General features: G+C 25.5%; 2 protein-coding genes and 1 pseudogene across 10 annotated transcripts; 1 reads left to right on the top strand and 2 right to left on the bottom strand.

The window, feature by feature from the left end:
- Positions 1-17,172: 17,172 nt before the first annotated feature.
- Positions 17,173-18,748, bottom strand: LOC129607767 (polycomb group RING finger protein 3-like; annotated as a pseudogene).
- Positions 18,749-19,287: 539 nt separating this feature from the next.
- LOC129607702 (myosin-2 essential light chain-like) lies at positions 19,288-21,389 on the top strand. 2 transcript variants are annotated; one of them, XM_055518864.1, is made up of 3 exons: positions 19,288-19,451; positions 19,510-19,537; positions 20,820-21,389. In XM_055518864.1, exons 1-3 carry the CDS (start codon positions 19,449-19,451, stop codon positions 21,230-21,232), a joined length of 444 nt encoding a protein of 147 aa, XP_055374839.1. In that variant the 5' UTR covers positions 19,288-19,448; the 3' UTR covers positions 21,233-21,389. The 2 variants fall into 2 exon arrangements, with proteins under 2 accessions (XP_055374839.1, XP_055374838.1); XM_055518863.1 differs by lacking the exons at positions 19,288-19,451; positions 19,510-19,537 and adding an exon at positions 20,464-20,641.
- A 4,182-nt stretch (positions 21,390-25,571) lies between these two features.
- Positions 25,572-56,983, bottom strand: LOC129607808 (insulin-like growth factor 2 mRNA-binding protein 1). 8 transcript variants are annotated; one of them, XM_055518994.1, is made up of 7 exons: positions 56,738-56,983; positions 44,773-45,099; positions 35,671-35,841; positions 34,560-34,970; positions 33,757-34,471; positions 33,548-33,697; positions 25,573-33,437 (listed from the first exon to the last, which is right to left on the bottom strand). In XM_055518994.1, exons 2-7 carry the CDS (start codon positions 44,877-44,879, stop codon positions 33,279-33,281), a joined length of 1,713 nt encoding a protein of 570 aa, XP_055374969.1. In that variant the 5' UTR covers positions 44,880-45,099; positions 56,738-56,983; the 3' UTR covers positions 25,573-33,278. The 8 variants fall into 8 exon arrangements, with proteins under 8 accessions (XP_055374972.1, XP_055374969.1, XP_055374968.1 ...); XM_055518993.1 differs by having other exon boundaries at positions 44,773-45,131; XM_055518992.1 differs by having other exon boundaries at positions 44,773-45,138.
- Between the last annotated feature and the right edge of the window lie 2,306 nt (positions 56,984-59,289).

Consider the following 59,289-nt stretch of genomic DNA (forward strand, 5'->3'; position numbering starts at 1 on the left):
TTTTGAAAGATATAAAAATTGGAAACGTACTAACCCGTTTCATCATTCAAAAAATTTGCATTTTTATTTTTCAAAATGAAAACATTATTATTTGCAAATAAAAATTTTGTTTTTTTAAGCTTTATGTTTAATATTATAAAATATAAATTGTAAAACTAAACGAAATTAATGTAATTTTTTTTATTTTCAAGTGATTATTAAAAAACTTAATTTAAAATGCTACTATTGGTACAAAAATAATTGATTAAAACACGAGTATCTGAGGAATCACCCCACGAATGCTTTAACACCAGTTACGGACCACTTTGTACATTAAATTCATTAATATACATGAATATATCTTAAACTTATATTATTTTGCCTTAATATTCTGAGTTATACATTATATTGATCACTATATTTATTTTTAAAAACAATTTAAAAAACGCCGTCGGGTAACATATACAAATTTTAATGTATGATTTTTACCCAAAAGTTCTTCATTGCATAAAATATCAATCTAAAAAATAAATAATTATTTGAAATTTCACAAATATTTCAAAATATTAGGCAAAACAGAATATGTCAATTCTCAATTATATTAATTTTCAAAGAGCCCTTAAATTTATTTTAACTAAAATAAAACTTGACAATAAATTTAAATGCGTACATATATATATTCGCGATTTTCTGCACAAAGTGCTAATTTTAATTCACATACTTTCACGTTTTCAAGGTCTCAAATCATTGGTCATTGAGATTTGTTATGCCTATTTTGATATTGAAAAAGATTTATACCTCTCTATATTTTTCTATTCCATTTAAAACTTTTTTTTGCTAAAAATTTCTTTAAATGAGTGATAGTTGATTGAGAACTACACCTAGAAAACCTTCATTGCAAATTTTTTAAATTGTTACTACTACACTCTAAACAAACATTAACTAGCTCATCTAAACTATGATAGCCGGATTCAGCATGTGCTTCATTAACCTTGTCATCATCATCTTCATGATTCTGTAGTAAATCTTTTGGACAAGCTATATTACGACTTCTATAAAAATCTCTTTCCCTCTTCATTTCATCTAAAAAGAAATATTTCTTTTCAAAAAGTTCCCAGTAAACTTTCAACGTAAGTAAACCCAGTAAACTTTCATACTATAATCCAATAAGTTTTTTTCCAGTATGACGTTCAGCGCTATCTGTTGTCAAGTATTTATATTCAGACCGGAGAATTTATGTCATAATGAATACCAACTATAAAATTAGTGTTTTGAGTTTAATTAGCTTAATAATTTGGGCGATATTTTTTAACGTTTTCATATATAATTGGACGATTTCGGAAGTTTTTTGCTAAAACTCCGATTTTTACTTTACAATATGTGTCCAAACTGAACACTAAAATAAAAAAAATTTTGACATACTAAATCTTCTGTCAACAAATTATAAACATGTTCTAATAATTTTATTTGCAACATGTTTATATTTGCGCGGTTTCGTGTCAAACCAAATGTATGTGTTAAACACATTTCATATTGATTTTTTTTCTTCAAATTTTATTTTACTGATCGTTTAGTGTATATGTATGTGTTTATCTACATATTCACTAAATGACCAACAAATTTAAGCTATAAATTAGACACGTACATATGTATTTTATTTGCAAAATATCCATTTTAAAAAACAAAAGGGATTTCATACTTAAAAAGCTTTTAAAATATGTAAGTTTTACAATTTTAATGCCTTTATTACATTCACACTTATGTATGTGTACGTATTCTAACTTTTTATTAATATTTTCCCATATTTTTTAGTGAGGTATAAACGACCACAAAATAAATGCACACAAAGTAATTTATGTTTATGTAGCTGTCAATAAAAAAGCAAAGTATAATAAATTGTAAGAATCATAGAATCCAAGCACAAACATAGTCTGTTAGATTCAAATAAAATACATATGGATTGGTTTTATAATAATTATACTAAAAAAAAACAAGTAAAGTTTTCGAAAAAATTGGCAAAATAATATAAAAAATTAAAATTCCAAAATTAGAACGAAAGCACGAAAAAAATCTTCCTTAAATTACTCACATTTTGAAAGATATAAAAATTGGAAACGTACTAACCCGTTTCATCATTCAAAAAATTTGCATTTTTATTTTTCAAAATGAAAACATTATTATTTGCAAATAAAAATTTTGTTTTTTTAAGCTTTATGTTTAATATTATAAAATATAAATTGTAAAACTAAACGAAATTAATGTAATTTTTTTTATTTTCAAGTGATTATTAAAAAACTTAATTTAAAATGCTACTATTGGTACAAAAATAATTGATTAAAACACGAGTATCTGAGGAATCACCCCACGAATGCTTTAACACCAGTTACGGACCACTTTGTACATTAAATTCATTAATATACATGAATATATCTTAAACTTATATTATTTTGCCTTAATATTCTGAGTTATACATTATATTGATCACTATATTTATTTTTAAAAACAATTTAAAAAACGCCGTCGGGTAACATATACAAATTTTAATGTATGATTTTTACCCAAAAGTTCTTCATTGCATAAAATATCAATCTAAAAAATAAATAATTATTTGAAATTTCACAAATATTTCAAAATATTAGGCAAAACAGAATATGTCAATTCTCAATTATATTAATTTTCAAAGAGCCCTTAAATTTATTTTAACTAAAATAAAACTTGACAATAAATTTAAATGCGTACATATATATATTCGCGATTTTCTGCACAAAGTGCTAATTTTAATTCACATACTTTCACGTTTTCAAGGTCTCAAATCATTGGTCATTGAGATTTGTTATGCCTATTTTGATATTGAAAAAGATTTATACCTCTCTATATTTTTCTATTCCATTTAAAACTTTTTTTTGCTAAAAATTTCTTTAAATGAGTGATAGTTGATTGAGAACTACACCTAGAAAACCTTCATTGCAAATTTTTTAAATTGTTACTACTACACTCTAAACAAACATTAACTAGCTCATCTAAACTATGATAGCCGGATTCAGCATGTGCTTCATTAACCTTGTCATCATCATCTTCATGATTCTGTAGTAAATCTTTTGGACAAGCTATATTACGACTTCTATAAAAATCTCTTTCCCTCTTCATTTCATCTAAAAAGAAATATTTCTTTTCAAAAAGTTCCCAGTAAACTTTCAACGTAAGTAAACCCAGTAAACTTTCATACTATAATCCAATAAGTTTTTTTCCAGTATGACGTTCAGCGCTATCTGTTGTCAAGTATTTATATTCAGACCGGAGAATTTATGTCATAATGAATACCAACTATAAAATTAGTGTTTTGAGTTTAATTAGCTTAATAATTTGGGCGATATTTTTTAACGTTTTCATATATAATTGGACGATTTCGGAAGTTTTTTGCTAAAACTCCGATTTTTACTTTACAATATGTGTCCAAACTGAACACTAAAATAAAAAAAATTTTGACATACTAAATCTTCTGTCAACAAATTATAAACATGTTCTAATAATTTTATTTGCAACATGTTTATATTTGCGCGGTTTCGTGTCAAACCAAATGTATGTGTTAAACACATTTCATATTGATTTTTTTTCTTCAAATTTTATTTTACTGATCGTTTAGTGTATATGTATGTGTTTATCTACATATTCACTAAATGACCAACAAATTTAAGCTATAAATTAGACACGTACATATGTATTTTATTTGCAAAATATCCATTTTAAAAAACAAAAGGGATTTCATACTTAAAAAGCTTTTAAAATATGTAAGTTTTACAATTTTAATGCCTTTATTACATTCACACTTATGTATGTGTACGTATTCTAACTTTTTATTAATATTTTCCCATATTTTTTAGTGAGGTATAAACGACCACAAAATAAATGCACACAAAGTAATTTATGTTTATGTAGCTGTCAATAAAAAAGCAAAGTATAATAAATTGTAAGAATCATAGAATCCAAGCACAAACATAGTCTGTTAGATTCAAATAAAATACATATGGATTGGTTTTATAATAATTATACTAAAAAAAAACAAGTAAAGTTTTCGAAAAAATTGGCAAAATAATATAAAAAATTAAAATTCCAAAATTAGAACGAAAGCACGAAAAAAATCTTCCTTAAATTACTCACATTTTGAAAGATATAAAAATTGGAAACGTACTAACCCGTTTCATCATTCAAAAAATTTGCATTTTTATTTTTCAAAATGAAAACATTATTATTTGCAAATAAAAATTTTGTTTTTTTAAGCTTTATGTTTAATATTATAAAATATAAATTGTAAAACTAAACGAAATTAATGTAATTTTTTTTATTTTCAAGTGATTATTAAAAAACTTAATTTAAAATGCTACTATTGGTACAAAAATAATTGATTAAAACACGAGTATCTGAGGAATCACCCCACGAATGCTTTAACACCAGTTACGGACCACTTTGTACATTAAATTCATTAATATACATGAATATATCTTAAACTTATATTATTTTGCCTTAATATTCTGAGTTATACATTATATTGATCACTATATTTATTTTTAAAAACAATTTAAAAAACGCCGTCGGGTAACATATACAAATTTTAATGTATGATTTTTACCCAAAAGTTCTTCATTGCATAAAATATCAATCTAAAAAATAAATAATTATTTGAAATTTCACAAATATTTCAAAATATTAGGCAAAACAGAATATGTCAATTCTCAATTATATTAATTTTCAAAGAGCCCTTAAATTTATTTTAACTAAAATAAAACTTGACAATAAATTTAAATGCGTACATATATATATTCGCGATTTTCTGCACAAAGTGCTAATTTTAATTCACATACTTTCACGTTTTCAAGGTCTCAAATCATTGGTCATTGAGATTTGTTATGCCTATTTTGATATTGAAAAAGATTTATACCTCTCTATATTTTTCTATTCCATTTAAAACTTTTTTTTGCTAAAAATTTCTTTAAATGAGTGATAGTTGATTGAGAACTACACCTAGAAAACCTTCATTGCAAATTTTTTAAATTGTTACTACTACACTCTAAACAAACATTAACTAGCTCATCTAAACTATGATAGCCGGATTCAGCATGTGCTTCATTAACCTTGTCATCATCATCTTCATGATTCTGTAGTAAATCTTTTGGACAAGCTATATTACGACTTCTATAAAAATCTCTTTCCCTCTTCATTTCATCTAAAAAGAAATATTTCTTTTCAAAAAGTTCCCAGTAAACTTTCAACGTAAGTAAACCCAGTAAACTTTCATACTATAATCCAATAAGTTTTTTTCCAGTATGACGTTCAGCGCTATCTGTTGTCAAGTATTTATATTCAGACCGGAGAATTTATGTCATAATGAATACCAACTATAAAATTAGTGTTTTGAGTTTAATTAGCTTAATAATTTGGGCGATATTTTTTAACGTTTTCATATATAATTGGACGATTTCGGAAGTTTTTTGCTAAAACTCCGATTTTTACTTTACAATATGTGTCCAAACTGAACACTAAAATAAAAAAAATTTTGACATACTAAATCTTCTGTCAACAAATTATAAACATGTTCTAATAATTTTATTTGCAACATGTTTATATTTGCGCGGTTTCGTGTCAAACCAAATGTATGTGTTAAACACATTTCATATTGATTTTTTTTCTTCAAATTTTATTTTACTGATCGTTTAGTGTATATGTATGTGTTTATCTACATATTCACTAAATGACCAACAAATTTAAGCTATAAATTAGACACGTACATATGTATTTTATTTGCAAAATATCCATTTTAAAAAACAAAAGGGATTTCATACTTAAAAAGCTTTTAAAATATGTAAGTTTTACAATTTTAATGCCTTTATTACATTCACACTTATGTATGTGTACGTATTCTAACTTTTTATTAATATTTTCCCATATTTTTTAGTGAGGTATAAACGACCACAAAATAAATGCACACAAAGTAATTTATGTTTATGTAGCTGTCAATAAAAAAGCAAAGTATAATAAATTGTAAGAATCATAGAATCCAAGCACAAACATAGTCTGTTAGATTCAAATAAAATACATATGGATTGGTTTTATAATAATTATACTAAAAAAAAACAAGTAAAGTTTTCGAAAAAATTGGCAAAATAATATAAAAAATTAAAATTCCAAAATTAGAACGAAAGCACGAAAAAAATCTTCCTTAAATTACTCACATTTTGAAAGATATAAAAATTGGAAACGTACTAACCCGTTTCATCATTCAAAAAATTTGCATTTTTATTTTTCAAAATGAAAACATTATTATTTGCAAATAAAAATTTTGTTTTTTTAAGCTTTATGTTTAATATTATAAAATATAAATTGTAAAACTAAACGAAATTAATGTAATTTTTTTTATTTTCAAGTGATTATTAAAAAACTTAATTTAAAATGCTACTATTGGTACAAAAATAATTGATTAAAACACGAGTATCTGAGGAATCACCCCACGAATGCTTTAACACCAGTTACGGACCACTTTGTACATTAAATTCATTAATATACATGAATATATCTTAAACTTATATTATTTTGCCTTAATATTCTGAGTTATACATTATATTGATCACTATATTTATTTTTAAAAACAATTTAAAAAACGCCGTCGGGTAACATATACAAATTTTAATGTATGATTTTTACCCAAAAGTTCTTCATTGCATAAAATATCAATCTAAAAAATAAATAATTATTTGAAATTTCACAAATATTTCAAAATATTAGGCAAAACAGAATATGTCAATTCTCAATTATATTAATTTTCAAAGAGCCCTTAAATTTATTTTAACTAAAATAAAACTTGACAATAAATTTAAATGCGTACATATATATATTCGCGATTTTCTGCACAAAGTGCTAATTTTAATTCACATACTTTCACGTTTTCAAGGTCTCAAATCATTGGTCATTGAGATTTGTTATGCCTATTTTGATATTGAAAAAGATTTATACCTCTCTATATTTTTCTATTCCATTTAAAACTTTTTTTTGCTAAAAATTTCTTTAAATGAGTGATAGTTGATTGAGAACTACACCTAGAAAACCTTCATTGCAAATTTTTTAAATTGTTACTACTACACTCTAAACAAACATTAACTAGCTCATCTAAACTATGATAGCCGGATTCAGCATGTGCTTCATTAACCTTGTCATCATCATCTTCATGATTCTGTAGTAAATCTTTTGGACAAGCTATATTACGACTTCTATAAAAATCTCTTTCCCTCTTCATTTCATCTAAAAAGAAATATTTCTTTTCAAAAAGTTCCCAGTAAACTTTCAACGTAAGTAAACCCAGTAAACTTTAATACTATAATCCAATAAGTTTTTTTCCAGTATGACGTTCAGCGCTATCTGTTGTCAAGTATTTATATTCAGACTGGAGAATTTATGTCATAATCAATACCAACTATAAAATTAGTGTTTTGAGTTTAATTAGCTTAATAATTTGGGCGATATTCTTTAACGTTTTCATATATAATTGGACGATTTCGGAAGTTTTTTGCTAAAACTCCGATTTTTACTTTACAATATGTGTCCAAACTGAACACTAAAATAAAAAAAATTTTGACATACTAAATCTTCTGTCAACAAATTATAAACATGTTCTAATAATTTTATTTGCAACATGTTTATATTTGCGCGGTTTCGTGTCAAACCAAATGTATGTGTTAAACACATTTCATATTGATTTTTTTTCTTCAAATTTTATTTTACTGATCGTTTAGTGTATATGTATGTGTTTATCTACATATTCACTAAATGACCAACAAATTTAAGCTATAAATTAGACACGTCCATATGTATAATATTTTTACGTTCTAATAATTTTATTTGCAACATGTTTATATTTGCGCGGTTTCGTGTCAAACCAAATGTATGTGTTAAACACATTTCATATTGATTTTTTTTCTTCAAATTTTATTTTACTGATCGTTTAGTGTATATGTATGTGTTTATCTACATATTCACTAAATGACCAACAAATTTAAGCTATAAATTAGACACGTCCATATGTATTTTATTCGCATACATATCCATTTTAAAAAACAAAAGGGATTTCATACTTAAAAAGCTTTTAAAATATGTAAGTTTTACAATTTTAATGCCTTTATTACATTCACACTTATGTATGTGTACGTATTCTAACTTTTTATTAATATTTTCCCATATTTTTTAGTGAGGTATAAACGACCACAAAATAAATGCACACAAAGTAATTTATGTTTATGTAGCTGTCAATAAAAAAGCAAAGTATAATAAATTGTAAGAATCATAGAATCCAAGCACAAACATAGTCTGTTAGATTCAAATAAAATACATATGGATTGGTTTTATAATAATTATACTAAAAAAAAACAAGTAAAGTTTTCGAAAAAATTGGCAAAATAATATAAAAAATTAAAATTCCAAAATTAGAACGAAAGCACGAAAAAAATCTTCCTTAAATTACTCACATTTTGAAAGATATAAAAATTGGAAACGTACTAACCCGTTTCATCATTCAAAAAATTTGCATTTTTATTTTTCAAAATGAAAACATTATTATTTGCAAATAAAAATTTTGTTTTTTTAAGCTTTATGTTTAATATTATAAAATATAAATTGTAAAACTAAACGAAATTAATGTAATTTTTTTTATTTTCAAGTGATTATTAAAAAACTTAATTTAAAATGCTACTATTGGTACAAAAATAATTGATTAAAACACGAGTATCTGAGGAATCACCCCACGAATGCTTTAACACCAGTTACGGACCACTTTGTACATTAAATTCATTAATATACATGAATATATCTTAAACTTATATTATTTTGCCTTAATATTCTGAGTTATACATTATATTGATCACTATATTTATTTTTAAAAACAATTTAAAAAACGCCGTCGGGTAACATATACAAATTTTAATGTATGATTTTTACCCAAAAGTTCTTCATTGCATAAAATATCAATCTAAAAAATAAATAATTATTTGAAATTTCACAAATATTTCAAAATATTAGGCAAAACAGAATATGTCAATTCTCAATTATATTAATTTTCAAAGAGCCCTTAAATTTATTTTAACTAAAATAAAACTTGACAATAAATTTAAATGCGTACATATATATATTCGCGATTTTCTGCACAAAGTGCTAATTTTAATTCACATACTTTCACGTTTTCAAGGTCTCAAATCATTGGTCATTGAGATTTGTTATGCCTATTTTGATATTGAAAAAGATTTATACCTCTCTATATTTTTCTATTCCATTTAAAACTTTTTTTTGCTAAAAATTTCTTTAAATGAGTGATAGTTGATTGAGAACTACACCTAGAAAACCTTCATTGCAAATTTTTTAAATTGTTACTACTACACTCTAAACAAACATTAACTAGCTCATCTAAACTATGATAGCCGGATTCAGCATGTGCTTCATTAACCTTGTCATCATCATCTTCATGATTCTGTAGTAAATCTTTTGGACAAGCTATATTACGACTTCTATAAAAATCTCTTTCCCTCTTCATTTCATCTAAAAAGAAATATTTCTTTTCAAAAAGTTCCCAGTAAACTTTCAACGTAAGTAAACCCAGTAAACTTTCATACTATAATCCAATAAGTTTTTTTCCAGTATGACGTTCAGCGCTATCTGTTGTCAAGTATTTATATTCAGACCGGAGAATTTATGTCATAATGAATACCAACTATAAAATTAGTGTTTTGAGTTTAATTAGCTTAATAATTTGGGCGATATTTTTTAACGTTTTCATATATAATTGGACGATTTCGGAAGTTTTTTGCTAAAACTCCGATTTTTACTTTACAATATGTGTCCAAACTGAACACTAAAATAAAAAAAATTTTGACATACTAAATCTTCTGTCAACAAATTATAAACATGTTCTAATAATTTTATTTGCAACATGTTTATATTTGCGCGGTTTCGTGTCAAACCAAATGTATGTGTTAAACACATTTCATATTGATTTTTTTTCTTCAAATTTTATTTTACTGATCGTTTAGTGTATATGTATGTGTTTATCTACATATTCACTAAATGACCAACAAATTTAAGCTATAAATTAGACACGTACATATGTATTTTATTTGCAAAATATCCATTTTAAAAAACAAAAGGGATTTCATACTTAAAAAGCTTTTAAAATATGTAAGTTTTACAATTTTAATGCCTTTATTACATTCACACTTATGTATGTGTACGTATTCTAACTTTTTATTAATATTTTCCCATATTTTTTAGTGAGGTATAAACGACCACAAAATAAATGCACACAAAGTAATTTATGTTTATGTAGCTGTCAATAAAAAAGCAAAGTATAATAAATTGTAAGAATCATAGAATCCAAGCACAAACATAGTCTGTTAGATTCAAATAAAATACATATGGATTGGTTTTATAATAATTATACTAAAAAAAAACAAGTAAAGTTTTCGAAAAAATTGGCAAAATAATATAAAAAATTAAAATTCCAAAATTAGAACGAAAGCACGAAAAAAATCTTCCTTAAATTACTCACATTTTGAAAGATATAAAAATTGGAAACGTACTAACCCGTTTCATCATTCAAAAAATTTGCATTTTTATTTTTCAAAATGAAAACATTATTATTTGCAAATAAAAATTTTGTTTTTTTAAGCTTTATGTTTAATATTATAAAATATAAATTGTAAAACTAAACGAAATTAATGTAATTTTTTTTATTTTCAAGTGATTATTAAAAAACTTAATTTAAAATGCTACTATTGGTACAAAAATAATTGATTAAAACACGAGTATCTGAGGAATCACCCCACGAATGCTTTAACACCAGTTACGGACCACTTTGTACATTAAATTCATTAATATACATGAATATATCTTAAACTTATATTATTTTGCCTTAATATTCTGAGTTATACATTATATTGATCACTATATTTATTTTTAAAAACAATTTAAAAAACGCCGTCGGGTAACATATACAAATTTTAATGTATGATTTTTACCCAAAAGTTCTTCATTGCATAAAATATCAATCTAAAAAATAAATAATTATTTGAAATTTCACAAATATTTCAAAATATTAGGCAAAACAGAATATGTCAATTCTCAATTATATTAATTTTCAAAGAGCCCTTAAATTTATTTTAACTAAAATAAAACTTGACAATAAATTTAAATGCGTACATATATATATTCGCGATTTTCTGCACAAAGTGCTAATTTTAATTCACATACTTTCACGTTTTCAAGGTCTCAAATCATTGGTCATTGAGATTTGTTATGCCTATTTTGATATTGAAAAAGATTTATACCTCTCTATATTTTTCTATTCCATTTAAAACTTTTTTTTGCTAAAAATTTCTTTAAATGAGTGATAGTTGATTGAGAACTACACCTAGAAAACCTTCATTGCAAATTTTTTAAATTGTTACTACTACACTCTAAACAAACATTAACTAGCTCATCTAAACTATGATAGCCGGATTCAGCATGTGCTTCATTAACCTTGTCATCATCATCTTCATGATTCTGTAGTAAATCTTTTGGACAAGCTATATTACGACTTCTATAAAAATCTCTTTCCCTCTTCATTTCATCTAAAAAGAAATATTTCTTTTCAAAAAGTTCCCAGTAAACTTTCAACGTAAGTAAACCCAGTAAACTTTCATACTATAATCCAATAAGTTTTTTTCCAGTATGACGTTCAGCGCTATCTGTTGTCAAGTATTTATATTCAGACCGGAGAATTTATGTCATAATGAATACCAACTATAAAATTAGTGTTTTGAGTTTAATTAGCTTAATAATTTGGGCGATATTTTTTAACGTTTTCATATATAATTGGACGATTTCGGAAGTTTTTTGCTAAAACTCCGATTTTTACTTTACAATATGTGTCCAAACTGAACACTAAAATAAAAAAAATTTTGACATACTAAATCTTCTGTCAACAAATTATAAACATGTTCTAATAATTTTATTTGCAACATGTTTATATTTGCGCGGTTTCGTGTCAAACCAAATGTATGTGTTAAACACATTTCATATTGATTTTTTTTCTTCAAATTTTATTTTACTGATCGTTTAGTGTATATGTATGTGTTTATCTACATATTCACTAAATGACCAACAAATTTAAGCTATAAATTAGACACGTACATATGTATTTTATTTGCAAAATATCCATTTTAAAAAACAAAAGGGATTTCATACTTAAAAAGCTTTTAAAATATGTAAGTTTTACAATTTTAATGCCTTTATTACATTCACACTTATGTATGTGTACGTATTCTAACTTTTTATTAATATTTTCCCATATTTTTTAGTGAGGTATAAACGACCACAAAATAAATGCACACAAAGTAATTTATGTTTATGTAGCTGTCAATAAAAAAGCAAAGTATAATAAATTGTAAGAATCATAGAATCCAAGCACAAACATAGTCTGTTAGATTCAAATAAAATACATATGGATTGGTTTTATAATAATTATACTAAAAAAAAACAAGTAAAGTTTTCGAAAAAATTGGCAAAATAATATAAAAAATTAAAATTCCAAAATTAGAACGAAAGCACGAAAAAAATCTTCCTTAAATTACTCACATTTTGAAAGATATAAAAATTGGAAACGTACTAACCCGTTTCATCATTCAAAAAATTTGCATTTTTATTTTTCAAAATGAAAACATTATTATTTGCAAATAAAAATTTTGTTTTTTTAAGCTTTATGTTTAATATTATAAAATATAAATTGTAAAACTAAACGAAATTAATGTAATTTTTTTTATTTTCAAGTGATTATTAAAAAACTTAATTTAAAATGCTACTATTGGTACAAAAATAATTGATTAAAACACGAGTATCTGAGGAATCACCCCACGAATGCTTTAACACCAGTTACGGACCACTTTGTACATTAAATTCATTAATATACATGAATATATCTTAAACTTATATTATTTTGCCTTAATATTCTGAGTTATACATTATATTGATCACTATATTTATTTTTAAAAACAATTTAAAAAACGCCGTCGGGTAACATATACAAATTTTAATGTATGATTTTTACCCAAAAGTTCTTCATTGCATAAAATATCAATCTAAAAAATAAATAATTATTTGAAATTTCACAAATATTTCAAAATATTAGGCAAAACAGAATATGTCAATTCTCAATTATATTAATTTTCAAAGAGCCCTTAAATTTATTTTAACTAAAATAAAACTTGACAATAAATTTAAATGCGTACATATATATATTCGCGATTTTCTGCACAAAGTGCTAATTTTAATTCACATACTTTCACGTTTTCAAGGTCTCAAATCATTGGTCATTGAGATTTGTTATGCCTATTTTGATATTGAAAAAGATTTATACCTCTCTATATTTTTCTATTCCATTTAAAACTTTTTTTTGCTAAAAATTTCTTTAAATGAGTGATAGTTGATTGAGAACTACACCTAGAAAACCTTCATTGCAAATTTTTTAAATTGTTACTACTACACTCTAAACAAACATTAACTAGCTCATCTAAACTATGATAGCCGGATTCAGCATGTGCTTCATTAACCTTGTCATCATCATCTTCATGATTCTGTAGTAAATCTTTTGGACAAGCTATATTACGACTTCTATAAAAATCTCTTTCCCTCTTCATTTCATCTAAAAAGAAATATTTCTTTTCAAAAAGTTCCCAGTAAACTTTCAACGTAAGTAAACCCAGTAAACTTTCATACTATAATCCAATAAGTTTTTTTCCAGTATGACGTTCAGCGCTATCTGTTGTCAAGTATTTATATTCAGACCGGAGAATTTATGTCATAATGAATACCAACTATAAAATTAGTGTTTTGAGTTTAATTAGCTTAATAATTTGGGCGATATTTTTTAACGTTTTCATATATAATTGGACGATTTCGGAAGTTTTTTGCTAAAACTCCGATTTTTACTTTACAATATGTGTCCAAACTGAACACTAAAATAAAAAAAATTTTGACATACTAAATCTTCTGTCAACAAATTATAAACATGTTCTAATAATTTTATTTGCAACATGTTTATATTTGCGCGGTTTCGTGTCAAACCAAATGTATGTGTTAAACACATTTCATATTGATTTTTTTTCTTCAAATTTTATTTTACTGATCGTTTAGTGTATATGTATGTGTTTATCTACATATTCACTAAATGACCAACAAATTTAAGCTATAAATTAGACACGTACATATGTATTTTATTTGCAAAATATCCATTTTAAAAAACAAAAGGGATTTCATACTTAAAAAGCTTTTAAAATATGTAAGTTTTACAATTTTAATGCCTTTATTACATTCACACTTATGTATGTGTACGTATTCTAACTTTTTATTAATATTTTCCCATATTTTTTAGTGAGGTATAAACGACCACAAAATAAATGCACACAAAGTAATTTATGTTTATGTAGCTGTCAATAAAAAAGCAAAGTATAATAAATTGTAAGAATCATAGAATCCAAGCACAAACATAGTCTGTTAGATTCAAATAAAATACATATGGATTGGTTTTATAATAATTATACTAAAAAAAAACAAGTAAAGTTTTCGAAAAAATTGGCAAAATAATATAAAAAATTAAAATTCCAAAATTAGAACGAAAGCACGAAAAAAATCTTCCTTAAATTACTCACATTTTGAAAGATATAAAAATTGGAAACGTACTAACCCGTTTCATCATTCAAAAAATTTGCATTTTTATTTTTCAAAATGAAAACATTATTATTTGCAAATAAAAATTTTGTTTTTTTAAGCTTTATGTTTAATATTATAAAATATAAATTGTAAAACTAAACGAAATTAATGTAATTTTTTTTATTTTCAAGTGATTATTAAAAAACTTAATTTAAAATGCTACTATTGGTACAAAAATAATTGATTAAAACACGAGTATCTGAGGAATCACCCCACGAATGCTTTAACACCAGTTACGGACCACTTTGTACATTAAATTCATTAATATACATGAATATATCTTAAACTTATATTATTTTGCCTTAATATTCTGAGTTATACATTATATTGATCACTATATTTATTTTTAAAAACAATTTAAAAAACGCCGTCGGGTAACATATACAAATTTTAATGTATGATTTTTACCCAAAAGTTCTTCATTGCATAAAATATCAATCTAAAAAATAAATAATTATTTGAAATTTCACAAATATTTCAAAATATTAGGCAAAACAGAATATGTCAATTCTCAATTATATTAATTTTCAAAGAGCCCTTAAATTTATTTTAACTAAAATAAAACTTGACAATAAATTTAAATGCGTACATATATATATTCGCGATTTTCTGCACAAAGTGCTAATTTTAATTCACATACTTTCACGTTTTCAAGGTCTCAAATCATTGGTCATTGAGATTTGTTATGCCTATTTTGATATTGAAAAAGATTTATACCTCTCTATATTTTTCTATTCCATTTAAAACTTTTTTTTGCTAAAAATTTCTTTAAATGAGTGATAGTTGATTGAGAACTACACCTAGAAAACCTTCATTGCAAATTTTTTAAATTGTTACTACTACACTCTAAACAAACATTAACTAGCTCATCTAAACTATGATAGCCGGATTCAGCATGTGCTTCATTAACCTTGTCATCATCATCTTCATGATTCTGTAGTAAATCTTTTGGACAAGCTATATTACGACTTCTATAAAAATCTCTTTCCCTCTTCATTTCATCTAAAAAGAAATATTTCTTTTCAAAAAGTTCCCAGTAAACTTTCAACGTAAGTAAACCCAGTAAACTTTCATACTATAATCCAATAAGTTTTTTTCCAGTATGACGTTCAGCGCTATCTGTTGTCAAGTATTTATATTCAGACCGGAGAATTTATGTCATAATGAATACCAACTATAAAATTAGTGTTTTGAGTTTAATTAGCTTAATAATTTGGGCGATATTTTTTAACGTTTTCATATATAATTGGACGATTTCGGAAGTTTTTTGCTAAAACTCCGATTTTTACTTTACAATATGTGTCCAAACTGAACACTAAAATAAAAAAAATTTTGACATACTAAATCTTCTGTCAACAAATTATAAACATGTTCTAATAATTTTATTTGCAACATGTTTATATTTGCGCGGTTTCGTGTCAAACCAAATGTATGTGTTAAACACATTTCATATTGATTTTTTTTCTTCAAATTTTATTTTACTGATCGTTTAGTGTATATGTATGTGTTTATCTACATATTCACTAAATGACCAACAAATTTAAGCTATAAATTAGACACGTACATATGTATTTTATTTGCAAAATATCCATTTTAAAAAACAAAAGGGATTTCATACTTAAAAAGCTTTTAAAATATGTAAGTTTTACAATTTTAATGCCTTTATTACATTCACACTTATGTATGTGTACGTATTCTAACTTTTTATTAATATTTTCCCATATTTTTTAGTGAGGTATAAACGACCACAAAATAAATGCACACAAAGTAATTTATGTTTATGTAGCTGTCAATAAAAAAGCAAAGTATAATAAATTGTAAGAATCATAGAATCCAAGCACAAACATAGTCTGTTAGATTCAAATAAAATACATATGGATTGGTTTTATAATAATTATACTAAAAAAAAACAAGTAAAGTTTTCGAAAAAATTGGCAAAATAATATAAAAAATTAAAATTCCAAAATTAGAACGAAAGCACGAAAAAAATCTTCCTTAAATTACTCACATTTTGAAAGATATAAAAATTGGAAACGTACTAACCCGTTTCATCATTCAAAAAATTTGCATTTTTATTTTTCAAAATGAAAACATTATTATTTGCAAATAAAAATTTTGTTTTTTTAAGCTTTATGTTTAATATTATAAAATATAAATTGTAAAACTAAACGAAATTAATGTAATTTTTTTTATTTTCAAGTGATTATTAAAAAACTTAATTTAAAATGCTACTATTGGTACAAAAATAATTGATTAAAACACGAGTATCTGAGGAATCACCCCACGAATGCTTTAACACCAGTTACGGACCACTTTGTACATTAAATTCATTAATATACATGAATATATCTTAAACTTATATTATTTTGCCTTAATATTCTGAGTTATACATTATATTGATCACTATATTTATTTTTAAAAACAATTTAAAAAACGCCGTCGGGTAACATATACAAATTTTAATGTATGATTTTTACCCAAAAGTTCTTCATTGCATAAAATATCAATCTAAAAAATAAATAATTATTTGAAATTTCACAAATATTTCAAAATATTAGGCAAAACAGAATATGTCAATTCTCAATTATATTAATTTTCAAAGAGCCCTTAAATTTATTTTAACTAAAATAAAACTTGACAATAAATTTAAATGCGTACATATATATATTCGCGATTTTCTGCACAAAGTGCTAATTTTAATTCACATACTTTCACGTTTTCAAGGTCTCAAATCATTGGTCATTGAGATTTGTTATGCCTATTTTGATATTGAAAAAGATTTATACCTCTCTATATTTTTCTATTCCATTTAAAACTTTTTTTTGCTAAAAATTTCTTTAAATGAGTGATAGTTGATTGAGAACTACACCTAGAAAACCTTCATTGCAAATTTTTTAAATTGTTACTACTACACTCTAAACAAACATTAACTAGCTCATCTAAACTATGATAGCCGGATTCAGCATGTGCTTCATTAACCTTGTCATCATCATCTTCATGATTCTGTAGTAAATCTTTTGGACAAGCTATATTACGACTTCTATAAAAATCTCTTTCCCTCTTCATTTCATCTAAAAAGAAATATTTCTTTTCAAAAAGTTCATATTAAAATGCAAAATATATCAACGCACTTTCTTGCAGATTCGGTACTAGTTTATATACTTAATACAAAAACTTATATATTGCAATGGATGTGACTGATGAATAACATTCTCGCATGTCGGACAAGTTTTCTTTTCTTCCAAGTGTTTTACTAAACAACTTTTGCAAACTAAAATTATGTTGTGTGTTTAATTTTTTCAATAAAAACTTTGTTTTGAAAAATATTCAATTCAAATTCCCGATATATAAAATTAAATACTCTCGAGACTTACATGTATGTAAACATTCAGTGACTGTGGTTGCATCAATGAAGTAGCCTCCACATATTTTGCAAGTTATATGAGTGTTTAAAGTACGTAATCTTATTCTTCTTTCCATATTAATATTTCATATATGATTTCCCTCTTCTTCTTGAACAATTTGTTAAGCGCCCTTGCTCAGCTTAAATTTTTCTTTCTGTTTTCTTCTAAATGGTTATAAAGACGAACCAATTTGGCAGGTTTTCCAAATTTTTCTGTCTTAAATTAAGTGGAACCACATATATTTGTTTTACGTTTTATAATTCTGGTGAAATTTATAATCTAGAATATTTACGGACTTAATTTACCTGTTCACAATCATGATAAATGTCTCTCTTATTATGTACCTTCTTAAACATGTGTAAAATATAAAAAAGCATGTTGAATAAATTAAATCATATAAAAAATTTGAAGACCTCTACACTGGAGCAAAAATATATCAAAATACTTTTTAGTTGTTAGTGCATACTGGTGCTTATTTTGTCTATATATATTTAATCTATTTCGTTATACGAATTAGAAATACAATTTTCAAAATTATCTTGATTTACATATCTAATCTAAGTCTGAATCTGATTCAAAAAAGAAAAGCGCGCACCGAATTCAAACAAGATTATAGTCAACGTAAGTAAACCCAGTAAACTTTCATTCTATAATCCAATAAGTTTTTTTCCAATATGACGTTCAACGCTCAGCGCTATTTGTTGTCAAGTATTTATATTAAAAAAAGGGTTTCCAAACTAATACGTCACTATAACCAATAATTTGGCACTTCGAAAAAGTAAATGACAATTAATGCTATACTAATTTTCAAAGTCACTTTTTTGTCTAATGTTTCAGGTTCACGATCTCTTTCCTTAAAAATATCATTCAGCTCATTGGATTTTCATATGCTGAATTGTGTTTTTGTGGGTAATGATCATGAGTTTCTTAGATTCTTGCAATTTTCTCTTTTAAAATTTATATGCCTATAGAGAACTTTCAGAAATAATGTAGTGTCTCTTATTTTCTGTGGCGGCAGCACTGTAAAAAGATATAGAAATATTCCATCGAACTTAAAATAGTCTTTCAAAATTTATGACTTTTAAAATAATCAAGTTGGCAGCAATGAATTTATTTTCTTGAAAATTATTTTGTCAACCTATAACAAAACGTCAATATGAAATCCAAAGAACAAAATTAAGTAATACATTTTAAAAAAGTAAATTGTAAGCTGTTCTTAAAAAAAAGCGAAAATAATATTGTATTACTTTGTATTAAAATATAAGACATAAAATTTTGCATTTTCAAATGGTAACATTGACATAATTTTTATAATTAACTTATATTCATGGAAAAATTTGTTTTACAGGGGAATTATACTGAAGACCAAATAGCTGGTGAGTAATGAATATGTATATTAAATTAAAACTACACATGTATGTTCATACATATGAAAGTGATTGCCACACTGTGACATAAAATTTTTCTGCTTCGTCAATTTGTATTTAAGAAAATAAATATCACGATTTTCCATATCTATTATACATCTCGATTTCACACACTTTCGTACCATGTAATTTCTATTTAAATTATTTTGATCCTCAAAAAAAAAAGGACTTAAACGCAGAATTCAATTTATCAGTCTATATCAGTTAAAAAAAATTTGGTGGAAATAGTATAAATAAATATTTAGATTATGTAGAAAAATTTATATTGATGTTAAGCACAGTAAAGTTAAGTTATCAATTTTTATGGATCGGTAGCTACCAATTTCATGCAGTGGTTAAATTTGATCCGCTATTTAAAAAAGAATAATGGAACTACTACTTAACGCAACATTATTTCAGGGAGGTAACCAACTACTTAATCCAACATATTTTGAACTATTCGATCACATATTTTGAACGATCTATCAAATAAAATTGTTTAATTCTGCGCCTTTACACGAATCAAAAAAATTTAAAATTAAATTAGCTTGTTAAAAAGGTCATTAGTTGTTTTCCATTTTAAGACATTTGGTTTATGAAAAATATTCTCTATTAAAATTTCAATTAAAAAGCTTTACGTTTTTTTTTGGAGGTAAAAATTCCCACAAATAGTAATTGGAACGGCAATTTTATTACCATTTCTAGTAAAATATGATTATTTTAAAAGTGTGCACAAAAACATATTTTTATTACATGTTTGTATTGGTAAAGCTCTTTATTTTAAAGTATGTACATATATGAATGTTTTTATGATTAGTGCTTTTGCAGTTTTATTTAGTCATAGCTAGAGGTGCATCATTAATAAGAAAAACTTCAAATTATTTATTAATACTTTGCTTTTTTAATTCAGTTGTATATAAACTTTGGTTGGGTTTGCGTGGACACATTTTTTTGATTTTAAATTTCTTAAAGCTTGTAGGTAAAGCACTCAAAGTTTGAAGAAAAAAAAAACAATAAAAACCAAAATGTATGCATTTGATCTCTCATGCAAAAACATATTTTCGTCGGTTGAAGGTAGGTCCCACAAAATTGAAACTGCAACATACATATATGGAATTCATCCCTTTTAGCACCTGCTTATATTTACTAAATTTTATAAGAGCAATCAGTACAACTACAACACTTAAATGTTGATAATTCAACTTATTTAAGTAATGTTTATTAACTTCATTTTTATATTCTTTAATTGCAGAGTTTCAGGAAGCCTTCAACCTTTTCGACAACCGTGGGGATGGCAAAATTCCACTATGTCAAGTTGGTGAATGTCTTCGGGCTTTAGGTCAAAACCCTACTGAAGCAGATGTCAAAAAATGCACTCATCAGCTAAAAGCAGATGAAAGAATACTTTTTGAAGTATTTTTACCAATTTATCAAGCCATATCTAAAGCACGTTCAGGCGATACAGCTGACGATTTCATTGAAGGATTAAGACATTTTGATAAAGATGCCAGTGGATTTATTTCATCGGCAGAATTAAGGCATTTACTAACCACTTTAGGAGAGAAATTAACTGATGAGGAAGTTGAACAATTACTCGTTAATCAAGAGGACTCTCAAGGAAATGTTAATTATGAGGAATTTGTTCGTATGGTAATGAATGGATGAAACTATTTCACGCACAATAAAAAACAAATAAAACTTTCATATTTAAGCATGTTTTATAAACAATATTTAATAAGCAAAAAATAATCTTCCATTGTATATTATTATTCGTTTAATGTATAATATTAATTTTTCCAATAAACATTTGTAATTGTTTCAATTGTTCTTTTTAATTTTAATTTACAACATTGAATGAGTTATATAAAATAATATAAAGTAATCTTGAAAAACTATTTACATATTTGTCTGAATCATGTTGCTTACTACTTTTATTAGCAAACTTATTTCAGTTTTAAGGTATTTTTACAATGAAATAAGGGAGCACAATTATTAGAGCGGAATATAGGAAGTACAATTAATATAGCCATTATCCTAAAGTATTTTTTATATTTATTAGATAAATGTTAGTGCTTAAAAATTCCACTCAAAATTATCATTGATGTTCATATCACTAATAAATAAAAATTTATTAGTTAATCGTTTACTTCAACTTTCATATCTTCATTATCCTCTTCACCAAAAGTTTTTAATAGATCAAAAGATAGGTATTTTTGATGGAAGTATGTGAAAAACTAAAATATGTGTTCAATTTTGAAGAAAAGCGTAAGTTTCTTTCTACTGAACCTTCCCAATTTCCAACACATTTCAATAAATGCCAAAAAGTAGATGGTAATAAGATTTCCAAATGAAAGGAAAAGATAGATTATTGCAACCGAATGAATATAGCGAAAATGATGGAACGAAATTAAGAGGAATCAAAACAAAACTGAATTTTTAAATATAAAACACAAGTGTACAGGTACATATTCCAAACTCACTTATTTTAAACACATATACACATATGCATGTATGTGAGTCACGTTTGACAGCAATACCGTTACATCCTCTTTTCAAACGTAATTGCAGAAATTGGGCAAATAAAGCATTTAAAACCAAAGCTCATAAAACAATCTTGCTGTCTTGCAAAAATAATGGTGTTCTTACAATTTGCATTTTGGATCATAATTTTGAACCAAAAATATAAAATCCCATTTCCTTTTTGAAAAAATAACAAAACCACATTTTTTTTTAAAATAACAAATTGGAGGTAATGCAAAATAAATGCAAACAAAAAAAATCTATTTGCGTTAAGAATATTTTTAAGCCATTTACAAAACGAAAACTTTACAACTTGGACTATATGACGCTATTAACAATTTATGGTTTGGAACGTGGATTTCAGTTTATTTCTTCAAAATTTCAATAAATGCTAAAATGCAAGAAAAAAAGTAGTGCAAATTTTTTTTTCAAAACATTAGTTTGATTTTGGTGTATTTTTTCAAATTGGAAAAAATTTACATTTGATATTAACAATTTTGCTAATTTTGTGTGATGTGTCACCCAAAATGCATACTTCTCATATAATCATATATACATATATCTGTATATTTTTCACGTGTATATAATATAATTAAATTAATATGCTTCATAATTCAAAAAAAAACATTGCATATGTGTAGTCTTTTTATATTAAAAGTCCATATAATTCTTTTCGGGTATTTATGTGTGTGATTTTAGTTTTATCAGGAAATATTTTCACATTGTTAGTAAGTTTAATTCACAGATTCACCTAAACTACCGGACCTTTTAGAGCTTAGGCAAGTATCTTTATAAAAAATTTTTATGTTTGTTTCATTATAGGTGACAGTTTGGAACGACACATTTTTACAATGCTTGTAATAATTAAAGTAATAGTTTAAACTTAAAATCTAATGATTACAAATTTAAATTCTAACTTAAAATCTAATAAAATTTTTATTAACTTTATTTTATGTCGTTTATTCTAGATTGAAAAATATAGCAACAAAATTTTTCTTTTATTCAGTATATTATCAGTTTTTACTCGAAATTCTCTCAGATACGTTGCTTGACATGGCTGTTCAAATTCGAAAATATTATCATCATCATCATAATTTGGCGTTACCACCTGGGGTAGGCTTTGGCCTTCCGCACGATTTGCCTCCAGGTCGTTCTATCTTGTGCTGCTGTTTTCCAATTGTCTATGCTCAGCGTTTGAACATCATTTTCTATGTTGTTAAGCCATCTTGTGCTTCGTCTTCCTCTTGCTCGATTGAGGTACGGTTGACTGTCAAATATTTTGTATTTCGCTCTATTACTGCTCATTCGCACCACATGTCCTGCCAATTGCAGTCTCTGCGACTTTATGAATCTAACGATGTCCTCACCCTCAATTAGCTGCTCTAACTCGTCATTACTTCGGCATTCGCATTTACCACTTTCTAACTTTCTGTCTTTAAAAATTTTTCTTTCAAATATGCGAAGGCTCTGCATATCACTATTCGTCATTGTCCATGTTTCACTGCTATACGTTATGTTTGAATGCAATTGTTTTAGAATACTATCGCATTATGCATATTATTATCATTACAAATTATAGTTCCTAGGTAGTTAAAACTTGTAACATTTTCGAATTTGTATTCGCCGATGGTTATGTTTTGCAGCTGTTGCTTTGGGGTTCTAGACATTTCCAAATACTTCGTTTTGGACTCATTAATTTTAAGACCAACTTTTGATGTTTTTTTTTCAATAGCTATAAAAGCTTTGCACATTGCTCTGACGCCTCTTGCAATTATAACTATATCATCTGCATATGCTAATATTAGCGATGTTTTTACAAAAATATTGCCGCCAGTATTCATTTTTACTAAAGCATGTGGTAGAGGTAGATTAAAAATTAATGCAGACAATGCGTCTCCTTGTCGTACTCCTGTTTCAATATTAAAGACATCTGCGGTTTGCCTTTAAAATTGCACTTTTACTTTTGAAAATTTGAAAGTATATTTAGTCCAAATTATAGTTCAAATTTCGAATTGAAATGTTGCTCAGAAATCTCTAAACTTCATTTTAATATAAAAATTCTTAGGTTTTAGTAAATTTTTTTCATAGAAAATTAGAAATGAAAATAGAAAAAAACAATTTTTTTTTCAAAAATAAAAAAAAGACGATAAAAGATGAAAGAAATTTCATGTTGCTATAAATACATTAACAGTTTTAGAACATCATTCACAAGAAAAGAAAGGTCCAGGCTCAGACTTCTTTATATATGTACCATATAGGAATTTATGGTCCAGGCCTTAATACTTTTATGTGAAAATATGTACCAAAAGTGTAATCATATGTAATATAAATTTATGTTATATGTAATAGAAATTTTTGAATGGGGATATAGGGTTACACTTTGCAAACCTTTTCTTTGAATTACGTCTTTTAGAAAAACTCAGGACACCTCTTTTGAATCGTATCTACCCAACTTCTGTTTAAGACTTAATATTGAGTTAGAATTAATTGTACTAAAACAAGACCCAGAATTGTACTTTTTTACTTAACTTGGAGCTTGTATATTTTCTTTCTAAAAATCATATTTTGAATCATACTTTTATATTTTTTAATTGATTGAAAGCCTATCTGTGATTTATTTACACTATCAGATTTTGCAAGCAAATTCGACTTGTTACCTAAATTTATTATCAAAAACAAAACTATGTTGAAATGTGATATGTACATAAATCTTTACTAGAAACTTATTTCTGTAGAAGAAAATTTTTACCTACCTGTACCCCTCTAGAAGTTTCAGGTATTTATTTATAGCGAAATCATGAGCATTTTTTCACATTTTGCTAACGCAGAAAAGTAATGGCTGGTTTCTTTTACCGAGGCATACCATATTTGAATTTAAAAAAACAAAATGGCCGTTAAAATTTACCGTAATATAAAATTCGTTTATTTTTTTAAATTTTTAATAACGTTTTTTCCTCTAGATTTTTGGTTGCAGGAGTTCAAAATATTAGCAGCTTTTAGATACTGTTCTGTTTCCCAAGATGAAGAACTTTATTACACAGCCTAAATTTTATTTTCGTTTATGTATAAATGACTGTGCTGTGTACGTATAACTGAGAAGGTATTTATAACATTGCATAAAGCAAAAATGTTTTTATGTATATTTGTAATATAAATGCTATCTATTTTTTTTACCCACACTTTTATTGCTGCTAACAAAATACATTGTGCTTCGAAAGAATTTTAAGAGTTGCAGTATGTCATTTAAAAATACATGCAAGTGATGATATAGCCTTTTCTACATAACTGTCCAACCAAAAAGCAGAACTGCAATATCAAATAAAATCAAGCAAATATCAAATAAAACAAATAATATTCCAAATAAAAGTTTATTTAGAGAACTTAGTTTTGACAAATTTTGAATACAGAAATTTTGCTTTTATATTTAATGTTTTGGTATATATGTATGTATATTTTTTTTTTAATATTTTTATGTGACATTTAAAAATTCGGTACTGAATACACATTTAGAAAAATTAAAAGCAAGTAAATTTATAGTTAAATACAATATTAAAATATGTAGTTCTAATTATTTCTATCCAAAACAATTACGATGATTATTTTGATTTCAAATTGAATATTGTATACTGAATGGATTGTTATATTAAAATTTTTCTTTTGTTATATGTATATTAATTTTTTTGCTTATATATTATAAACTTTTGTGGTAAATTTTAATAATTCTGCATCTAAATCTATTACAAATACAATTTTCTGTTATTTTTTTTGAGAGTAAACTTTTTAACTTAAATATACTTTTATATTTATACATATGTGTGTGCGTATTTCTATCGAACTGATTGTTTAAATTTTATTGTTATTTTGATGCGTTGATAACTCTTTTGCAGAAATGTATACAGCAATCAAAGATTGTGTCATGTATTATTGTAATATACTATTTATCTTCACCCATATACCTACATATTTACGTAACAAAAATTCCAAACTCGTTGCCAAAAATAACCTTTCTAATCCTCCCTTAATGAACAGATCTGCATTTTTGTTATGCCAAGGTTACATGCACACCCACATACACCCACATATATATATATATATTATTACATTTATATATACATATATATATCTATATATATAAATATATATGTATTTGTCCAACCAAAAATATGAAGAACTAAATAGAACTGATTTTAAACTATTTTCAACCGAAAATTTATAATGTCAGTTTTATTTTACCTTTGATATTCAACGCTCTATTTATTTATTAATAAAAAAAATACTTTTGCTTGTTTTTTCATACAAAATATTTCTTTCTTTTTAATCCCAAGGCATACATACATTTTTTTATGAATGAAAAAAAATTATTTTCTTCAACGAAGCATGTATGTATATATACATACATATATGATATTTCTAATGCTTTCGTAATTAGACAGTTCTAATTTTAAACTTAGGCAAACATTTGACAGGTTTACATGTATTTGCCAAAAGTAACCTTGCGAAATAGTTAAATTTTCACAAACAATTAGTTAGATGTGTTTACTGTATATACAAATGCAAAAGTTGAGTTAAAATCCTACGGTCATATACAACATACAAAAAAATAACTATATATTATGAATATACACACACGCATATTAATAAATACATAATATTATTCATGGTGTAAATAAATACATTTTTATAGTTTATTTTTGAATAACTATTGGTATAAATTGTGTGTATTTGTTAACATACATTTCATTTCTTTTTTGTAATTTTTGGTTTTATTTATTTAAAACCGTAATCTAAAATCTTTTTCCCCGCCTTCTCTTGTTTAATAATGTATAATTAATAATATAAATATATTTGTTTTGAGGTAGTTTTTGTTTATAATTATTTTTAATAGATCTGCAAATTTCGCAATGCATCTGCATTTTTTAATTTTTTTTTTGTTTGACTTATGAGGATCTGTGTCGTTTTTTTTATTTCCTTTTTTTGTTTGTGTTTAAAAATAAATTATTGTTTTTTACATAAAAGTTTTCTTAACCAAAATATTTAATTTAAGTTAATTTTTTATTCCTTATATTTCTATATATCCTGATTACTTCAAATTAAATTAATGTTAATTTTCACATAATTTTCTAAATAATTTTTTAATATAGTAGTAAAACTTAACGTTAAATTTTTTGTCAAATATTATAAGATATTACACAGAAATAAAAAAAAATTAAGCAACATCACACAGACTATTTTATAAAAGATTCAATAATATTTAAATAAATGATTTCAATTGTGTTGTAAACTTATATATAAGTGACTTACAATATTTGTATACAATAAAGAAAAATCAATCTAAAGCCAAGTGTAACAAGTTTTTTAACTATCTCTGACTTCCACATTGTAACACAAACTTCAAGCTTATAAAGCCAAATATAAAGAAAATTATATTTTCTTAAAGTCAAAACTATAATACCAAGCTGTAATTTTCTATAAAATTTTATATTGTATTGACTTTGTAGCACTTTTCACATTCCTTAGAAGCTCCAGCTATGCACAAAATAGCAGAAAATTTTTCCAAGAAATTATTGATGCTTTTCATAAATTTTATGACATACGTATACCATATAGCAAAATATGTGTGTATATGACGTATATATTGCAAAATAAATATGGGCTATGATTAAGATTAAAAACTTTTGAGCAAAGCGCAAAATTTTTCAAAGAAATTTTTGGATACTTTTTACAAATTTTCTTATAGGTATTATTTTTTTATGTAAATGAAATATCTTTCTCATGTAAATGAAATATTACAGAGCATATTACAGATCATGAGTAAATTTTTGAAGTTTTCGGTTATGAAAAATTTAAAGAGAATTAAAATACATTTTAACAAATTTTTTTTAACAATATGGAAGTCATTTATTTTTTAAAAAAAAATATATGTATGTATATATGTGTGTTTCTATTACATACTCATATGATGTATAAATAATAAATATGTATTTGTATATATACAAATAATTATTATTCATACATCATTTATTATGTATAAAAACCTCCGAAATATATACATACATATGTACATATTTCAGTTTCAAATTGCATTTTAAGTATTAGAAAAATTCTTCCTTTACAAAAGGCGTTTCAATTTATGTTTGTATGTATGAATGTATGTTTATATTCCATTTCGCTGTTGATTTTTGTCGGCAGTGATTTTTAATTACTTTGGGAAAATAACGCCTCAAAATGATTTTCAATTTACTTTTTTTTCTGTGTTTAATATTTAATTTCTATATTTCTATGTATTTAACTTAATATTATATCTTTAGAAAGTTCATTTCAACTCTTATTTTTATATAGCTAAAAGTATTAATTTACAAAAATTTTATTTCTTTTATTGAATAATATATTTCATATTTTATGGTTTTTTTCTGGTATATAATATGGTAATTTGTTATAATTTGAATATTTTTGGGGGGTTTTGCTTTTTCATCTATAAGATTTACATAGTGGATCTGACTCTTATCATTTTTTTTAAAATGGTTTTGTTTTCAATAATTTTTAAGAAAATATAAGTACTTAAATTGTTTAGTAAAAATGAAAACTGATATTTTTATTAAAAACGAAAATTCAGTTTCATTGATTTTAAGGATTTTTTTTTTAAACTTTGACGTAAATAAGCATAAAGCAATTTACAATTAAATAAAAAGGAAAGTATATCGAGTACGACAACTTCGAGAATACCTACAACTTTATTTACTGGTTAGATGTGTGTAAGTTTGCATAAACATATTGTATCCAGCTTAATATATCTTTACAAATATTATTTCAATGCTACATATCTGTGGTTGATAAGGATTTTTGTATGTAATACTCCGAGTTTCGTTATCTATTTGTAAGTTCTCTTATTAGATGTTGCATTTTTATTAAAAAAAAAGTTTTTAATTTTTTTTGCTCTTTTTTTTTTTTTTTTTTTTTTTTTGTTTTTTATATAAAAATCTTGTAAAAATATGTAACTTTTGTTAAATAAATAATTCTTTCTTTGTACTTTCTTTGTACGTTTCAATATCATCTCTACATAATTTTATTCGTAAATTTTAATTTTCACTTGCAATCTCGAATAAAATCTCATACTTCAAATTCGTTTTTTATTTTTATAGTATAATACTTAAGCAAAAAAAAGTGGTTTCGCAATTAAGCAAATGTAATTATAATTTATAAGTACCGTCGAAAATTAAAAAATCTTTTAAAAAATTAAATTAAGGAAAACCGAAATTAAAATCTAATAAAAACTAATATATTTGGGAAGAAAATAAAGCTATAAAATAAAGTTTGAAAACTAATTTAAAATACAAATCCCGATGTCTGGTGTTAAATATTTAAAATCATTATAATTTGTGGGCATAATTTTCGATAACCATTATACATGTCCTTTGCTGTGCTTTTCTTTCACTAATTTTAACCTTTTCATTTATCAAATCAAAGAATATACACTATTAAATTAGATAGTTATTGATCAAGAAATATATGTATGTTTTACAATTGACAATGCACAACAATAACTGATATATGTATTTAAAATTAAATATATTGTAGCTACGAGTAAATGAGACTTATTCTGAGCATCTAATCACTAAGTGATGGTAATATTTATCGTAACAATTTCAAAAATCTTATTATAGACACGATGAATTGATGACAGTAAGAATTTACTTGTGTTTATAATAACTATATCGGATTTTTACGATAAATATCACTACCATTTGGTGATCCAATACTTCGAATAAATCCAATATACCAAATACAATCTAAAATTTCCGTTAAGAGTTTTTTTCGGTTTTAATTGACTTTAATTTTGCCCCATATTCGAAATATGTATGCATATATAAGACATGAGTTGTATTGTATGTACAAATTATTTTGCATTATATGTTTGTATGAATGTGAAAATTTCAGTGAAGAATGAAAGAAATTATACAAAAATTTAATAATTTTCGGAGAGGGGAACAATAAAAATCGAATATTTTTAAATCAGATCAAAACGAATGTTAAATTGGTTAAGGTGGAATTTTTAAGATTTGAGTTTCACAAAGCCGCACTTATATAATTTATTTTTTTCACTTATTTTGCTAAATAACACCAGGTTTCTTAAAAATAATAGTTTTTTCATTTGCAAATTTCCTCTGATCATCGACTGTAGCGACTTAACTGCTGTGAAATATTTTATTTAATAGTTTTGGTTAATTATTTTGCAATGATTCTTACAATTCTACCAGTTTTTCCAGCGCCGCTAAAGCTTTGCAATCAATATTATCTTGGAAATTATTTTTACATAAGTTAAACGAATCTAGTGAAACTTTTATAAACTAAATGCAAATAAAAAAATTGAAAATGCAATAAACTTATATAAATAGTTACTTTGTATGAGACAACCGCCAAAACTTTATAAGTTATCTTAATTCTTATATATAAAAAAAAATGTTTGTTGTTCTTATAAACATAGGAAATGATGTAACAAAATATCTGTTCGCTTTTTAATATTTTGCAACCGTCATTTTTATTCATAATTTCTTAAATTTTAGTACAGATAAATAAATCTTTAAATACACATTTAATTACATTCTTAAAATAACAGCATTTTTTACCCCCTAAATAAATTTTGTTAGTTAAATTTATTTATATACCAAATTTTTTTTAAAATGAATTACAAATTACATTTTTATTAAACATTCTCTTTAAATTCTCGAAGAATTCCATAATCTATATTTATATTATCAAAACCTTTTAATTTTTATATAAACAAATAATATTTTTAATAAATATTCAATAAGTTAACATTTTGAGTTAAATATTTTATCTGCTTATTTTTAATAAATTTTTCAACGTATTTTTTGGATTAGCTTCGAAGTACAAATAAAAGCAGAAAAATAATGTGTTTTACATCTTTGAAAGTATTTCATTAAAAATATAATCACTTAATGCAATTCGTTAACAAATTCTATTTACAAAGCGAATGTCTTGACTAAAAGATTTTTAGTAACATATTCATTGGTGTCTTGAAGTAGTTGTTGAACAAAATAAAATAAAATAAAATTTAAAAATTATCTAAATTTATAGTTTTAAAAATTATTTCTAACGCGCGTTTCATTAATAAATATTGTGGAGGAGATACTTCAAAAGCATTTTAATTACCCTAATAAGTATGCTAAGATTTTTCTGCATTAGATTTTCTGGCATACCTAAAAGTAAATTAGTTTTTAAGTTAAACACCAAAAAATTTTGATGGCAAAAAAAATGCTTAAACTTTATTTTGCCTTTGTTGAAAATACATTCGATTTTCTGTTTGAGAATTTTATTTTATTAGATAATTTAAAAACTGTATTCAAATAAAATTGAAATATTATTAATAATTAGCTTAATTATGATTAGTACAATTTTGATATGTTTCAAAAATTTATTTATGCACGCTGCTTAAAGTTGCATAGGAGAAAGTCCTAGTTTATAAATAAACAGTATACGCGAATTAATCTCACCTCCATGTGTGAATAAAAAAATTTATGGCACGATTAAAGTTATTTACTTCGAAAAAAAAATAAATCTTTAATACAACATCAATTCACCTTTGGCTATTTTTATCAAGTAGTAATTTTTTGTCAAAATATGTTTTCAATTATACATTTTTCAAAATCAAATCCATTGAAAACAACCTTAAATTTCAATTTGTTACTTTTGCATTATGAGAGAAATGTAGTGATTGTATTATAAAGATATTGCATAAAACAGATAGCAAAAAAAAAAAAAAATAAAATTTAATGCGTTTCATAATGTTAATAAAATTTTATAATCAAGTAATGCACTTTCTGAGGTATTTTTTGTTTTTTTTTCTTACAGCTATAAAAGTTTTCTCTTACCAGAAATTAGAATTTGTTGCTTTTGGAGATTATTTAAAAACAAAATTTAATCTGAGCTCTTTAAAACAGCAAGAAAATTATAGAAGTATTTGGTAATATATCAATATATTTTTGGAAAAATATATGATGTGAAACCATTATATATTATTTGTGGAAATAGCACAAAACAATTAATTTTCAATCAAAATTTTTATGTATTACTACCTAAAATTAACTTTTGCGTGACAAAACATTTTCAAAATATAATAAATTAACTAGAATAGAATAAATACTATAGGAAAAATATACATGGTCTTAAATTTATTTTAATGTATAATTATTGTTTTTTCTGCAATTTGATTTATTATAAAATTGTAAAAATGTCGACTTTTGCCACCAGTACTATTTTGAAATGATTATTCACAAATAAAAATTAAATTACAATATAACAACAGATTCTATTTTAAGTAATTTTTAACAATTAATTATTGATTACTATAAAAATATAAAATTATTTGAGTTAACAAATCTTCTCAAATTTAAAATTAAAAAAAAAACAGAAAAGATAACTTAATGATTCATTGTAAATTAAAAGGAAATTCATTTTTAATTTCAATGAACTTAGGCTTTTACTTAAGAAATGACTTAAAATGATAATCAAAATATCATATTTGATTATACCTATTCAAATCTATACAAAAAAAATTCGATGCGTTTTCTGTTCGTAGATTTGAGGCAAACAAGAATCGACACAATGAAAAACTAATTTTCATGTTCATATATATTTACGAGCAGATTTGTTTTAATTTCTTGAAAATATGATTTTTTTTTTACTTTTTAAAATATGATAAAATAACAAAAATTATTCAAATATTTTCGTTATTGAATATATTTTTGAATTTTCGTTATGTTTATTATCTCCCTATTTTTGATTATTAAAATATTATAATTAAAAATTTCAATAATACAATAAAAATATCAACTAAATAGAAAACTGCGTTTCAGTAATCACGAAAAATAAACAGAAACATTACGCTTGATTTTAAAAAATTATTTTGAATTACATTAACGTTCTAAAATATAATATTCAAAAGTTTTGTATTTGGTTATATGTTTGCATACTTAATATAACATTTTATCAAAGGAGCTAAAGTTATTATATTATATACCTTAAACGTGTATTACTTTTCGTTTTATAATTTTGAATTAAGTTTTACATTATTTCAAGAATGTTGTTTTTCGCATGTAATTATAATTTCGAAATTAATGTTTTGAATTTTAGCTTTAAAATTATAAAATCAAAGGAAATGAAAACAACATTCTTATTGGCTGGAACTGGACTGTTGCTGTTGTTGCGATTGTTGACTTTGTGTCGCACTTCCACTGGAAGAAGTGGTTTGCTCTTTGGCAGCTTTTTGCTTTTTTGTTACTGGAGGTGGGTTTGTTGACATCATCATAGCTCTAATTCTTCTTTGAGCTGACTAAAAAGAGGAAAAAGTTCCATGAAATAAAAAATTCATAAATTAAAAAAACGCTTTCTTTAAATTTGTTTTATATCTGACAATAATTCAAATAAAATCAAAACGCTTACTTGAACGCTATAAAATGGACCGACAATATGAACAGTAGTTTCTTCATCAGCTGGTGGAGATGAGTTATGTTCCGGAAGTTTAATTTGACTCCCAGTAACTCTTTGTAATTCTCTTACATTTTGTCCTCCTTTGCCAATGATTCTGCCAACCTACAAATATTTCGTATGAAAACAGCTTTTATTATATTATTCTTTTAATATTAATAAACCTGCGAACTAGCAACCAATATTTCAACTGTTAGTCGAACGTCATCTGTACCGCACAAAAAGCCTTCTTCCTTCATTTTTTCGAAAATCATGTATTGAGCTTTCCATTGGCCCTCAGGCGTACCAACTATGGTTACCTTTCGCTCTGTCTGTTGATCAAGAGGCTTATCAGCTTCTAATGGCGCGATTTTGACGGATGCTCCAGAAAATCTCATTATGTTACGAATATGTGATCCCTTAGTTCCTATTATAGCACCTACGGCGTTATTTGGAATATACAGAAAAGTTGTTTCTTGCATGTCATTTGGGAAGACTGGAGGAACTATAGTAGCAGGATTCTTAGCAATAGGAAAACCTGGACAAGGTGGGTAACCACCAGGCATTCCAGGATTAAATACCATTCCATTACCCGGGGTCGACATCATAGCCATTGGATGTAAGCCAGGAAACATTAAACTTTGTGGTGCCATTGCTTGTAAATCATTTTCATAGCTTTGACGCAATTTTGAGCTTATTTGACTCTCCGCTTTTGACATATTGTCAATTGTACCTTTAACAGTAATGATACGTTCCAAGTTAAAGCTATTTATATCATTAATAGAACTAACGGTAATCTTGGTATCAGTTTCTTGCATTATTCGTTTAATTGTATTTCCACTTTTACCAATTATTCGTCCTATTAAATTATTATGAGCGAGAATTTTTAAACATATTTCCCTAAAAAATTGAAATTTAATTAATAAAACTTAAAACGAAATTCTATATCAAAATTAAAATAAATAATAAGAATAATAAAAAATAATACCCCTTGTTTGTGTTAGTAGCTTCTTGTTGCATTACTTCTAATATTCGTTTACAGGCGTTAGTGCAATTTTCAGGGTTACCATAAATCGTAATTGCTTTTTCTAAGGATCCCACGTTATCTTTTCGATGAACGTCCACTCGTGCTCTGCTTTGTTGTGTTATGGTTCTTATCGTAGTTCCCTGTCGACCAATTATGGCTCCAACCATCTCACTTTGCACCAACAAGCGCAAAGGAAAATCTGCTTGTCTTCCAGGACCTGGCATATTGGTGTATTGTGTTCTAGTTGCACTACTTCCGCCGCGGTTACTGTTACCAGATCCAGTTCCACCTCGTTTTTGTTGTTGTTTATCTAGAGATTCGGCGTGTAATTTGTTTCCTTCAAACTCCACACCATTTAAACCACTAGCCGCTCTGTTGGTGAAGGTTTTAATTAATTTTATTTTGGCAAGTAATTTTCTAAAGAATTTTAATGCATATATAATTTTAATATTGCGAACAAAATTGTATAAAAAAGATAAATCTTTAAACATGATGTCAAATAAATTATATATTTTTTATAATTGTTTTTGTATTACTATTTAATTACGACTGAAATGAGTTTACAGGTTTAAAGATTAAAGTACTACTATCGAATGGACGTTATACTAAGTTTCAAAATAACAATATTTTTTCTTATTATAGAAAATAATATAACATAACATAAATTTAATACACAAATTAACAACTTTTGATTAAATTTGAATTTTTCAATGATCATTTATGTATTATTTTTTCTTCATGCTTTTTGAAGACATATTCAAATTAAAAGATCGCTAATACCAGTAAAGATAAAATTGAAAATATTATTAACGATTTCAATATCATAAATAGATCGACAATATGTATATGCAAACAAAATATATATGTATTTATTATGTTATAACATGTAAAAAGTCCATTCCAAAATATTATTCAAGTGTTTTAGTAATAATAATAACAATCAGATATAATAAAAAAAACAATAACAAACATATACAAATTATTTAATTCTATTGCGATTAAATTGAAATGTTGTCCAACATTTTACTTATTTGTAATATAAAATAAGTAGCGATTCTGTTAATATTAGTACCTTTGTGCCTGCTCGTGATTTGAAAAAGTTATATGTACAGTTTGAGTATTCGGGTCCTTACTAGTTACGGCCTCACACTGTTCCACTGTTCCGAATTGTTTTAAAAGTGGCTCAATATCTTCGAAACGCGTTTGACGCGGTATTCCGCTTATTAAAATTTTGGATGATAGGCTGTAAACAAAAATTTAAATATAAATTCTAATGTCCTTCTTGTTTAAAAAGAATTATAGACAGGAGAAAAATTAAATATTATTTTTAATTTGCACTCAATGAAATTATTTTTAATGCTTAGAACCAAATTGTACCTGAAAAAATGCAAATTACCTAGTTACTTATTTAAAAAACACACTCTACGACTAATATCTAAATGAGGAAAAAAAAAGGTATTAGAACTACTTTCTTCAATGGCATTTTAGAAAGAATCTATTTTAAGCCAATTAATGGCAGCAATTTAAAAGCACAGTTAACTATTAATTCGAGAAACAAATGGCTAATTTTATGAAGTCCTCACAACCCCTTCTTGTAAAAATCTTCAAACAAAACTTTTAGAACAACAAGGATTTTTTTTTAAGTTTTTTTTTTGTATTATTTTATGTTTTTTACTATATGTGTATTATTTATTTATACTTAATGCCTTTGCAAGGATCTTAATAGCTGCATTTCATCTAAAGCGTGACATTCATTTTCATCAATTTCTCACTGCCTAAACTAATTTTATAGAGGCCGTTTAACGATTTAAGTCGGCTAAGACAGGTATATGCTTGTCCTTTTTGAAACAACGAAAACCCAAGGTGAATTACAGTTTCATCCACAATTCTTCTCGCATTTGTGTGCCGTGAACGCCCAAAAACGCGTTAAAGGTAGGGTTCTTCACCAAACCGTTCCATAGCTGTAATTGATTTCGAAAATTTTCTCTAAAGAACTTATGACATGCTCACTCAGGTACCTTGTCATCTCAACAGTACAAAATTTTACTATGACGCAAAAATGTCATATTCATGCATTTGGTCTCATCAATAATAAGGCCAAGCCAACTTATTTTGGTTATATTTCCAATAGAACAAAAAGTTTCCTACCTATTTTCTTACCGAAAACACATTTTGCATTTTCTATTGCATTTTTCTTTTTTTATTTTTTTTATTTAATTTACTAGTTTTCTTTTAAATTTAACATCGACATTAATCAACATATTTACGTAAAAGCAAATATATATATATATATGCATATGTACATATGTACTTTTAAACGAAATTTTTTATTAAAGCATTTTTTAAACTCCCACATTCAAGTATACTTCTGAGCACAACATTCGATAATACCATATAAAATTTCAGTTTTATAGTTTTGATCGCAGACGAAATAGGAGTTGATGGCAACCTCAACGAACCGAGCCTTCTTATTTCAAGTATGTAACTTTATTAGTTCAGCGTGGGCAAAAAAGAAGTTGGTCGGCGGCTCATCGAACCGAGCTTTCGTCAACCTTTGCATTGTAATATAATTCTAGGCGCAACGTGCGACAACTTTTCCATAATTTCATGCATGTGCCTTTATTAGATCAGCGTAGACAGAAAAAGAGTTATGCAACGGCTCATCGAACCGAACTTTCCCAACTTCAATGTTATAACATATTTGTAGGCACAAGACTCGACAAAATTTCCTAAAATTTTAAGTATGTAGCTTTAATAAATTCAAAAATATCGACTTTTGCTAGTGGGAAGTTGTATGGAAGCTTATCGAACCGAGCCACCCGCAACAAATAAAAAAAAGGAACCAAAATATTGGTATTACATTGTCATTATAATAAATATATCCATCGGAGTAAAAGAAATCACAAAAATATAATTTTGGACACCACAAAAACATATTTTTAGCAAAAACATATTTTTATTCATTTTTTAGTCGTATGATATATGTATTTGCAGTTCAATCTTAGTTCGATTATAATTATATATTTGTATAATTTTTCGTTCGAGTATAATTATATATTTGTATATAAATATATGTAATTAAGTATACTTGAACGAAAAATTACAGTTTTTACGATTATAATTATATATTTGTATAATTTTTCGTTCGAGTATAATTATATATTTGTATATAAATATATGTAATTAAGTATACTTGAACGAAAAATTACAGTTTTTATTATTTTGTGAACAAAAACTAACCTATAAATTCATATATTGAGAATTGGAAAGTTACTTTGGATGCGAAAATGCGCGCCACCCCATATTAACGTAATTTGCGTTATTGCTTCTCCTAATTTCTCCTTAACTAGTGTGATTGTAGATATATACGTTTAATTAGCGTCCTTAAATGGAATCCTTCAATTGACAGATATTTAGCAATTTATTTTTCTAATATATGTGTGTACTAAAATATATATACATATATATATTAATTTTCATTTCGAATCTTATTGCTTTGCTTTACACTTTGTATTTTTTTCTTTCGTTTTCTAAAACTTTTAGCACTTTTAAAAAAATGCTTATTAGTTTAACTCTGTCCGCCCGTTCGTGTATCCGTACATCCGTGAAAATGTTTATGTATACAGATCTTTACTAGAAATTTATTTCCGAAGAAACTTCTACCCCCCTCTAAAAGATATGGCCACACAAAACTCTAAGAATGCTATTTTTGAACTATTTATTGTAGCGGAACCATGAGCATTTTTCAAACTTTGCAAACGCAAAAAAGCAGTAGCTGTCTTCTTCGATCTAATTTAAACCGTGGCGTACAATGTTTCAACTTTAAAAAAAACAACATACTTGTTGTTATAGTTCATTTCATTAAAAATTTTTTTTCACTCTCACCCCCTCTCAAGTTATCGCCTTTCGAAATTTGTTAAGTTTTAATTTTTAGTACCTTATATTTCCGAAACCGCAAACTCTTCCAAATTTCTATAAATGCAGAGACCTAACGGTAAATGCCTTGCCATTAAAAATATAATTATTTTTCTTAATTAAGGCAATTAACCTTCAAATTCGAACCCTTAAATTCGAATTTTTTTTTTCTTTTATTTCAAAGATTACACAGATTGCTCACATTAAATGCATGCAATGTTTGAAATATATTCTTATATGAATAAAAATAATTTTAAATATATAGTACGTAGCTAGATGGTTTGTAAATGCAGTATTTTCACTTGTTAAAAGGAAAAGTGTTACATTACAAACCATTGATTTGACGCAACTCTATTTATTATAATTTAAATTTCGATCAAATATCTAAACATTTCAAATTATCTTTACTTCTGTATTTGCAAAATATAATTTCTCACAAATGTGAAATTACATATGTATGAATTATATGTGCATATGTATGTAACATAATATGTTCAAAAAATTTGTTACATAATTTATTAAGATATTTTGTTTGAAAAAATTTGCGTAGAAATATTAAGGATATTCAAATTCTTCCTTCATCCCAGCGATAGCTCGAAAATTAATTGAATTAAGTTAACCAAACTTACATAAATGATTTGTTATAGTAAATGTCAAAACCCTATTTGAATTAGAATTGGATGGTTTGGGTTGCAGTCATACAACGTCAAAAGTTACTTTGTCATAAGTTTACTTAAACAGGAAAATTTTTCAATTTCACGTATAAAATAGTTGTCTTTTATATTTGTCATGTAAAATTGCAAATAGCTCAGGCCTTGTGTTTTTTTATCTAACATCTACATATTACGTATATATTTGATTATTAACTTAGGGTTGGTTATATAATAATTGTGTAATTCTATATTTTCTATTTGGCAACCCGAATTCCAGATAATTTAATTTTTGCATAATTTTTATTCACGGTTCTGTGTATGTATGTATATACATATGTGACTGATAATAATAAGTATAGATATGTATGTATGTACATATTAAATAATAAAATTAAGAAAATGTAAATTAGTGTACATATATATTTTTATGTATGAATGTATATATCGAAAATTTGTCATTTCCTGTGTAATCTCAAGATGGCTAGTACATTTTCATATGAAAATTAAAAGGAAAATAACTTTTATGGGTGAGATAGTAGCAATGAAATCGATTACTGATCTAATCAAACTTGTATATTTGTACATTCATATATAGTATATATGTAGTAAAATGAAAAGATATTCAATTGAAATAGTTTTCTTACTACCATTACGATACTGTAAAAATTTTGAAGAAAATTAGTTTTTTGAAATTTAGTTTAGTTTAGACATAAATATTTTCTTTTCACTTAGACTGTTAGAGGACGACAACTAAAACCATTTTGCTTTTATAAAAGCTTAGTACGTTAGGACTAATTGAACTTTATAATTGCATACATTAGCATGTATATATCTTGCTAATATACATTCATTACATACATTACATACATTACCATGTATATATCTTGAGGGAAATTTATACTTTGTAAATTTTTACTCTGTTGATAGTTTTTTAGAAAACCGTGCAAAAAACGTTTGAAAAAAAAAACGTATATGTTAAATAAAAAAGAACTTGTAAGCAAAACCGTACACAAATAAAGTGGACAGTTTTAAAAACCATGTAAAAAAAGCAAAGTGACGTATCGCAATTTCGACTAAATCAATTTGCATATAAATTAACATGTAAATCTAATGATGTGACGATTTTTTGTCTATCAAAATTTAAGAGGTTGAGTCCCTTTGTTGTTTTAACAATACGTAATGTTTTTGACAATATGTAAGACAATATATTAAAAAGATTCTGCGTCAAAGAAATTAATATTTGAAAAAAATTAATATTTGTTTGTAGGACTTAAATACGGACTCGTTGACTCAAACTACCTTCATTAGTCAAGTCCACTAAAATTATTATATAAATACTGTTGTAAAAGACAATTTATTATAAAATAAAGTTGGATCAAACCAATGGTTTGTATTGTAGCACTTTTCCCTTCAGCAAGTGAAAATTCTGCTTTTAAATACACTCTATGTATACCTATCACACTATTAAAAGCATTTTCATTCATATACAAAGCTATTTCTAGGATTGCATATATTTAGGATAACTCATACATGCAGCCTTTGAAATAAAGCAAAAATTAATATAAAAAGAGGTTAACATAATGCTCGATTTTATGGGTTAATTGTGTGAGTTAAGAAAAATAATTATATTTTTTAATGTCATGGAATTTACCGTTATCTTTTTGTGTTTATAGAAATTTTGAAAGCTTGTGGTTTCGGAACTATAAGGTGTCAAAAAATCAAATTTTACAAATTTCAAGAGGCAATAACTTGAGAGTGGGTGGAGATGGAAAAAAAATTTCTTTCAACGAAATGAACTATTTGTTAATGTCTAAAAGTCCCTAAAATTTCAAGCTTCTACAGGCTGGGGTCTAAAAGAAAAACGAAATCAAAAATTTGGAAAAAAAAAGACTTTAGATAACGGTAAATTTTAACGGCCATTTTGTTTTTCTAAAATTTAACTATAGTATACCGCGCTAGGGGAAGCAAGCCGCTGCCTTTATGCGTTTGCAAAATTTCAAAAATGCTTATGGTTTCATTGCAACAAATAGTTAAAAAAGGCCATTTTTAGGGTTTTGGGTAGGTATAACTTCTAGAGGGGAGGGGATAGGTAAAAATTTTGTTCTATGGAAATAAGTTTCTAGTAAAGATCTATGTACATACAAAATTTCAGCTTTCTATCTTCAAGGGTGTAGAAGTTTTGTAAACAGACACACGGACAGACGGACGGACAGAGTGAAAATTTTTTCAAAAATTTTTTGGAAAAGTGCTAAAAATAATGATAAGAGAAATGGTATTATAACAAATATTAAATAAATATGCAAGCATTTATTAATAAAAAAATAAAGGCATTTTTACTAAATAGAATAGAATTTTTTTATTTATTTATAAATAGAAAAAGGAAAACGTCCAAACTTTCATTAGAATAATTATACAGACATCTACTAAATAATTAGAAAAAGGAAAATGTCAAAAATTACAGTAGACTAAATATACAGACATTTTTTACTATATAAATGGAAAAAAGAAACAAACATTGTACTGAACCCACCGCCGTCATTGAAAAAAACATTGAAGACTTAAAAAAAACTAAATTTAAAATAAAAATAATTTTTTTTTTCAATTTTTTCCATTACCGATTTTCCAAAAAGTTTTTCTTTCTTTTTGCAGCGAAATTAACTTGATAAGATATACAATCAAATAAAAAGCTAAAATTATATTTCCAACCTTTAATTCAGTGAATAATCTTGGATTGAGCATTATACTGTTAAGAAATTGAAAGTGAGTGTTTTGAGAGTGGGTGCCCAATATTTATTTTGAAAACCGGCACCAAGCAAGCCAAAAAGCTATGCGGTAAATATAATTATTTTTTTTAACGCCACTTTGATTACAAACGTTGCTCATCTTAAGTACTTGCTATTTTTGAAAAAATAGGATATGAATGAAAGAAATTTTAACACGTTCGCGGACGCGAATGTTATAGTATTCATTTTCATAGTGATGCAAAAATGACGTGATTGCTATTGAAATGACGTGATTTCAGCTTCCTGAAATTTTTAGCGTCCGCGAACGTGTTAATAATGTATTTTATAATTTAATAGACTGTTTTTGAAAGAATGATTTTCACTTGTTGAGGGGAAAAGTGCTGCATTACAAAAGATTGGTTGGATCCAACTGTATTTACTTTACGTTCAATTTATTTTTTCCTATCCGTTTATTTTTGTTCATTCTAATCTGCACTTTGTTTCTTAAATAGATATACTAGCATAATTTATATGTTTTTAATAATATTAATAATTCTTTAACAACAGTAATCCAAAAGCCTAATTAAGTCAACACAAAGAACTGAAAAGAGATTCCTGAAGACCGAAAAAGCCTAAGAAAATCCGATCCGACTGTTTAATTATAATAAATTGTTTTTGTTTTACAATACGGAAGTCACCCAAACTTTGCAAGGATTTAAAATACAATTTTGAAGTTTTCAACAAATCTTCTCAATTTGTTTCTAAACTGTTTACAGTTATAACTGAATGTTGTGCTCTAACTAGTCAAGACGAACATATGTTAAAATATTAAAGTTTTGGGAACGGGAATGAATGATTTTGTTAATAAAATTCTTGACCATCTTTATCTCTTTAAAAGCTTTTGTTTGCAGGGTTGGTGTATTCAAATAAACTATCAAGTTACACATAAAAAATTCAAATAATTGAATGAATTTATAATTTCTGATCCAATACTTCAGTTATTTTAAAAAAATTTAGTATGCTTATTTGCATTAGCAGCTAAACGTTATGGTTGAAATATTTGAAGCTTAATATTGATACAACATAACATACTAAATTAAACAACCGCTTGCTTCAATAGGAAGTATTACTCAACATAGAAATGAAATGATGTTAAAGGTGGGTTCATTGATTTGTCAGCTTCGCGACGAGCTGATGTATTTTGTATGGAGATTTGACATTTTGACAGTCTCTTTTTTTTTGTGCAAAATTTTTTGCTACATCGCAAAAAGTTGAATCAACTTTAAGGTTGATGCGAAATCTTTTATAAACATCAATTTGGCTTACCTTTTAACGTGTGGAAGCTAAATATCAAATTTGACGAACCCTCTGTAAATAAGAGAATTTATTGTTATAGCTTTTCTCACTCTATCAAAGCACTATTCCGAAAAAAATGAAAAATTACACACAAAAAAATTTGAAATAAAGTGTCATAAAAAATACGCTCAGCTCGTTTTAGACGAACTAATGAACTTTAAAGTGAAAAATTACTTCGACTAAAAAAAGCTCCGCCAAGAAATGACGAGCTAATGAATCCAGCTCATCAGAATGAAAAATTCGAAAGCAAGTGCGCTTGATGAAAACTAAATTAAGATTACAATTTTAACATTTTTTGTTTGAATAAACATTTAGGTGTCTGGATAAAGAAGCGGGAAATTGTGCAGCCCCTAACATCCTGTATTCCCAAGAAGAAATGAAAAATTTAATGATATGGTAAGTAGCATAATTTTTAATTAGTTTCAAAAACCATTAAACTTACATTTTTCCTCAGAGAAATATGTAACAACAATGAAACACCCACTAAAGTTCAAAAACAAGCGCACGAACAAGTACAACATCAATAACGAAGTCTTGGCTTAAAATTTTTCCCTTTTTCTTAGAAAGCAAAACTCTCTTAAGATTGCTTAAGAAAGAATTTTGAATAAAATAGTGGTTTACGATTAAAGTATAAAAATAATCCAAGATCTTTGCTTAAACAAGTTTGTATCAAGTCTTCTGAAAATATTTAGAACAAGATACATTTTAGAAGAGAGAAAAAATAACCTTCAGCGAAGCTAGTTTTTGTTACGAATGTATTGACGATTTCTTTAATTTTTGCTGAAATATACAAGCACCCCCGATTTAAATATGGGAAGAAAAATTTGTAAAGTGCTCAATTTGATATGGGAGATGTCCGTAGGTAAAAAACATTACTTACATGTTACACATAAATTATATAATAATGCAAATGTATCCAACATATTCACACGCATGTGTATATTACTAAACAAAATTATGTATGCGGTTTGCTTTTATAGTGATTTGGAACGTAAGAACGAGGTTAATGATAAATATAGAAAACTTTTATCTAAAATATTCTTTGAATATTATTTCTTTCGTGTAGATTTCTTCGGTTGGTTTGCAAAATATGTACATATGAATGTATATAAATTAAAATTAAGAAATATACATGGATACATAGTCGTAAACGTATAATGTAGATCCAAATATGGTGGTTAATCATTTTTTTTAAAATATAGCATCAATTATATTATTTTTTAAGTTGCGTTACTTATGCTTAAATTTGTTTGCACACATGTGTGGTCGCCCATCACATATAAATAGATATACATATATTTATTTTAGTTTACATTTATATATATATATATATATATATATTATACGGAATATATATTACATATATACTTATATATATTTGTACAATGCTCTCAAAGCTTACTAATACACAACTTCTTTATTAGTATATTACATATCTAAATAAGCATTGTATTTTTTATATAAATACATACATACGTATATACATATTAATTTTACAACAGAATAATATTCAAGAATTTTATCTACCTTGAAGAAGTTTCCTGAGTCGGTCGATCTGATGGAGGATCAAAAATTTGTTCACGATCTTCTTTAGAAAGTTCAAGATCCGCAAATTGGTCCAATTCTGATGTCATTTTTAATATTTATATTTGAAACTAATCAACAACTACTTCAATTAAATTATGTATGTAAAAAATTTGTTTTGTTAAAAACCTTTTCTTTTTATCTCTTAAAAACGTAAATAATTTCCAGATTTTTTTATACGAAAGCTAGTTCCACTTTTGAAATAAAATTATTTAATAACACTTATTGAAATATCAAATTTGTCTTTTGGCTGTAGTTTGATGTTAAACACTGTTTTTAAAATATTTTGTTCACTTGGGTACCTAGGTACTTAAATTTTTTGAAATTATTTTTATTTTAAGTAACAAACATAAAGTAAAAAATTGTAAAAATAGTTAGGTAGAGCACAAAAAAAAAATAACAAAAAAAAACAGTCAGTGTGTACGAAAAAGCTCTTTTAATCGTCGACGTTTCATATGGAATATTTGCAAAAAGCTTAAATGATTAACTTAAAATTATAGATTTTTACATATAAAAATTTAGTTACATATGGATGTACATATGTATATAAAAATTTTCTAATTAAAATTATTTTAACGAAAAACGTCAATTCATATACATGTATGTATTAAAATATTTTATGTTAACTTTATCCCAATTCATTTACTTTGATATTTTAAAATAATGCTATTTTCATATTTAATACATTCCCTTGAAAAATAAAAAATTTCAACAAAATTTAATAATTAGTAATAAATTTTAATTTAACGAGACACAACCGTATATTGCTCTCATTAGGAACGTTTATTAAACACTAAAATGAGAAAAAATATTTCAAATAGTTTTATTCAATAAATAAGAATGAAGCCTATATCAAATTTTAATGTAATTTAGTTTATTACTATAGCTTATACTTTTATACTACGATGTATGGTGAGTTTCTCACATTTATTTTTCTACTCTAATCACTAACCATTTGGACGATATTTAAATATGTTTGTGTGCAAACGATCTTTCAATCATGTCGTGATAGAAATTCTACAATACATTAGTGTAAAGTTTGTTTTAACGTAGAAGTAGAACAAATTTTGTGAATGTGTATACTTGTATGTGTATTTTATATGCTTATTGCTATGTTTGATTAATTATCACTCAGCGCACAAAATTTAGTTTAAGAAAAGAGAAATAATTATTTTTTTTTAAACTACCTGAGAGAATATAGTGTTAGTGAGGGTTCTTATTACTCTATTCTATGGTATTTTCAAAGCCATGTACGTATACATATATTTTGCAGAATTATTGGCATGCTGCAATACATTTGTAAGGTATATACATATTTATTTATACTTGGTTTTAACTTTTCGTTGTTGAAGCAATTTTTATTTAAAAAGATTTTTTTTGGGTATATTTAGAACAAAAAATTTATGCTTTTGAAATTTTTCATATATATGCCTGTATGTACATATTAATGCAATATGTATGTACATATTAATGCAAATATAATTATATGACACAATTATATAATTTATTAATAAGTTGTACTAATAAAATTTTTGCTATTTATATAAGAAAAATTACATATATGTTAATATATGTATAATATAAAATTACACACTTTTATTATTCAACATTTCTAATATTTTTATGCCTATCTATCTAAGTATCACATTGTTAAAACAAAATAAAACATATACATATGTACTTTCATCAAACATATACACATCTACCTTTATTCACACAACTGTATTCTTTTTGGCAAACAAAACATGGAATGGAATTCAATATTATGTTAAGTATCTACTAGCCAGTGAAAAATGGAAAATATGTAAGTGTGTGTGCGGAGTTTTATATTTACTCAAATAAATTAAAGAATACAGAATAAAGCAATTGCTCTTTGTACATTTAGTTTTAAAATAATCGCAAACATTTAAGAACTTTCACAGAATAAAAATACATATTAATAAAATATGGAATTGAAAAAAAAAACGAAAAACTTAAACATGATTGCAAGCATGTAATACATACGATGATAAAACTAATATTTACTCTTTCTTTTTTATAACCATTATTTTTGTTATGCAAATAATTTGGAAATTTTAAAAATATTAAAAAATACATATGTACCTAATAATACATAAACAACATTTTTCAAAAATCAGTTGTGCCAGTTGCGACATAAGCTTGCTCGCAAGCAAATAATACAAGCAGTACGTGTATGAAGATGACAATATTGATAGTTTAAGTTTCTTACTTGTTTTATTATGCTTAATTTTTTTTTTATAAACTAAGAAACAATAAATACCTATCTCGTCACGTTATGTTTTTGTTAAGCCGAGAACGATAAGAATATGTATATATATACATAAATAGTTACATTCATATGTGTGTGCGTATACATGTGAACATACATTTTTCCAAATTCACATTCTTCAAAACTTAAAATGATCTTCATAAATAAAGATGGCAGAATACTATCAATATTAGCCTCATAAACTATTACTTTACTCATATAACGAACAATTTTGTTTAAAATTTCAGAACCACAGAAATATTTTTAAAAATTATTTTTCATATGTATGCATATATGTATGTACGTATTTTGTTTTTTCCACACTTTTTCTGCTACACATTTCTTCCTTAACTGATAATATGTGCATGTATGTACATATGAAAGTGTTTAAACTCGTTTTATTTGTGTTAGTTCATAAATTTTATTCACCACTTAAAATAAGTTGTGTACTGGTATACATATGTACATACATATATTTATTCTCAGTTATTGTTTTTACGAAATAACTCAAATATATGTAAATTAATACCAAAGAATTTCTAACTATATCTAGAATCTTATAAATAAACTACTAAATGGTATAAGTAGGTATTACGTACAATTTGGTGCTAGAATACATGTGTGTATATGTATTTGTACAGGTTAAACAATTTCTCTGCTTGAGATATGATATAAAGTGATTAAACAAAAATCAAATTATAAAATTGCTTTCAAAATCGCGAAAGGTACAAAATACGAAAATATTTTAATAAATTTTGTGTTGTTTTACACATTAAACAATTATTACTGAACATTGTACATATATCTTACATTCTGATCGTACTTATTTCATGTACTTAAATACATATGAATTATATGTGCAATACATATAGTTGAAAATATTGACATTTTTATAATACATTGTGCATATACACATAAGTACACACATATGTATGCATATAATGTCTGTATATTTTTATTATATCTGTGGCGAAAAGGCAAAACGTCTCAAATCAAAGAAATAAACGAATTAGGAATTCAAATTTATTCTCTTTATATTCAAAAAAAAAAAAAAAACAAATAAAACCAGGACCAACTTTAGATAAAACATTTTGTATGTATTAATGGATGTACATAAGTAGTAGTATTTAAAAAAAAGTGAATTATTGCATATTTAACTGATAATGAAATAATCCTTATTACACCTTCAACTATTTCTTTTGAAGCTCTTCATTTTTGGATTTTTTTTATTTTAATGAATTTTTGGCATTCTATGTTGTGAAATTTCTTAACTCTTGGTGTCAATTTAGTAGTTTTGATTTAAAAACATATAAAATATACATATATACATTATTTATGTGTGTATTTTAGTTTTTTCTATGCATTCCAAATTAGAAAAATAACACAAAAAAACTTTTATGTAAACATAAATACATAAGTAGGTAGAAAAACCGCAAATTCTTTAACGTCAAAATTTTGATTTTAGTCTGCAAACTGTCTGAAACTAAAACTTTTACGGACAGAAATCTAGTAAACTTTTTACCCGTAATTGACTTTGAATTTTGATCATCCGTAAACGTCAAAACAAAAAAAAATTTTTTTTTAGATTTAAAATAATTTTATACTTACATATTAAAAATTAACAATAAAAATATTTTTTATATTATTTTTAACGTAATGATAGTCACTCAACACATCAAATTTATTTACTGAATTACTACGTCAGACTGTCTGCATGTAAAAAAAAAAATCTACAATTTTGACGATTAATTGACTTTTTTAAACGTTTAAGAATTTAAACTTTGACTGAGAGTAAAAACGTAGTAGAGTATCCGTAAACTCAGACAACTCAGATTTTGTAAAATTTGACGTTTAAGAATTTACCAAAAGTCTGCGTCCACTGAGCGTTCCTACATATTTTGCATTAAAAAAAGATCAATTATATTGTTTGGAAATTTCAATTTTTTTTAATGATTTTTATAGTATTTAAACTTATAATATATAACACTTTAATTTACAAAAAAAAAAAAAAAAAACAAACAAAAACAAAATTTCATACGAAAAACGAGCAGAAAAAGTCTGCGTACAGCATATGAATTTTTAAACCAATGTGACTAAATTCAGAATATTAGTATGAAGTTTTGTAGCCTTTTCTTCCTAAAACTTCTCGTAGCCTTTTTGGGCATGACATGAACCAGTTTTGAAGTTTCTTCAATTAAGATTTTGACCATTCTTTTGTTATAACATCTTTCGACATTTTTTTTAGAACTTTTATGGTTCGTTTACGGATTTTACGCTCTATCAAATCCAATAAATATTCTATTGAATTGAGGTTGAGGAGATTGGGGCGATGTATGCAACTGCTTTCTGACATTATACAATAGCCACAGCTTCATAATTTCAGCGGTATGCTTAGGGTCATTATCATGATGAAAGCAATGTTCTGTCTGAAGTTCTAATTTCTCAACACTATTCTTTAAATTTTCTTTTAAAATATCTAAATAATCCTCTTTTTTCATAATTGATTCTATAAACTTTAAGAATCCTACACCACTAGCTCATATACATACATCCCCAAATTATTACTGCGTCTGTCAAATGTTTTACTGTTGAAAGTAAATTTCTTTTCTTAAGCGCGCTAAAATATTTCCACCACACCAACTGACGTCCTTTGATTCCAAAAATGCAAAATTTACTTTCATCCAAAAATACAACTTTCTCCTAGGAGCTAAGGGGCTTATTAATATACCTTTTCACGAATTCTGTATGTTTTAAACAATTTACTCTATTTATTAATATATCTTTTCCCGAATTCTATATGTTTTAAACAATTTGCTCTATATATTAATGGCTTTCTACGTACCACTCGGCCTTAATAAGCAGCTTTTTTGAGAATTTTGGGCACAGTATTAGTGCAAATGCTTTTTTTAAATTTAAATTTAATATTTTTTGCAATTTCAAAAGCCGCCAATCTTGGATTCACTTTTACACTTTTGACTATCAGCTCATGTTAAAAATTTTTAAATTATTTTTGACTGCCAATTTCAAAAATCATTTTGGCGCAGTATTTCTGACTTTAAATCAATGTTATGTAACATTTAGTTTCTACAGACACAACTGAGAGTACATTTCTGGGAGCTCGTACGCAGACTTTTTCTGCTCGTTTTTATACATACATATATTATAACTTAATTTTATTGAGCGATCTTATTAAAAAGCCAAGCTACCAAATTTTAATCTTTTCTATAGTACTAGGCTGTATTATTAAAGTATATAACATAAGTAGATAAACGAAAATTAACTCAATGAAGAATAAATTAATCAACTTTTTAAAGGGCCGATTTTACATATTTAATATTTTTTGCAATTTCAAAAGCCGCCAATCTTGGATTCACTTTTACATTTTTAACTATATCGCATTTCTCCTTAGGCGTCAATTTAGATGGGCGATCAGAACGGAGCTTAGAGACTAGAGAACCTGTTTCTTTAAAATTATTTATTACTTTTTGTACAGAAGAGGATTTCTCTTTAGGATTTTGTCTATTTTTGTAAAATTCTCTTTAGGATTTTGTCCATTTTTGTAAACTCATTTCAGAAGCTTAATATTCTCTTACGGATATTTCTTTTACCTTTCAGCTCATGTTAAAAATTTTTAAATTATTTTTAACTGCCAATTTCAAAAATCATTTTGGCGCAGTATTTCTGACTTTAAATCAATGTTATGTAACATTTAGTTTCTACAGACTCAACTGAGAGTACATTTCTGGGAGCTCGTACGCAGACTTTTTCTGCTCGTTTTTATACATATATTATAACTTAATTTTATTGAGCAATCTTATTAAAAGGCCAAGCTACCAAATTTTAATCTTTTCTATAGTACTAGGCTGTATTATTAAAGTATATAAAATAAGTAGATAAACGAAAATTAACTCCATGAAGAATTAATCAACTTTTTAAAGGGCCGATTTTACATATTTGTTTTTTTTGAAGAATTACATATTTAACAAATTTTCTTGAAATTTTATTTAAACACCCTGCTTGTCTGTATGTGGAAAACCACTATGTTTTTCGTGGCATTCAGACACTGATCTTTTACTCGGGAAAAATTTGTATTTTATTTTGTTGGTGAGCATTTTTCCGTAGTAAAAGCTAGCACCCAATTTATTCGAAAAGCTTACTGGCTCACAATATTGCCAGACGGAGTCCACATTTAAAATTTCAAGCCGATATGTTTAATTTAAATTTTTTTTTTAAATTACAAAAATTGGCATAAGTATAAATCGGATCTTTTAAAGCATTTTGGGTCTAATTTCTAGCATTTGGATCTAAATCATTAATTTATTTTCAAAGCAAACATAGAAATGTACATTTTTATTTAAATGTTTTCAGCTGAAACAGGGATACAGTATTGCACAAGCAGATAAAATGACACACGAACGGATAAACATATTGCTGAATTTTTTTTATGTGATTCTTTGTTGTGAAAACAATCTTCCGGTCAAAACTTCACATCACTATTGATGAAACAAAACAGAAAAAATAATTTCTCTAGGAATCTCTGCCCAAAATAGTACGAAGCAATCATTCAATTAGCTATAAAAGAATTACTGAATATTTGATATAATCCTAATTTTATTTATTACATTAAGTTCATTATTAATCTCAAAATATGCTTGTACTGAGTTTTCAGCTCATTGAAATAAACTCCCAAGTTTAATATTGGATTAAAATTGTATAGATGTTGTAACCATCTGTATTGCATACAGATTTTACATCTCAAAAATATTTTCGTTGAATCACCATTTTACTAATTTGAAGTGTTTTTTAAATGTCCTTGTACTATCGGGTTTTTTTAATTTGAAAGGGACGTAACTTAAGATAGTAAAGGTATTTATAATAACAATGGAGAAGATCGGGATACAAAAAGTATTTTTGTTAAATACCCGAACAGGATGCAGGATAGTTAAAAAGATTTTTACAAAGAAATTATATTCATGTTTGAATCACAAAGAGATATTTATTATTTATTCTTACGTTCATATTATGTACGATATCAGAACAAGGTTTTCTAGTTTTTATTTCGTGTTTATTTAGATAATACTAGTAGGGACAAAAACGTTTAGCATTTTTTAGATTTGATTCGAATACAAAAAACTAAAACATCATTGTAATGTAAATTTAACGTTTGATTTTTATTCTAACGCATACTACTCTTTTTGTGGGACAGAACTCTCATACATACTTTACTATTATTTTATAAATTTAAATAATAAAAAAAAATTCAAGGCTCTTATATAACATTTGATACAACTCACCGCGTTTAGAGTTTAATTATGACTGTACCAATGTTAAAAATTACTTTAACTGGTTTAATAAATAATTTAAGTCCAATAGCTTTCATATTATATTTTTGATTAAAATTTACAAATCAAAACATATACGCAAACATTCTTTATAAGTATTTTAAAGACAAACCATTGTTTTTAACGAAAAACATTTTAAAATTAAAAACAAAGTTCATTTAAAATTATCGAACTATTATTATACGAGATTGCAAACACAATTAGTAGCGAATAATATATTAACACATTTTTATATGTACCCCTGCAGTCCTGTCATATTTTTCAACCTGTCATATATTTGCAAAGCTTTAGAAACATGCATACATATGCATTTGAGTACAATTCAATTATTCCCGTTGCATTCTCGTTATTTACAACATAAGTAAAAACAAGTAAAAATGAATGCATATATTATGTAAGTATGCATATCAATACTTTTGATTATGTACTTTTATATCAAAATGAATTCATGATATTAAAAAACGCATGCGCCTATAAATGCATCCCTTATTTTTAAATATAATATAATAATTATTATTAAAACTTCAAAGGGTTGCATATTTCCATGAAAGAATACACATACGTACTTGTTAATATATGTAGATGTCAGTACAAAAAATGTAAATAAAAGAATTTAATTGAACTTTTGCGTAAATAGATGCATTTTAATGCTAATTGGTAAATTATTGTTATATACACGGTGCTTAGCATGTGGTTCGAGAAACACACCCCTTTAAATCCATTATTTAAACGGGGGGAATTTATAGCTAAACAAAAAATAATTTACACGTATTATTTCTTTCAGTTACGCAATCAACCAATCTGCATATGCATAATCTCACACATCCACATATGCACATAATTTATTTCACAATTTTTATACTACGCTTTGTTTATTATACTCAAGTCCTGTCGAGGAAACAGCTTCTGCAGAAATTTGTATTTCTTTTTTACATAAATATGTGTATGCATTCATATTTATATACCATGTGAAATCACATAATATGTATGATACATATATACATATGTGATGCAATTTTATAAAAATACTTTCAGTTATTCACCGTAAAATAAGTGGCTCGTGCCATGAAGTTTACTTTTTTGTGAAATCTTTAATATCAAAATAATGCACCTATCGCACATTGTTAACAGTCTTCTTAGGTTAAGAAAATAATATACACATTAATGTATTTTTATTGTTAACGATAATGTATTATAATTTATAACTGATGACCATTCTGCTTGACTATATAAAACACTCTATGGTACTTTTTAAAAATATGCATATGTATAATGCGCCAAATAAAACAATGGCATATGATATACTGCGTGAAAATCTCATATTTCTTATAGTGATTTAAAAGTACATGTACATTATTATGTACATATATACATTTTTTAGTTACCCTCTTGTAAATATAGTTTCGCACACATCTTTTATACAATGGGGAAGATTATGTTTTACATTTCTTTGTTTATTTAATTTCTTTTTCTTTTGCAATTCTTTCGTATGTAAGTACATTAAAATTAGTTATGTGATATGATAAATTGGGCACATGAATATGTATGTTTTGATGTATGTATTTCACATAATGTAATGTATGTACATATTGTACAAAAACGCGTCACAACATCATATCAAAATTCACAGGCTCCCAGTACATTAGTTTTTATTGGAATGCGATAGTATTTTTAAAGTGAAATACTTTTATTAGCCCTGTATTAGATACGAAATACTTTAAAATAAGGGCTCGACGCATGGTGTATTTGTGAGGTTTTCTTAACTTTTCAAACCCTTGGCTTAACAATTTTAAACTAAAAATCTTACATTTTGATTAGAAAATTTACAAATTCTGAGAAATTACCCCAATAGTAAATTCATAACTTAATCTTTTTCTATTAAATAGATATGTTTATAAATTATTTTTTAATAATACCATTAAGCTAAAATTTTCAATTGTAGTTTTTAAGTAAATTTTTAGTACATAATTTCTTTTCGATATATCGGTTATTTTGATTTTTTTTTTGTCTTTTCTGAATATTTTACTGTACGTTAACTCTAAAAATTGTTATTGTTAATCCAAAATTTTCTGAGAAAAACTACGGCATTTTTAAATTTTAAACAGTTAACTTCAAAATGAACTATAAAACGGCTAAATTTTATGGGCATTGATTCGCTATTTTCAAAATAGTTAAAAATTTTTCAGGTGTTAAGTCCTAATGTTTGGAGTTGAAATTTGGATCATCTGTTTTAAAGTAAATCAAAAACAAAAAAGAATAACACTAGAAAAAAGGAAGAAGATAAAAATCAACTAATTTTAACTTAAATGTTACATACTTGTACATATGAACCCACTTGCACTTTTCGCAAAATATACAAAAAAGAAAAATTAATATTTTTTTCAATATAAAAATTTAAAGCCTTTGTTGAAATTAAACAGTTTTGAACAATCGACGAATTTCCTTGAAAATCAAGATTTAAATTCGGGTTGTTAAAATGAGTCTATAAATTTTTTTGGAAAGATCAGGGTTCGAGAGTTCTGGTTGTTATCGAAACTAACAGGCGATTTTTTTGGGGAATCGGGGTCAAACAAAGCGAAACTCTACTAAGAGCGAAATTTACATTTTTCGAAGAATGTTAACTAAAAGCTTAGTTTCTTTAAAGTTTTGAAGAATTGCAACCTATTTTCACTTTTCAAATGTAGCTTAAACAAAATTGATATTCATATTTATCATACTCATTTTTGCATTTCGTGGTGACGAAAACTGAATTCTTTAATAATATAATGTTAAGTCCACTTTTCATTAAATTGTTGATTTTCGTCACTTTCTTTGGTATTTTATTAATTATTATCACAATAAAATATGAATTATTTTACCACTTAATTAAAAATAGTTTGTAATTCTCATTACCTAATTGTACTGAAATATCATACAGTTCTAAATTTCAACATGTTCTATGCCTAAAATGCCCAAATTTATATATAAATATTTATATATATGTATTATGTAGCAGTAAACTAGTGAAAATATTACACTTTCGGATGGAACTGAGAATAAAACTTCCTCACAGTAAAATAGGTTTCTCACCGTTCTTCTGTTAGACCACATTTCTGTCGCTAACCACATTTCGTCACTTTACTTTCGTCTTCCTTAATTTTATTGATTTTTTCTAAAAATAATATGGTCGTTTAGGGACCACGCAAGTTTTAAAATGCTGAATTGACAACCAAAAGATGCCACAGTCAATAAATTACAGCAATTTAAAATAAGTATATAGAAAGCAACTCAGAATTTACCAAATATGAAAATCAGTATCAATGCCAAGATTTAATTGATGTACATGCCAAAACACAAATGTACACATCGATGTATGGATATACATATATTAATCTAGTTAAAAAATTAGTTTTGTAAATATCGTAACACAAGTGGTACATAAGTACATACACGGGTACAAACTCTAAGCATGTGTGTATCCATCTAAATTCTTAACAGTTATCCTAAAACTTATATAATGTGCAATTTTTATTGTATTTATTGTATCATCATTCACGTATCATTTCTATTAGTAAATTTGCAACTACAGGTACATCCACTCTACCTATATATTTCATTGGACGACGCACTTTTTGTATATGCATATGTATGTTGTGTATATAGATATACGCAATATGAATGCCTAATATATATATGTACATAAGATTTTTTTTTAAATTTACAGATTTCTAGCAAATTTTTTACTTCGTATAATACTAAGTTCAGTTTTATTTATATATGTATATATAATAGAATCATTTTTTTAAATATATAGGATGATGCATCTAATTTCGATGATTGTACATTTATTTACACATGTATGTATGTACATACATACATATATGCATATAATTCATTGATAACATTTGTGGGTACATATGCAATTTTTAAATTTCTAACATTTTCTCTTTGATTAATTTTCTTCTGATTTCGATTTCTTTAATCAGTTTTTAGCATGGCGTCTTTTGGACCAGGCTTGGTACAACTATATACGTAACTATTGATTTATTTTATCTACATATGTACATATGTTTCTACATAAACGTATACTGATAAATAGCAATTTTAGTTATTCATATAATATAAGCATGTACACTTTTATTTAGTTTTTAAAAATTATTTAAAAATATAAATTAATATTATACATATGCATATGTATGTACATATGTACACATCTGCACATTTTAAGTTTAATAAAACATACATTTAACGCACTATTAATTAAATATCACGATTTTTTAAAATCTTACATCACTCTAAATTTTGATATATTGAGTACCTTATCGATTTTTTATGATCGATATTTTAAATTGCCCAGAAGAAACGCCATTTAATAAAAAAAATATAAAATTTAAATTTTGATTCCAAAGTTGCTTCAAATGTTGTTTTAAATAATCAAACAAAAATTATAACAAAAAAAATTTAAAGTTTAATTTTATTGTTAAATTTTGATCCAAAAAATAGATATGAACAAAAGAAAACAAGATGGCCGCGGCAACTGATTTGTGACTGGTTTAATAAATGGTACCGCTATAACTGACGTAGACAAAAAAGAAATACTCAACTCGCATAAATGAGAAAGTGCGTGTGAAAGTAATCTAAGTAAAACATACAACATATTATACCAAACATTGTTGTTCTATACATTTTTGGTATACCTATGCATTACGCACATGTCTACATAAAATGTACATATGTATGTATATGTATGCATGTTTGTTTCCTGTTGTATTTACAATATATTTTATAAAATATAATGTACATACATTTATGTGTAAACTTTCTAATGTAACAAATTTATTTTTCTTGCGCACATTGTGCTAAGTAAAAAGAAGTTCATTTGAAATGCTCTTTGACCATTTGAAAGAGAAACTTTTCTGGGATTTTAGTGAGAATCATATATAATAATATATGTATATGTATGGATGTATATTAAATATGCATATATATATATGTATATATATATATATATATATATATATATAGCAAATATATGTATATGCATATTTGCATATATAAAAATATATGTGTAAACAAGCGCATACCCATATAATTTTTCCTATTTCCTACCTAAGAACGTACACACATATATATACATATATATATATGTACATATAAATATATGTAAAAAAATATGTATATATATATATATATATATATAATAAAACATATATGTATATATATATATATATATATAAATATATGTAAAAAATGCACATACACATATAATTTTTCGTATCTAAAAATTTTTCCTATTTCGAACCTAAAAACGTACATACATACATATGTATAATATACCCGTATCCTCTTTTGAATGTATGAATGATACATAAACACACATTAATCTGCATTTATTAATGTACATGATACATATTACATTATTCCCATATAAAAATTTAGAATTAGGTAAACTTTTACTTTCTTCAGTTTTACTCTGAATAAACGCGTTTGCTCAATTTTCACTACATATACTCATATGTACATACCTATTCCTACATAAGAAGGTATGCTCATGGATTTATCAAGGCTGCCAGATTGATTGACAAATTTGTAGCAACGGCAATGATACATGCATATGTATACTATTTGCCAACATACATTCATCAGAGTTGTAACTCATATAACTACGTTCTAAAAAGTACTCTCATTTAAATTCATTAAAAAGTACTCCATTTTATTTAACTTTCAAACTTTCTACCTCTTCATATTGTAATGCTTTCGAATAAAGATCTATGCACATATTCGTATATTAAAAATCTATATATGTACATACATGTGTATGTATGTATATTAATCTATTTTAAAAAATACTACTAATCATGTAATATATGTATGTGTGCGTATGTGTTTAAATAAATATAAGTGGATCGAAAAATCGCTAATTTTTAAGAGTAAAAACTTTAGCTTTTCATGGAACTATTTGTGCACACACACAGTGCTGGGTTACTTTCAGTCAAGTTAATGATCGAGTAAATTATGTTAGATTAGTCAAAATACAATGCCAAGAATTTACTCCAAATTTCAAAAATTTAGTAATTTAAAGGAGTTAAGTTAAAAAACAAACAATTTTTATTTTATTTAACTTAAAACCTATAGATAATAAATAAATTAAGAGTTATTTTTAGTCTAAATTTTTTATTCAGAATAAGAAATAATAAATTTATAAAATTTCAATCAGTGGCAATTGTTGTATGAAATATTAATAAAATTAATAAAATCTGTCTATAAAAATAAAACCTTCAGAACATTTTTTTCAAAGATTTTTTAATGCTTTTTTAAAACGCTATTATGTTAAGAATTCAATCGGCATAATTTTTTAAAAACTCAATGCAAAACAAAATTCAATTAGGTATGCCAAATTCTACATTAAAAACGCTACATCCCAGCACTGCGCGCACATCATGCAGATGTCAATACAATGTGCATAATCATCATACAAATATATAGATATGCTTTAATTTCATAGACAAAAATTGAAAAAAAAAATAAGAAAGATTTCTTAGCTTAGGATGAAAAATATAACTGAAAATAAGCAAAAAAAATTAGCTGATACAAACAAAACCTTTTCAATACAATACTCTATAAATATAATACACAGATTATAGCTGCATACATACATATTGCATTGAAAAACTTGATTAAATTTTGGTAATCGTAATTTTAAAACCTGAACATTTCAATAATTTTAGAACTTGAATTTTTTATACATGTGTGTATGTAGCTGGACTCGATTATAAGGACGTCGAAAATTGCACAATTTTCCTTTATATATTGCGAATAAATATAAGGTTTTTCTTTGAGTTTTGGTCATGTGCAACTACATATGAAGCC

The sequence above is a fragment of the Condylostylus longicornis genome, unplaced genomic scaffold, assembly GCF_029603195.1.
Source record: "Condylostylus longicornis isolate FDR11 unplaced genomic scaffold, ASM2960319v2 ptg000028l, whole genome shotgun sequence".
Taxonomy (NCBI): domain Eukaryota; kingdom Metazoa; phylum Arthropoda; class Insecta; order Diptera; family Dolichopodidae; genus Condylostylus; species Condylostylus longicornis.

Coding starts and splice junctions, on each gene's coding strand:
- LOC129607808 (XM_055518994.1), bottom strand. CDS start 44,879: ATGACATCAGAATTGGACCAATTTGCGGATCTTGAACTTTCTAAAGAA. Junction 34,971..35,670: donor AATCACGAGCAGGCACAAAG/GTACTAATATTA, acceptor CTTCACCAACAG/AGCGGCTAGTGGTTTAAATG. Junction 34,472..34,559: donor GCTACTAACACAAACAAGGG/GTATTATTTTTT, acceptor TCAATTTTTTAG/GGAAATATGTTTAAAAATTC.
- LOC129607702 (XM_055518863.1), top strand. CDS start 20,593: ATGTATGCATTTGATCTCTCATGCAAAAACATATTTTCGTCGGTTGAA. Junction 20,642..20,819: donor CATATTTTCGTCGGTTGAAG/GTAGGTCCCACA, acceptor CTTTAATTGCAG/AGTTTCAGGAAGCCTTCAAC.